Source organism: Quercus robur, chromosome 8, assembly GCF_932294415.1.
Source record: "Quercus robur chromosome 8, dhQueRobu3.1, whole genome shotgun sequence".
Classification (NCBI taxonomy): Eukaryota; Viridiplantae; Streptophyta; class Magnoliopsida; order Fagales; family Fagaceae; genus Quercus; species Quercus robur.
The window spans coordinates 36,773,803-36,845,149 of record NC_065541.1 but is presented as its reverse complement, the minus strand read 5'-3'; the positions used below and the strand labels follow the sequence as shown (position 1 = coordinate 36,845,149).

Sequence of the window (71,347 nt, the reverse complement as noted above, 5' to 3'; positions counted from 1 at the left end):
AAAGAAGAGAAGGAACTATGTCTGTTAAAAAACCATTGAGGAAATCTCACTTAACAGCATACTTCTGGAGAAACTCTAGAAATAACATAATACTTCTGCATGGTTTAGAGATATAATAAGCATAAATACAAACAATATATAATTATTTTTTGATAGGTTACAAACAATTTATAATTAAAAATTACTTTCTGAAAAACCATAACGGAAAAAGAGAATGAGTAGAATTCAAATGTTATCAACTAGGTTTATTTGAAGTATACACAAGCAAAGATAGTCATGCATTAAAATTTAAAATACAGGATCTGTCATGATGAATATGTCACTGAATTTTCAGAAATCATAATTTTACAAATATATTCAAAAACAGCAGCAGAATAGCATAAGTCATTTTAATATAAAGAAAAGCAAAAACATTCTATAAGATAGTGTAAGCAATAAGGCACACATCTTTTAGAAATGAAATGCAACTTGAGGGGAAAAGGCACTTAATAAAAAGTTACATAGAGCATAGATTAATTGCAAATTCCAGATTGAATTCTCTTTGTGGCGATCAAGTAATTCTGTGCTGAAATGATTTAACAGAAAAGTGATACCAACAACTCTTCCTGTGCAGTCGGGTGAAGACATCTTATAGGTTAAAAATAATAAGCAAGTCTTGATAATTTAAATTCGATAGTACTTTTAATTTTAGTTCTCCACAAAAAAATTTTAGACAAAATTTAGCTACAAAATTAGTTATAACTTAAGGCTACAACTTTACTCAATATCTTTTTATTGGAAGTAAATTTTGACAAATCCATCATTAGATTACATCTTCTTCTTATATCCTCCATATTTGCAAAATTCCTAGAAAATTAAAGATTAATAGCTATGTCATTAATAAGTTGTTTAAATTGCAAGTTTTTGTAGTTTAAAATTATACATAAGATAGAAGCTTATAGATGATATAGTAAATAATATCCGATTGATACAAAATTTGACATGCGTATTAAGAGCATAAAGAATATACAATTTAACGATTAGATTTTCAAAATATATAATAATATTTATTTTATTGAGTAAAGTTGTAGCCTAATTTTGTAGCTAAACTTTATCCAAAAAGTTTTTCATATGCCTATTAGAAGTCATTCTTTCCAGAGGAATTTCCAAGCACAACCTTAACAACTATGAAATTACCTTGCAGTTTGCATTGCAGATAATTATATAGCAGAACTGCTACAAAACTTTCTGAGCTTTGTGTGTGCTCCAAACTCTTCTCTTCCCAAAGAATGCTAGATGTGCATGGAAATTAGTTCATCAACTCCACATTGTCTAATGTCAATGACCATTGATTCATTAAAAGAGGGCAAAATGCCACAGCACTGTCGTCGTGGAGACTTCATCTGGAATAAAGAAGACAACATTTGCAAAGTGACACTAACTTACAAATAACTAAAATATGAAGAAAACGTCATATGATGAACGTATGAATTGCAAATCAAGCATAATTAAACTAGTTCGGCAATACCTGTTCAATATCAAGCTCAAGCTTCTTAGAGAACACTCTGATGCCTTTCAAATTCTTTATTGCATTAGGTGTGACACACTCTTTAACCAAGTGTCTGGTATAGTAGCTCCAGACACCACTTTTATCAGGTACAATACTTTCCAGAAAGAAGGTAACGGGTCTTTTACATGGATCTTTAGGATACTCTCTCGTGTTAAACATATAACGACTTGCATCTACTGTGACACTCCTCCTCCATGGTACAAAAGTTCTCTGCAGTGAAAGGAGATCCGGGAGAAATTCATTACCATTGAACACCTGGATAGCATAACCCCATGCAACTGAAACAGTCAATGAATTTAATCGGTCATAGCAGACAGTCTGTTGCAAAATCCTGGCAGGATCAACATTCACAGCTTCAAAAAGATGTTTGATTGCTTGAGTCTTGTTAATGTCAGGAAAGATTGGCTCCAAAGCATCCAAATGATGAAGGGACACCAAAGGAGACAATGGATGTGAAGACAGCATCCCGAACAAACTCCCCCTCATATCAACCTGGTATGAAAAGAATTAAATCATGAATTGCCTTCAAAATTTAGTCAACTAACTTGCATAAAATCCCATACAACATCCATAAAGTAAAGAAGGAAAAAAAAATGTGAAACATTATAGGATAATCTAAGAACTTGGTAAGGTTATTTAGCCAACCCATGTCAGTCAGCTAAGCAACCTCTCCAAAAAAATCTCAAACTACTGTTGCATGTCACACTCATCTGATCTCTCATATGCTTTTAACTACATGCAGGTTCATATATGCCAATAACTAGCAGATCAGGCTGTAAAAGTCATTCAATCACCAACAAATAAAGAAAAAAAAAAGGAAAGAATAAGGGAGTCTAGTAATTGAGCAATGCCTGCATACACAAAAAAAATTCACAACAGTTGAGTTGGCAAGCTTTTACTAGCTCTTATCTAAGCCCATAATTGGCATCACAGTTTTAACTACCATTAACAATCTACCACTGAATAATTTCAGTATTTCAGTGATCACACATGGTCATGCATTACGATACTCTGCTCCCTCTTCTCACATAATAGTGGTGCATCCTATTAATTAAAACTTCATCATCATTCATGAGAGAGGACAGAACACTATTGAATAATTTTCCTAAATAGTTAGCAACAATTACATTTCTTTGAAAATTGGAGTAGTCATTAAGAATCAACATTTCAACTAAAATTTCCTAATTAGCCTTTCTTTCAACATCAACAAGTTTTGTACTCTACATTCTACAACAACCAAAACTTAGTTCCAAAATTTTGAAGTCCGCTATAGATTCTCAATTTGCATATAAATTAAACTTAGTTTGTGCTATAAAAAACTTTGCTAATACTAAAAATTGCTTAATGAGAAATGCGTATAAATAAAGCATATAGAAAGAGCATATACCTGATGAAAGCCAGGTTCATGAGTTAAACCAACACCGAGCTCCGCCAGGCACGAAAAAACCCTAGCATCGCTGCCATACAAGTGCGAGTACCTTAGCAAGCAAGAATCCAAAACCCTAGCCAAAACCCTAGCGAGCGAGTGGCTGATAGCGAATCCTCCACCGCCAAATGCCATATCAAACGAGTACTTCAAATTCTGCTCGTAACTCTCCGAATTGCCCCCAATGTAAAACCACCGATCATGATCGTACTTAGCTAGGGTTTTGACCAGATTATCGACGAAGAAAACGGTGTCGTCGTCGCCGAACACGTACCACCTCACACCCTCCTCGTCCCGATCCACGACCTCCTTCACCACGCGCGCCACGCGGATCGCCGATCGGAGACCTCCACGGAACGTGTAAGGGAACCTCGAAGTGTCGCCGGAGACGACCACCGGAGGCACAGTTTCGTCGCCGTCAACGTCAACGGCGCGGTCGAGGAAAGCGAAGGCGCGCGTGGAGTTAGGGGAGTACCAGAGGCGCAAGTAAGGCTTGCGGCGAGGAAAGGAGTTGGACGAGGAAGCAATGGCGAAGAGGACATGGCGGCGCGTGAGGGGAGAATTGGAGGCGCGTGGGATAGGAGGAGGTGGCGGCGGGTGGGGGTAAAAGAAGACGTAGAGGACGAGGGAAAGAGAGAGAATGAAAAGGAAGGTTTTTAGGCGGGAAGGATTGATGGTAAGCGATTTGAGGAACGTGATAGAAGGCATGATCTTGAGAGAAAGATGGCGAACGGTGCGTTTAGATTTGGAGAGACAAAATTGGAATGAAAATGAAAATTTGCGTTCATGTTTCGTTGGCTTTTTCTGGGACATTAATGACAACATAGATAGATACACCTGAGATGAGATAACCCCCTAAACAAGAAGCATTTATCAGTTCATCACTTCATTTAACCTTTTTCTTTCTCTCACTGTGTCTTTCTTTTTGTCTTTTTTTTCTTTCTTTCTTTATTTGTTTTTGCATAGTAATTATAAATTGTGCGTTTGATATGCCTGCGTTTTTTACGTAGTTTTATTAATTGAATTTACGGTTTTTAAAATATTTATAAAAATATTATTAAACAATATTATTTGAAAATTAAAAATTAGTAAGATAAGTTTTTTAAATTTAGGAAGTGTTGGGTAGAGTAGTTTGAGCAATATTATTTATAGTTTTTTGAAATATATATGAATGAAAATGTAAAAATGTGAGTTTAAAATAAGATAGCAAACATACCCTTAATATTTAAACATTATATAATTGGAAACGTAATTAAATTGATATTTCTGTTTCAATAAAATTTTCTTAATTTAATAATAATAATAAATTGTTACAAAACGTGCGGAAGACGCAAGACTTTTTGAGGTTGTCGGGGGAGATTTTTTTTTTTTTTTTTTTTTTTTAATTTTATAGAATGTCGGGGGAAATTTTCGACGCATATATTGTTTTTTTTCTCCCCCGACATTCTGTCAATTTAAATATTGACTTATTTCTCTAATTCAGTATAAAAAATAAAATAAAAAATCTAGACTTCTTTTACGGTGAACAAAAGAGGCACCATCATCACCACACGGTACTAAAAATTAAAGTATTATATTTCTCAACTTGGGCCGAGGAAGACACAGTAGAGGGATCTGATACTAAAATAGAGGGCCTAGACTTGCACTGCATTGTTTTAGATTACTGACTTTGTGAGTAGCCTTGGTCGGCCCATGTAGTGAAGCCAACATAGATTCAGCCTCTTTTCAAAGATAGCCTTGCGAGTTGGGATGCTGGGCTTTTTGGAAAAGCATGAAGTTTGGGGGTAGTTGTGTGCATGTAGAGGGTCTCTAGACACTCTAGGCTCTATAATTCTATATTGCATGTGCCTAGAGCTGGAAAATTGATGGGGTCGATCAGTTGCTATTCCTAGAGATTTATTGGGTTCAGGTTAGAAATTTATTGGGGTTCAAAATCAGTTGCTATTCCTATTACCTTTACTTGGATAACTTATAAAGTTATAATTATATACTACCTTTTAATTTTGCCCAAAAATACAATTTACACCATCGAAAATGTGTTGGATCGTGGTTATGGCTTGACCACTAAAAAGCCACGTGAGTGCTATGGGGTAGCATGAGCTATGGTACTATGGTAGGCTTGGGTGGGGTTGGCCATAGGTAGATTGATGGACAGTGGGTGGACTGGACTACTCATGTAGCCATGGCATACTTGACAAAAGCATGGCTAGATTGCACAGCGTGGTGATAGGCTGTGGGGTAGTCAGTAACGGAACTATTGTTGGACTAAGGGGGCAGTGGCCCCCCAAATTTTTTTTTAGTGTATATATATATATATATATATGTATATGTTAATTTTAGCAATTTGTTTTAATAAATTTGCATTTTGACCTCTCAACAATATTATTTATCTTTTTAAAGGCCATAAAAAATTTTATTGATCTAAAATCTGAAATAAATTTAAGAAGCACAACAACAAAATTTAACAATAACAAACTTAAGCTCAAACAACACCCCAAAACAAACCCACACAAAACACAAACAAAAAATAAAATAAAATAAAATAAAAAATTCCTAAGCCAATTCTAACTAGTCTAAGTGAACACTCACACATATTTGACGACACACAAGACACCCAAAAACAAGGTAAAAAAAAAAGCTTAACTTTCTAAATTGAGAAGTGCTACGTTCATAACATTCTCACAATATTTTCACAAGAAGTCACATGTGGTAAGTTGTTATTGATTCTAATTTAAATTCACAATTTAAATTACTTTTTTGCCCACTCATAATAATTAATAATAACCTACCACTTACGATTTGTTTTGAAAATGTAGTAAAAATATTGTGAACATAGCATTTCTCTTCTAAATGAATGCTTTTTTGGAGTTAAAAAAAAAAAAAAAAAAAAATTATACTTTTGCCCCCCTTAACTTTAAGTCCTAGCTCCATCCCTTGGGGTAGTGTGGTCAGAATTTGGAGGTGGCATTAGCATTGGCCAAACCCTCCATGTATAAATTGGCTAAGAGCATTTTAGCATTGGTGGTTGTAAACGCCCCCCAAATTGCTATTTTACAATCCCAAAATGTTAAAATCCTTCACCCGGGTGTGTAAGCCCGTATGGGTTTGGAGATACTTGGGCTGCCAGATAGGTTCTCGTGACATGTGGTGCGCTAGAACAAGTGTAGCAAGATGTGCACGTGGCAGCATCTTGGTGCGATTGTTATCAAACAATTGGCAGGTAGATACCACCTTCAACATATGCTTGCATCATGGAAAGCCTCTAGGATAGCAAGTAATTGGTCACAAAGAGAAGTTCCAAGACTGGTAATTGTCATGACATTTATTTCTTGCATTTTTTTTTTTGTTTTAAAGTAAAATATTATCTGAAAAATGTTTTTCCAATTTTAGGTATTTGCTTGCATGTAAAACGTGGCCAAACTTGTAAAATATTTTTTGTTAAATGTAAAATCCTTTGTAAAAGTTGTAAAACATTTTATCTTTAAAATTTTCATAAAACATTTTTCAAAAATATACAATGGTTTCACTTCATCCCATCTAGTGGCAAGGCCACCGGTCCGGTGGGCTAGGTAGCCAATGTCGGCAATCTGGTGGCAAAAGTCACCACTCCAACGACTAGTGTTAGCAAACCGATGCCAGGGTCCAATCACCAAAGCCACCGCTCCGATGACTAGTGCTTGCAATCCGATCACTAGAGTTGCCGCTCCAACAATCGGTTCTAGTGCGTGGTCCGATCGCCAAAGCCATGACTGTTCAATCACAAGACCTCCAACACCAGTGACTCTAATGATTGAGCCATCGGTTTTGGTGGTCTATTTGAAAATTTTTACTTATCATATCAAACACTTGAAAATATTTTACTTCAAAACAAATGGAGCGTTAATTAAAGTTATTAAGGGAGGCAACAACATGAGGAGAAGAGATGAATGAGAGACATTTAGGATGTGTTTGTTTGGAAGTTAAATAGGGTGGACGGAAAACTTTTGAGAGAAAATAGAAAGAAAAACTTTTGAGAAAAAATAGAAAAGAAAACTTTTTTAAAGTGTGTTTGGTTGGGTGGGAAGGAAGGAAAATAAATTATGGGGCCTAGGTGTTTTCTCCCCAAACCCACCAAAATGGGGAGAAAACTAAGAGAGGTTCCAAAAATACCCCTCACATTGGACTTCACCTCCAACATGTTGGCTTTTTTTTCTTTTTTCTTTTTCTGTTAACGTGTTGGCTTTTTCTTTTTTTCTTTTTTTCTTTTTCTGTTAACGTGTTGGCTTTTTTTTTTGTTTGATTTTTTTTCCTCTATATTAACGTGTTGGCTTCTTCTTTTTTTTCTTTGATTTTGTCTAGACGTGTTGGGTTCTTTTTTTTCTTTTTCTTTTTTAATTTTAGAAAATACTTTTGGGTGAATTTCTTATGCTTTTTTTTTTTTACTTTAATGAAGTGTCCATCTATACACAATTTTTTTAAAAGTATAATGTGTTACTTTTTGTTTTATTTAATAGAAACATGATAGTAAATTTATACAAATTTTATTTTCAACCAAACAAAAAAAATTTCCAATCCCTCCACTTTTCCACTCTCCCAACCAAACACAAATGAAAAAAACTAAAAACATTTCTATCTTCCCACTTTTCCATCCTCTCTCTATTTTCTATCCTCCAACTTTTCCATCCTCCCAACCAAACAGACTCTTAGGTAGTTACAAGGAGAGTGCTATGTGAGACAAAACATGTTTCCTAAGCTTATATGGAGGGCCTTGGACTCTAATTGGTAAAAGACCTTTTAAAACTTTGAGGCAAAGACTTTGTGTCACTTCCAAAGAGAACAATATCTTGTCAACGAAGAGTTTAGGCTTCCCATAAGGGATGTCAACAACGTGGGTAAAAGGGAAACAAATTTGGGCTATGTTGGAATAGTGTAATGTGTGCATATTTTGTAAGCCCCAATTGCTGGGCTGGTTTAGAGTAAGTGTTTTGTGAGAGGGAGGCTTAGTTGTCCTTTGTGCTTGCAAGCAAGTAGAGGTTGGGAGTATTTTCCCTTATGTTGTGCATTCTTTAGTCATGCAAAAAGGAGGATGGTTCCTTTATATGTGTAAGGAGTTAATAGCTAAGGCTAAGTAAGCCCTACTTAGCCTTAGCTAAACAAGTCACAAGTAGAAAATATGAGATAATTTTTTTCAAAATGACACCCTGGGACAGTTGGTTGTTTAGAAAGTATGTATTTAGAGTTAAGTTGTGTCTAGACTCTATAGGATAATATTAAATAACATAACTCATTAAATTTTATAAACAAGTCACATAACTCATTAAAAGAGTAATGTCATGATTAAAAATGCACTTGATTGATCATTTGAATTGTCATATAATAAGTTAAGAGTAATTTTTCTCAAATCGATTTGGAGGTAAACTCCATCCGAAATTTTTTCCTTTTGTTTTTTCTTTGGGCAATTTTTACATCTCAATCTTTCATATCTCAATCTTGCCAACTCATACATGTACTTGTCTAAATCAATTTCAGAATCAGCATGTGAGTTGCTACAACCAAACAAGATAGTTGAAATTTCGACAATGCTTCCAGCAGTCGGTTTGAGTTTTTTTTAAGTTTCAACTTTCAACCACACATGTGGACTAATATACCAACGCTAAAACATTGTGTGGACAAGGACATTCTTTCCAGTCTTGCCTTGGCGCGTACGCTCCATGAATAAGGTCCAAAAAAGAAAGAATGAGCATCGAAGCTTGTACGCAAAAGAAGTCAAATCAATTTCTAAAAACTCAACAACTTGTCCTACATGCAAAGAACTCTAGTGGGGAAATTGGTGGGTTCCAAAATGCATGCCTTTAATTCTAGGCCATACAACAAAGTTTCTTCTTTTTTAGTAACCCCAATCGACTTGGTCCACTCGATGAGAGAAATCATGGCTCACAAAGTCCCTCCAGCATCTCATAATGCTTAAAAAAAGCTTATCAATCATGTTATAGCTTTTGCTATTTTGTCAAACTTAGTGGAGTCACAAATTCTCCATCGTGCTAAATTACTACTAGGATCCTCGGCCACAATCAACTTTATAATATTAATTCCAAATATTTTCTCCACCACAAAGTTTTTCTTCTTCATAATGCCTTTGATAAGATTATACGACCGATGTCTTTAAAATAAGGTAAAAGACACAATGCCACTTTTGTCATGTAGTAACACTTTTTGTCATGCAGTGGTATTCATGTCATTATGTTGCATTTCCAGGAAAGAATTCACATTCATTTGAATTAGCAAAAAATATTGGCATATCATGCTTTTACATTTCCTATAAAAGGCTACCTTTTCTCCAAGTTCTAGGCCATGCCATATTTGAGTTTTTAAGAAGAATGTGTAAAGGTATAGTCCTAGAAGAGGGAAATCTGCCTATACCCCAAGGTGTTGTTTCGACTGAGGCCACCAGTACTGGCTCGGTTTCTTGTGAGCTTTGTGACTCAAAGGCTTCACTATATTGCCAAGCTGATGATGCTTTTCTATGTAGAAAATGTGACAAAAGGGTTCATGGGGCTAATTTCTTAGCTCTCAGACACATTAGGTGCTTTCTCTGCAACACATGTCAAAACCTTACACAACGTTATCTCATTGGAGCTTCGGTCGAGGTGGTGCTTCCTACAATTGTTAGTTGGTCAGAGAGAAGCCAATGTAATTCCAACACTGAAAAAATGTGCTCAAGAAAGCTTAAAATGCCTTTTCTGTTTCTCTAATTTTTTTTTTTTAACCTTTTACAATTAATATTTTCTTTACTTTTCTATTTTTTTTATTGTGAGGTTGTGTAGTCTTTGTTTGATTGATATAGGCTTACATGTCTTTGTATCATTGAGCATAGAGTAGTGAATTTCATATGGAAGACCTGATATAACATGTTATTATGTCATATAATCTGGTATTCAGCCTTCTTCTCTTGTAATTGTTGTCATTAGTTGTAATTTGTACCAGGTGATTACACAGTATTTTCTTTAAACTTCAATGTTGATTACAGTTTCAGCTATAGCAATCCCTGATCAATTATCTGCTGGCACAACCCGTATGACAAAGCTATTAAATTGTCTGTATTGGTAAATGGTAACACAAAGTATAGTTGGAAAGACCGTGATAACTTTTCATCCACACAATATCATAGATAGTTCACAGATGATTGCAAAGTTGATTGAGAAGTAAATTCTCTAATCAGAGATTATGAATTATCCAGTACTTCCAAGAATCCCAATGGTTGCTTTAATCAGAAATTGAAGCTGTAAATCAGCTGTGAATATCCATCTACAGAACCATCTATAAATCAGTCTCTGCAATTGCTTGCCTCCCAAAGTTTATATCATAGAATTTGATTGCCACCCTTATAAAGAGTGAAAAACAAACAAATAAAAAATGACACCCTCTCAGAACTTCTGCCACTTTTTCCATTAATGTTGTGACTTGTGAACTTTAGACCAGCATCACAAGTTATACCACGTCTTCTGCAGTTTGTCTTTCTTTCTTTTTCCTTTTTGGGCCAAAAAGTCTTCTGCAGCTTGTTTATAACTTCATATTGCTCTTTTGTTGTGCAATTTAAATCATAATTTTATTCCTTCCATGCAAAACAAAGAATTATACGTCAAGTATGCCAACCATCGGTCCATTCATGCTAGAGAACACAATTCCTTATAAATATGCACATATGCATTTTCTTGTAATCATATCTCCTATATATTAGAGATATCAAGGCTAAAGCACATTGAATGATTATAGTTAGGCTCATGTTATTATCCTAGTCCAATTTCATTGTGGTAAGAATCATAATTCTACTTGCATACGTAATTCTAATAATAACCCTAAGGTTAGTAAAACATTAGGCTATGATTAATCTACAACACATACCTTCCAATTTGATCATTGTAAGTTGTAACAAAGAGCTCAATGGTATGGATATAACTACTTAGGGCTTTCCGCTGTTTTTAGGCCTCTAAGGTTGTTAATACCTCACGTTGTCTTTCTCTCTCTACTTCTTAATATTTTTTTTCTTCTAACGTAGTATTAGAGCTATGCCTTACCTTTTCTAACATAATATCAAAGCTAGGTCTCTTTGGCCCTCACAAATTTCTCAAAGCTCAATCGCCTCTCACCACCACTACCAGCCACTCTATACAACTCACTTCGATCTATTCCCTATGGTGGACATTGTCTAAGTTCTCATTCTCATCAATGCTGCTAGCCACTCCTACAAGGCATAGTATTGATGTATTCCTTGCCGTTTACAATGTCTTGATAAAAACTCATACACATCTTCACATGTTCTTCTCATATATTATATTATCCAGCTTTCTTTTCGGTGATGCATTTCTACCATTTATAGTCGAGTTTCTTAGAGCACGCCTCTGATTGATAGCTTCTATTTCTATCAGCTTTCTTTTTGGTCATGCATTTCTACATCTTTGGTTGAACTTTTTAGATCACGTCTATGATTAGTCTCCTCCACAACTACAATGTGTGAACTTTCCTCAACAACATCAAGCTTCAATCACCATGCGCCCGCTTGGCAACTGGCCTTTATGTAGCCTGTGATTTCACACTTTCCTACCAAACTCAAGTTACCTTCAAGCTTCCAACTTGAATTTGAGGGGGGGAAATGTTAGAGATGTATCAAAGCAAAGTACACTGTTATTCTGGTTAAGTTTCATTGTATTATCCTAGTCCAAGTTCATTATACTTGAAATCCTAAGTCCTAACTATATTAACCTGACCCTAGGATTGGTCAAGGCCTCAAGGGTTAGGCTATGAATATTGATTAGTTTATAATTTATACTTTTCGGTGGCACACAAAATCCAATAATAAAGAATTAACCAGTTTTCCATTGTGGATGTAGCCACTAAAGACAAACTATGTTAATTCCTCCCGTCCTCCATTACTGATTTACTAGAAGTAGAGATTGATCCACGCCTAGGAGCCTTTCTGTTCGAGCCCCTTTCAAGTAGACTATATATAAGGGCGTACCGACTCCACTAAAGCTAAATCAAGAATCTGCTTTGAATCTACTATCTCTTTATTTATTTTTTTTCCTGATATTTATTTTATTCTAACATAATATTAGAGCTATACCTATCCTTTTCTAACATCTCCTATTGGTACATCCTATTGATTGACTAATCAAATTCTTCTACATACATAACAAACTGAGTTGCTTATGACAATTACCATACATTCTTTAAGATTGACTTCGCTAAACTTGAAGCTGGAAATAATTCCCTGAATTTATATATGGATCATATTTTGCACCACATATAAATCAATGATTACTCATCCTACGTTTATTCTAACTGGATTCTTGAACATTCTACTTCAAAAAGAACAACTCATTCTAGCAAAACTATGACACTTTTCCTTAAACCATAAAAATAAAAATAAAAATAAAAAAACCCATCAAAAAGATCAACATCATAGATTGTATCCTCTTTTAAATTTCAAGTAACAGAAACCAGTAGAACTGAGAAGCTTTAAATACAAAAACATACCTGTGATGGAAGGGTAAGTGTTACTTATCATTCTTAAATATGGAAGCTCTAGTTTTATTACAATTTGTAAAATATAAATCTGGAATCATTACATGGAGTAGAGACTGATTAAATAAATGAATGCAACTACAATAACAAAAAAATGACTTGCAATAAGGTTTCTGCCTTAAGAAAGGTTGCTGGAGCTGGCAGCAAAAGCAAGAGGAGGTTCTACATAAGGATAGGCTAAAGAACATGACCGAAAGGTCCTCACTCGACTTTCTTCATCAATTCTATTTCCTGACTGAATATCCATTGCCATTGCCTAAGTATAAACAAAAGATTAAGATATTGATTAGTAAAACTGGAAACAATTGTTTCTATTTGAGTGCAATAGACAAATTAAGCATCAAGAAGACACCTATAGATCATCTTGATGGCATACAACCAATGCTTATACAAATAATGAAGTTCAAAAGTAACATTGCCCATGAGATTTTTTGGAACACTTAGAAAGAATAATTGGTGAGGTGGCATACAGATTGTCAGAGACGTGACCAAGTCTAAATTAATTTATTCTAAGTGACTACCAATGCTGAAGATCCATCATTGTACGCATGAACTGTGCTGTAAATTGATGAAAGGAGAAAATCAAAGATAATGCTAAAAAAGGGAGCATTCTTAAAATCTTTTTGTTTTATTTTTAATATTTTAATGATTTGAAGATTAAAGGAACAAAGTACTAGATACATATAGGATCTGGAGAGAGAGAGAGAGAGAGAGAGGGAGGTAAATAACCTGTAGGAAGATGATGCTCAGTTGACCATGGACAATCCCAGTCTGAAATCACAAAAGAACAAACAGAATTGCATAGATAAGAACATGACACAAAGCATAAGGGTTTATAAAAAAGAAAAAAAAGGATCTATTCCATGTGTTCAATCAAACAAAACATTAACAGCATGAGTAATAATAATATAAAATGAAAAGGCTTGCAAAGGTATATTAAAAGAAACCTGTAAGATTTTCCTATTTACAAAATTTTACAAGAAAGAAGCTTTTCTTTATTCATCATTATTGAGTTAGGAACTTATTCTGATAATGAGAGAGCATATTTTCATCAGAAAAAACTGCATTTATCTGTTAGATTAAGTTGTTGATATCTATCTTCTCATGCAGGGAATGTAACATGCATTTGCTGCAGGAATACCTTGTCCAATTAGGCTTTGTCTTAAAAGGCAAGACATGGAGATTGGGTGAAATGGTTCAGAAGTCACTTGTCGTGAGGGGGTCATAATCATATACCTCACCTTGTTTCACAAATCTCCCTTTCACACGCTTTCTAGTATCAGCTCTGGCTTTACGAGAGGCATATCTTATTTGTTTACCAAACCTATACATGAAACACATGCCAAATCAATTAGGAGTTGACTGTAAGTAAAATTTATGAGATATTAATGAAGTACTGGATATATAAGGCCAGGCTTCAGTGAAGGAAAAACATAAATCTACCAGTCAGTTCAACCAAAATCAAAACAAAAGTTTTTCATAATAATATTATTCTGATATGAGAGGCATAAACCGGAACCATGACTTCTAGAAAATAAATAAAAATAAGAAGAGGAAGACTTCAAAGATAGGCTACATACTTTTTGAACTTTCTAAGAGAAACATCTTTCAGAAATTCATGATATATTTGCTAAGATATGCTCACATGTAAATTTTATTTAGAAAAGTTTAAATAAAATTTTCTGCAATGTAATTCACAAATATACAGTTGCATCACAGCCTCTTGTTATGATAAAGTTTTAAGATAATGAATTAGGAAATTTCTATATTCTCATAAATGCTAATTTCAGGTAAACAAGAGGTGTCAGCACTTTATGTTCCATTACCCACACTCCCATCTTAGATAAGATGCCTGTTAAAAAAGAACACGTGACTGACTGTGATAAGTGGAACATAGTTTAGAACACGAAAGGGCAGAGGTAGCAAAGATGTCTTTCAAGCACTTTTGGAAACAAAAGGATACGTATATCAAGATTATAAAGTTTTTATATTTTTTCTATAAGTAAGATTATAAAGATATCATGTTAAATTATCATTTAATGAAGTCAGAGTTGAGACGTATACGTTCGACTTTTCTTTTTTTCATTATATCTCATCTTAGCTTTATCCCTTGCTTGTGGGCAGCTAGCCTCCAAATTTGATTCCCAAGGTGATTCAACTGTCAGAAATACTGGTGATAATCCACAATCTTGATAATCAGCTGCACTGCTTTCACCTGTGATGTTGGATAGTGAAAGTGATATGCTTGAATGAACTTGCCCAGTAGGAAACCCCAGATTGATGTTTCTGGTGTGAGTAGGATTCAGAAGTAAGCAATTTGGACCACCATTAACAGGCATCATACTAGCTGACCCACCAACATGAGAGGATTGAAAACCCACACAATCTTGCTGTCCTGATGACGATGCCTACAACGTACATGAGGGTAACTCTCAGTCAAACACACAAGCAAATTTTGTAAACTTCAAAAGTACGTGGAATTCAAAGAAAGGCTATTGTTTTCAGCCATTTTGACAGGTAAGTCTATAGTAAAGGATCATTTCTAGCATGTCAGAGTAGAAATGAATAGTTAAATGTAGTAGCAATGCTTAAAAGCCATATTTGAGCCTTCCAAATTAAAAAGCACCCCAAAATTGATCTGTACATACTTGTAGTTAAATATTCCAGAAATCATGGAAATGGATATCACAGTGTTGATCATTAACAATCCTATAAATAGTATTTCATTTGACTGAATATGAAACTTGAAATTCTAACACTAGGATTTTGGATTTTGTTGCCTGCATTATAACTTTATAAGTCAGCAGTATTCGACATGTCACCATGAACCTCTGTCAATAATTATGTGCACTGTGCAAACAAAATGAATTGGATATTTGTGCATGAATGTCTTACATGTTAAATCTCCATGAATATTTCAAGTTGGACAAGTGAATTGAGGAGAAGAAAGTGGAATAATAATTAAAGATGACTCAATAAAAAGAGCTATAAAGGTCAAGAAAAGATAGAACCTCTAAAGCACTCTCAATAGGACCATTAGATTCAGTGACTGATAGGTTTTTTTCCATCGATAGACATTCCATTCCTCCATCCTCAAACTGGTATCTAGTAGAACCTTGGGGACAGCCAAATATCTCGCCATTTTTTAATGACACATCATCCATGTTGAGGCCTTCACAGAGATCATCAGTATCAATAAGATCCTTGAAATTCGAAGATTCCTGAAGTACATTAAGTAAATCAATGCATGACTTAGAATTACCAAAGGTCCAAAAGTACAGTTACTTTTTTTGGGGACAAAAGTAGAGTTACTTGATGAGGAAGATTAAACATTAGGGAGATAAACTTGTAGTTCAAAATCTCAATGCTCACCGAATCAAAAAGGTAAGTATGTAACCTTAGATGGATAAAGACACCATGAAAACTAGTTAAAGTATAATATACAAAATTTTTAGAATATATCTACTTACTCTACCAATTTAAGAGAAAAAATGGAAATACAAAATAAAAAATTACCTTTGGTAAATTTAATTCTTCAGAAAAGAAAGGTGCTTGATCTCTGCAGTATGGCATGTAATTTGGATTTGTTGGAATCAAAGAAGACAGCCCTGTCCAAGACTCAAACTTAGAGCAAGGTTCAATTTCATTCGGTTTAGTTGCCACCAACTCCAATGAGCCCTCGTTATCCCTTTGTTCCAAACAGTTGTTGATGCAGTTCTCACTCATAGGCTGTGTAGTCATGTACTCCCAACCACTATCAAAATTACTTGAAGAAGACGAATCAAGAAGAGAAGACCAAATCCTTGACAACTCTGTCAAAGAAGGACAACCTGTATAACAATTCAATGACTGGCGTCGATGCCCCAGCCTTGAACACTCATTACCATTCCAATCACAGCCTTGACAAAGAGACATTTGATCATCCATGCAGCGGACAATTGCAGGCTGGGAATTGCACTTATCACATAAGAGCGAACGCATGTGCCTACGGGACAAAGAATTGGCAGAGTGTACACATCCGTCACAATGCAAGCAAAGGCGTGCCAAATCCGATTTACAATACACCACTGCCCTCAACACCCCACAAAAATCACACAGAGGCTCCATACTTCCCTCCTTTTAACTTAATTAAAAGTAATTTTATTCCTAATGGAATTAACTGAATCAAAGCTCTTGGTGGGAATTCGGGTTTATTGTTTCAAAGCTCAAACCACTGACTCCGTAGTCCTTCACAATTCCATAACAACCAAAATTTAAACCATCATCACAAAATAACAAATACACAGCAACAAAAAAATCAACATAAGTATGTGTCCAACTAAGAGTTTTTCAGCATAAAATATCAATCCCATCATCATTTAAGAATTCCAATTGTATTTTCATACTCCTAGTCCAATGATCTATATATAGATAAGATCAATGAAGAAAAAAGAAATCCTTCACCATTACATAACAACCAAAAAAAGCAAGCCAGCATCACACACTAACAAAAAGCCATCCAAAATTTTACTAAAGTACGCATCAAAGTATCAAACTATATATTTGTTTTTAAAAGTATAACTTATCAAATCCACCATTGTATCAGACTATCAATACTGTAATGGCATTTCACATTTGAGTCCAATACATAAATTATATCAATGATGACGGAAAAAAGAAGCACTTACCGGTTGCCGAATTCCCACCAAAGAAAGAAATGTTTAGAACATATTCAACCAACATCAAGAAACCCAGATTCCATTAATGAGAGCAAGGAAAGGTGAGGTTGATAAAAAGAAAGCAAATACCTTGATAAAGAAGCAAAAGGTTATAGCTATTGGAGAAAACAAATGTTGAACGCTTAAGTAAGCTACGTTGGCTTTGGCATTGGAAACACTGTACGAGGCAAGCTCAGGCTCAGCTCGTTATTTATTTATGTGTAAGTGTTTTTCCTAGGCTTGGTGGGTGTTCGACACGTGGCAAAACGTGGACATTAGAAAGTGATAGCATGATGACTTGGATAGGCTTAATTCGGATATGCTATGGCCAGCCTTATTGCTCGGACAGTGGACTGGGCTGGGCTATGGCAATGAAAGGTAAATATATGAAAGATTTGGGGCAAGAAATTCTTGAAGCATTCACATACAATGCTATCATTTGTCAAATCACAATTTTACATGTGTACTTAATTTTTCAAAATCAAAGTGATTTGTTTTTGTTCATGCGAAACTTTAGCTACGCGTCCTAGATAAAGGGTTTAAGAATTTGTGGCGGTGAATTGGGAGTACTGATGACTTTTTTTTTTTTTTTGGCTGTCTAAGCACTTCAATTGGATTTGGTCGTGTTTTACCCTTCATGACATGTTAAATCTATCTCGTTCTTAGCCTTTGTAATATCAAGCCAAACCCGTATATAATTGGGCAAAGATTGGGTCCTATATATTAGACTCATTAAGATATGAATATGTAGTAAGTGTTTGATACATGTCTGTATCCCAATAGATCCAATGTCTAAAAGTACTAAACCCAAACCAATTTTTATACAATTATATATTTACAATTTGATCCTAATTATCTTTTCTTTTTTAGTTTGATTGGGCCATCTCTTTTTAATGATGATGAATTTATTTATTTATTTTTAGTTTATTAAACAAAATGAAAATGGCAATTCTTATTAAAAAAAAGTTAAATCAACCATGAATGTCTAAAGTTTGTGATACTAAATATCTTGTAATTCAGTAACATTAATCGGTCTTTTTTATTATACATATAAAAATAATACTCTAATAGAATGTAATTCCTATCTCCCACTTATTCCACGTATTATAACTATTTATCCAAAGAAAAAAATCAAAGTTTATGATATTTAAATTATGCAAACCAGTGTATTGTATACGGTATACACATGGACATGTTAAGCTTTTGAATTAGAAGTGGATTTTTTTTTTTTTTTTGGGGGGGGGGGGGGGGGTGGGGAGGAGGTGAATGAGAGGTTGCTGATTTGACTCCTGTTTGTATCGACTTAGCAATTGGATTGGTTTTTAACTTCTTATCCCAAAGTCAAATAGGTATAACACTTGTTATTTAACTACCCTTGTTTTATGGCGTTTAAACCTTAAGCTCTTCTTACTTCTTACTTCTTAGCTTCGACTAACTCTCTCAAACTTTTGTTCTAATCCATTAGAGACACATTTTTGGCTTCTACAATGTAGCTCCGAATCTCCAGAGCTCTCTGCCTTAGAGCTAACCAGGATTCCGCTTGGTAAAAGTAAAACTACTGTAAATTAATTTTAAGTTCTAATAGAATCAATTATGATATAATGTCTTCCCAAAAAAACATTATGATATAATGAATTTTGGTTTAATATATTCTTTTGAACTCTTACTTAAAAAGTAATTATGAGTCTTCTCCAAAAAAAAAAAAAAAGTAATTATGAGAAATGAAACTGAATTTAATTACAACACATAAGAAGTAAAAGTTTTATTTAATAATAATTTATTCCCTAAAATACGAGTAACGTATTTATTCATTAAATTATAGTATATTATTTTTCGGGGCAAAGCCATAAAACTTACCAGCCTAACCACTAACTATCAAGTTGTTCACATCTTTTCCCTTGCTACCTAAAAGTTTCCGTCATTGCTTAAATATAATGTAAGGTCTAAGTCGATAACTTTAAATGGGGCATGAGTTTTGCCTCTTTGTCCTTCAAGTGCATCCATATTTGGCCAAATATTGAAATGGATAGTAACATTATAACCTAATTATCTTTTTCTTTTTTTGGTAAGTAACCTAGCTAAATGTAAAACCTAGTCAACATCAAAAGGACATTCTCCCTTTAGAAACAACATATTGTTGTCAACTATGTTGATATCGTATTTTGTCTACCCTTGATTTGCGTGCTGGACCCTGAAAAACCCAAAAATATCATTTCCTCTCCATGGAATCACAAGAACATATATAATGGTGTGGCGCAACCCGTTCGAACACCGGAGCGCTCAAAGTATCTTTTTCAACCAAAATGCCCCTAGTCAGCCTTGGGTTGACCAAATGTCAAAATCCCCACAAAACAACATTTTTCATCGTTTTATATCAAATCCGAGTTCCTCGGAGATTTTTAGCAACTTTGACCAAATTTGACCCAGAGTTTACTCTTGGTGGGCCCCATAAATCCTAATTTTGATCTGGCCATAGGAATGGGTTAAAACTAATTTCATTGTAAATATAATCAAATTCTCATTCCAACGACTATTCATGGGTCGAAATCGGAGTTAAAACAGTTGAGATATTGGGAAAACTGTGAAAAGCGCGTCAACACACTTCCTGAGATAATAACTTTTGATCCATCTATTGTAATTTTAATTTATTTAGTTTTCTGAAAACTAGACATCCAAATCTTTCCAGGGACACCAAGATCGCCTCAATCGAAGTCCAGGAAGACCTCCAAATGCTCAAATGAAGTTAGAACCTAAAAAGTGCATAAGGACAAAATTGCTGACGTCAGCCAGGCCTAACCTAGCAGCCCTTGTATGGCCTCCGACCCGACCCGGCAGCCCTTGAAAGGCCATCAAGCCTCAGGAAGCGTGCCAAGGGCTATAAATAGCCCCTAGCATCCAAGATTGGACATGAATGGAAAAAAGGGGTTTTTGGGAGCTGTTTTGGGCATTTTTTTCTCTCTTTTCTCACCATATTTCTCTCCAAAAAACACAAAAACACATCAAATTTTCTTGATTCTTCTCCCTTCTCCAAAAATACAAGGTAGTGTTCATACCCTCCATCTTCCTTTCCTTGGTTCCATGCCTTGGGTTTGAGGTTTAAAGGGTATGGATGTAGCTTTTTAGCTACTATCCATACCCATTTTTCTTTAAAGCTTCATCAAGCTTTTTATCCTTTATTTTTGCTTAAATAACATGATTTATTGTTTTCTTTAGCATGTTTCTTGCTTTATTTGTGCTTCTAGCTTAAATCTCCTTGCTTTTTATGCTTTATGCCATATTTTGTGCTTAGATCTACATCCTTCATGCCTTTATGTTTAGATCTAAATGCTTAGGGTTTTTATGCCATGTTTCCTTTGTTTTGTTCCTCTCTTTGCTTTGTGTTGTTGTTAGGGTTATGTGCTCACATGCTTGATACCATGTCCATGGTTATGCTTTGCTCGGATCTATGTGCTTGTATGCTTTTTGCCATGTTTTATGCTTAGATCCACATCCGTACACGTTTATATGCTTGGATTCACGTTCTTCCATGTTTATGTGCTAGTCTTCACATGTCCACACACGCATTGCCATGCCTATGCCTAGATCTTTGTTTTTACATGCTTGCGTGCTCGGATCTAGGTTTTCACATGCTTATATGTCTAGATCTATGTTTTTTCATGTTTGTGTGCTTGGATCCATGTTCTATGTGCTTTATGCCATCTTCCATGTGCTTCTGCGCTCCATGCCATGATTGTGTGCTTAGACTTAGGCTATGTTTGTCTTGTCATGTGCTATTGTAGCCCTTTTGTTGCTTTACCCTTCTTTCTTATGTTTTGGCATATTGGTTTGGACCCGATCTAGACCCTATGGTCTTTGTCATCGTCCATATACCTTAGCCTATATCAAAGGGTTTGGATTACCCATTTTGTATGTCTATGCTTGCTTGCTTACTTCTATGCTTTATACTTGTGTTAGCCTCTCTTGCTTTAGGCTTTGCCATGTTTGACACTCTTAGCGGGTTTGTGATTGGGTGGTTACATCCGACGCCCATGAGGCCTTGTTTGGATGTAACCATTTGGGGATGCATTGTTATGATTTTGGTTGTTTCATGCATACCTTTCCCCCTTTTCCACCTCGTGCGATGATATGCTTACCATGCTTGTTTGCACCACCCGTTGGCTTGCTATGCATCTTTACACGCTTGCTTACATGTCCATGCATGAGTCTTGCTTGCTAGTGTGTCGTCCATGCTTCAACACAATGAAGTTATGGACATCTGATCCAAACCTACATTTGTCCCTCATGGACACCACCCTTTTGTTTACCTTTTGCTTGTTTGTTTGTTATCTAGCTTGTTTGCCTACTCATATGATTGCTCGTATCCTGGTTGCTTTGCTTGCCATATCTATCTTGCTTGTTCACTTTGCGTCCTCTTGATATTATCTACACATTTTCCTTCCATTGCTAGTCTGCTAGTTGTCTTGTCTTTGCCTTTGCATGTACACATATGGAGCAAGGACACACGGAGCTAGGGCATGATTTCCTAGGCGCAAGCAAAAAGGGCATGGATGCAAGCGTGTGGTCAAGCCAAGCGGCTGCAGTCAGTAGGTTTAGGGTTTAGCATTTTCCCTTTAGTTATGTACTCTTTTAAACCCCTCCTTCCGCCTCCCTTTCTCCCTTAGATGGTTTGCATTAGGTATATCATGCTTTGTACCATTCGTCCTCATCTCTAAAGTATGGCGACCCCTGTTTATTTTCCTGCGCTTATATTTTGGGCCATGCTCTAGGGATGTAGACATTTACTTTCCTGCTCTGTGTGCTTGCATTATGCATGATGTATGTATGTATATACTTGCTTGCCCCCCTCCGGTGTGATTGTCACAGTCCGTGTCACCTAAGGCAAGTGATGCCTAGTTTCCGCCGTGAAAGTAAGGTGACATGTCGCTGGATTTTTGCCGCAGAAATCTGGTACTCAGCTCGAATGCCATAGGAAAGCATAGATTGGGACCACACCCTTTCAAAAGCTAAACCTCAAAGCCCCCATGCATGTGAAGCCCCAAAAGCTAATGCCGAAATCATGTTTTTTAATGTCAATCTCCAAAAATAAGGTTTTATCAAAACAAATGACTGTACTTAGACAGGCGTTGTGGGGTGCCTAACACCTTTCCCACACTAACCAAACTTCCAAACCTAAGAATCAAGATTTTTTGCCATCCACATTAGATTAGGAAAAATGACATTTTTCTTAACCTAGAATCGGTAATAAAATCAACCAGAAATAGGTGACCAATCACGCCTTAGAAAAACCCAATGATTGGTGGTGACTCCACTCATCTTTGGTAATCCCTAAAATTTGGCCTAGATTCTTGCCATAATGCCAAAGGTAGACCTACCTTCCTCCACCGAAAGAGAGAACCCGAAACGGGCCTTCAACGGGCGAACCATACACATTCATCGAGAGGGGCCTTCAACGGGCCTCGCGCACGCAAGAGCTATTGCCACGGTGGGTGGTTAAACGAAGGCCCATGGTGACAGCGGATTTTCAGCTACCAAGGTCAAGGCCGGGTGTCAACAAACTATCTATGGGAAAAATAAATAAATAGATATGAAGTTGAATTACGGGACATATTAAGTTTTTTGCCTTCTCAAAAAAAAATTTGGAGAAAGTTTCAACCTATAACGTCCACTCTTGATAATAACTCTTTATCATCAAACCAAGACAACAATCAGTTTTGAACCTGGAACCTCCACCTCTCAAACTCTTAAGAATGAGCTTGTGACCACTAGACCAACTACCCCCGATGGTCTCTCTCATGGATAATGTTGACTATTTTCTTTTGCTTGCCATGGTATCTGTTAAGCAAAAGAAAATAGTCAACATTATCTTAAAGATCAATTACAAGGAAAATTAGTGCCTTAACAAATAGAGCTTGAACATCATTACCCAATGAATTGACAGGTTCCAAATATATTATATGTGTGGACTGTTAAAATAAGAAAAAGTTTAACTACAAACTTAGTTGTAGTCATTGGTTACAAATTTACTTAATATCATTTTATTGGGTGTGGATTTAAAAAAAAAAAACCACAATTAGATTACATTTTCTTTTTATATACTCCATGCTTGCAAAATTTCTGGAAGATTTAAGATCAATAGCTATGTTATCAATTAAATATTTCAATTTCAATTTTTGGTAGTCTAAAATTATACACAAAAAATAAGTTTATGGATCAAATAGTAAATAATATCTGATTAACACGAAATATGATATGGGTGTTAAGAACATAAAGAACATGCAATATAATGGTTAGATTTTCAAAATATGTAACCATATTAATTTTTTTAGTGGAAGTTGTAGTTATTGACTACAACCTAGTTTGTAGCCAAGTTTTTTCCATTAAAATAAAACAATGCAACCTAGGTATTTCAATAACTTGGTTTTTCTTCCCTCTCTTCTTTGCTAGAATTTATACTACCTGACCAAAGTTATTCTAGTAGATGAAAATTTTCAGTACTAGATTTCATCTATCAAATGTGAATCTTAGTTGATCTTGGGACGTATAGCCATAGTACAAAAATTCCAATCAAATAAAAGGGCTCGCAAAGGGCATGATGCCTAGGATTTGATGTTGGGAAATTGTCTCAAATTCCAAATGTGACTTGGAAAGTCAATTAGGTTTCCTAGTTGAAAAAAGAAAAATTAAATTGGGTTTCCTTGTTGTAAAAGGAAAGAATATTCCTTGGTGTGGAAGGAAGTCTATTCCTTGTTAAAGGGGTAATGTAGAGAGAATAGCAAAAGAGTCTTATAAATAGACAATGCTACAAAGAAGTTGAAGGCTTTGGCCCAAGGGTCCTCCCTATGGGGAGAGGGAAAATAAAGCGTGAAACCAAGAGAGAGAAAATGGATTTTCACTTAGGAGGAACGCAAGAGGAAGGAGAGAGCAAAGTACTGCCGCCTTTGAGAAGACACAAAGAGAGTATGTGTAAGAGCAAAGAAAGAGGAAGCCACACAAGAAAGAAAAAGAAGAGAGAGCAGCCAAGAGGGAGCCGCTTAGAGAAAAAGAAGATAGCCAAGAGAGAGTTGTGCGTGTAGAAGAAAATAAAAATGAGAGAGTAAAGTGCTGCCTCCTTTAAAAGAGATAATTAGTGTGTGTATTAGAGCAAAGAAAAATAAGAGAGATTTTTCTTTAGCTGTGAGACATACACAAGAATTATTGTAATTGATTTGATAATAGTGAAATTATTTGGAGTTTGTCCCGTAATTTTTCCCTTTAAAGAGAAAGGGTTTTCCACGTAAATTTTGCGTTCTTGTGTGTGATTGTTATTTTGGATTGCTAATATTGTTGATAATATAATTTGGGACCCAACATTTGAAACAAAATTGCCTTTACAATTTCATTACAAAACCGTTTTCTAAATTTGGAGCATATTGAAAACATGAGATTTTATAATGACGTTGATGCTAGGTTTTTTAATAAAGATAGAGTTTCAAGTTTTAGCTTAGATCATAATTCATGGGATTCGAGCTACTAGTGAAATATGCATTATGTATAAAATGTGACTTTAGAGTTTGAGATATACTAATATTCCTAAAAGTTTAAGAAATGCAACGCCATAGGATTTTATTTAGTAAAGACTTAGTCACAATTTTATGACTTTCTTTTATTTTATGCTTTCTAGTCCTATTAATTGTGAAACCTTGAGTTTGAATTATATTAGGTAATTGGTTTTAGATTTAATTTTAATTAGTAATTTAAGCATGCTTTTTTTTTATTTTTATAATTTACATATTTATTTTATGATTTCTCAAACTTTTATAGGTATAATAACTATGGTACTATAGCATTTTCCTATTTTAGGGACTAAGTAGGGAGTCTCATGTTGGCCTTTTTTGGAGCTTCTCTCCCTAAATTAGGGTCTTACCCTATTTTAAAGAGGCCAATATGATTGCTCTAACATGTTGAACATCTTTTTTTCTTTCTTTTTGGTTGATTATGGGAATTGCACCCATGTCTTCAACATGAAAATACGATATCCTAACCACTAGATGAAAGGGACCAAAAAGTCATTCTTCATATACGAGAACAAAAATGGTTCATTTTGTTTTTATAAGCAATTCAAGATTTTGTTTTGTGTTCATGTTGGTGATTTCTGATGTGAATTTAGTGGGTTGTCCTCCCTTCCTACAGGTTCCACTGACCTAGTGACACACCAACTATGTCTCCCTTTCTCCAATCATAAAACCCCCCTTTGAATAATATGTTGAACACTAGATGGTGGAAATTTGACTTCGAAATTGGGCTTAGGAATATTATGGTCATCCTGATCAAATCCACCTTACTTTTGATCAAGTCTGAATCAATAGCCTAAGAAGAATCCACAACAAGTTGAAGTCTCCGCTCCCAATGTTCTCGGAGATCAATGTTGCACAGAAATCCAAAGCCCACAATACAAGGTCCATACCTTGGTTTCTCCAGTCGAAAAATGCTTTGTCCACAATATTTCCACAATAGTTTCACAACAAATCTTAATTCTTAAATGGTAGCTTGTTATTAACTATTATTAGTGGGTGGAAAAGTAATTTCAGTGGTGGGTTCAAATATCAGCCTCAATACTATATCATTCTTCCATTTAAATATTATTTTTAATACCTATTCACATTTTTAATAATAAATCCGACAGCCACCAGCACAACCCAGCTTAACCACAATCCAACAAAAGCCACGAGCACAACCAGCCTAACCAGAAACCAACAAAATCCACATTCACATTTCAATAAACTTTGTTGACTTTCCCAAACTAAAAACTGAAACCCTAGAAATCCGGTAACCATTTGCAATGTACCCCGTCTCCATAAATCAAACCCTCTTGCAACATTACAAACCCTAAAAAATTAAACAAAAATAAACCCAAACAAAAGCCACCACCGCCACCCATCTAGTATCATCTTGTTGATCTAACCCAACCACCATTGCAATGATCAATCATCAATGAAGACAACAAATCAACCAGCAAACCCATCATTAAGCAAACCCACACCTGCAACACAACTAATCCCACACGCCGTTGGCCACCCACTAGTACACAATAGACACATGCACACCCAACTGGTATCATACCCATCATCAAGCAATTTTGGTGAAAATTTGAAGCACAAATCAAGAAAATTTGGGGAATTTCAAACCAACTCACAATACCTGAAATGGGTTTCAATCGGCGCTGTGTTAAACCCCCTTTAAATTTTCCTATGTCGAGGAGGTCAATTAACAGTGAGTTCCTTTCTAAAAATGGTGTGAAGTCATAGAAAGAGGACAAAGATCTTGGTTGAGAGAGAGAGAGAGAGAGCATTGGATAACAAATAAAAATTGAGTTTTTATTGTTAATTTGGCGAGATTAGTTCCTTCACTAGAGCTGGCGAGGTACCCATCATCTGCTAAGTTTGAATGTCAAACTGGTGAGGATAATGCAAACTAATTTTGGTGTATTTCAACATTTATTTGCTGAAATGTTAGAGTGGCGACTCTAACGTGATAGCTCTAATTTGTTGTGAAAATATTGTGGACATAATACTTCTCTTTCTAACTCTATAAGAAAATTGTTAAGCATTTAAACTTTCCATGACTGTAACTTTAGTTGAACATTGATGATGCCGAAAAATCGTCAGTAAGTCACACAGTCCTCACGTGCTCAAGACAACACCTGCACAACATAGAACAAGTGGTATCGGCCAAAGACTCTCTAAAAGTTAAGTTAGAAAACTTTCACAACTCTAGAGTGTCAGATGTCACGTCCCAAACCCGATACCTGGATTTCTGACCATGACCGGCATGCTAATATCAAGCTTAAACCTGATATTAACAAGAACCAACTTACTTTTACAAAAGCTTCCCTCTTTCTTACTTTTCATTCTTGTTTCTTACTTAAATGATATAACTTTTCACTTGACATTCAGAGCATCTATATTGTACCCAAAGAATAATATAATCCACCAGTTACTCAAATTCTAAATTTCACATAATACATCTTTTAATACTTTAAGGTACACCACTTTCATTAGATCCTAAAATACACAATACTACAAAGCTAAACATCAAATTGTTAATTTGAGATTTATAATTTTAAAACTAAAACCAGCTCCTTCCAAAACTCAACTAAGGCTCCCTCTACTCCAACATAAAACCTGTTGACTGAAAAAGTGAAAGAGATGAGCTACACAGCTTAGTAAAGGTAAGATACATGAGAATTTAATAAGAATGCATGTAAATCAAACCATTTTATTTTATAAATGTGTAGATAGGAGAATATATTTTCATGCATAGTATTTTATACTATTCATAATAATAACTTACACGCTCTTCATAGGAAAATAATTGTTCTCCTTTTTCTTATCAGAATAATATTATCAAAACCTTCAGATTGAACTTCTTCATTTCTTACAAAGTCACTAAATATGATATTGATTATTCAAAATCATATACATACATACATACATACATATATATATATATATATTCTCATTACAAAATAATCATTTTAACGTAAATCAGGTAATTGGTAACTTTGTCTTAAACTAGAAACATCTTAAAGAATAACAAAACTTTTCTTCATAAACTTCTTCTCGTAAAATATTATAACTTTCATAGTCATAAAACTTAGCATTTCATAAGAACAGATATTTGATAACTTTTTAACATAAACTTATACTTTCATCAGAAGTTTTATCTTTAAAGCACAACAAAATTTCAAAAACTTTATCTTTAAAGAACAGCTTTTCTTTTCATCATAAACTTTTTATTTTCATGAGAGCTTTCAACTTTTCATAATGCATTTAAATAAAATCATTTTCTCATGATCAATAACATAATATAGTTGTTCATAACATATTGGTTAGTCCATATCTGATAAGTTTATACAGAGAAGACCTCACCACATTTGGGTGCCCTCGTGTGCATGATATTGTCCTCTTTGGGAGGTCTGATGGCACATCCCCTAAAGATTTTGTTCCTCCCCACTGTCCGTACATATTGGAGAGAAGGCCTTGTTCAAATTAGAGTTACGAGTAGCCTCATTTCCTCTACTTTAAATGGCCTAGAGTTACGGACAGCCCCGTTTCCTCTACTTTAAATGGCCAAACAGATAACATTTTCCATGGAAAGTCAGTAATTTAACCCTAACTGGCCGAGTTCAGATTACCAGAGGACATAACCCGAAAACATTTCATACTTATACATCATACTGAAATTCATAATTTGCATAACATTTCATAATAAAGGCATTTCCATTGTTTTCTTTAAACATCATGTTTGTGGAATTAGTAATAGCATCAATATGATTAAATCATATACATAAGGTTTTGAGAACTCTCGAACATACCTTTGTCTGAAACATGATTATATGCCATATCTCTAATAATAAAAAAAACCTTTAAATGCATAATATACTTTAAAATAACCTCATAACTTACGAAATGCTTATATAACTTATCCCTTACCTGAAAGCAGAGGAACCGAGCAGGGCCGGCTCTATGGTGGAGCAAAAAATGCAACCGCCTAAGGCCCCAAGTAAAAAAAAGGCCCCTAAATTTTAACCAATAGGATTATTTATAATCAATAAATAAAATAAAATTTTTTATTAGATGAAAAAAAAATAAAAAAATAGAGAAAAATGCAACGTCGTCCACAATATTTTTCACAACACTTGTACAACTAATGCTAAGTAGCAAGTTATAACAGCCTATTGTTGATGGCAAAAAAATAATTATAGTGATATTTTCAAATAAAAAACAAAAAACAGTTTAAAATCTAGGATTTGTTGTAAAAAATATTGTGAATGTTGCACTTCTAAAAAAAAAGAATAATAATAAGAGTTTAATTAGCAAACTTTTACTAGTTTTAATCTAAATCTACCACTAACACCACTGTTTTACTTACCACTATCAATCTACCACATCAACAAATATGAAAAATTTTGTCAAATTTTTTTTGTCTTAAAAATTCAAAAAAAAAAAAAAATTCTATGTAGTTCATGTTAATTAGTAGTAATTTTGCATCTAAATAAGATGATCAATTTTCGCCTTAGGCCCCCAAATGCATCAAGCCGCCCCTGGAACCGAGAGCCTAAAGTCGAAAGAGCTTAGACTTGGGTATTGGTAATACCTAAACCAAATATCAAAACTTATTATTATCAATTATTCCTTATCATAAACTTACACATTCATCTCAAAACCTATATCTTAAAATCAAGAAAATCATAATCTCACCTCAACGAGGTTCCTTAAACACAAAATACATTCATCAAACAACATAATGTACCAAGTCATAGAGAAACCATTGTTTTAATGTTCATATTCAGATCATGTCAATTAGCTTTAAAATCAATTCAAAATATGTTTGAGATTGGAAGCAATGGTGCATGCATAAACTTATACAAGGCAACATAGAGCATGAACAAAACAACTTCATAAAAACAATAATTGAATGGTTTAGAGCCCTTCCTTTGGAGTACTAAATCTTAAACCAAATTATACAAAATCTATCTATGATTCAGACATACCAAAAGATAAGCATATTAAATTATAGCTCAAAACATTCACCCTAACTTTATCTTACTTCCTTAATCATATACAATTATTAGTTAGTAAAAACCCTAATCTACCTTCAACAAACCATCAACATAGTTTCAAACCTGCTTAAAACAACATATATATAGAGACTTACAAATTCATGATTTCCTAATTTTACAAACCACAAATACCATTACTAAAAATTTCTTGAAGAAATCATGAATTCTAAGATGAGAGTAGTTAAAATTCTTACCAAGTTTATGGTTCTTGAGGGGAAATAGACATAGAATCACTCTGGCATGAAAGGATTTCCCTTTCCTAGTGGCTAGACCCGAAAGTATGAAAGGTAGAGAGCTTGAGAGAGTATTTGAGTTTTCTAGTTTCTTTGAGAAAGTATGAAGAAGAAATGAGATGGAGTTTTATTTTCCTTTTGAGGTGTTGACCCGTGGGTTTGAGAGAAGACTCAAGAGAGCTTCTAGCTCTTTCCTTAAGAGAAAAAGAGAGCAAAGTGAGGTGAGAATTCAGATTCATGTGGACCCGTGGGAATAGAGAGGGAGAGAGCTTCTTGGAAGTTCTAGTTATTTTGAAAAGTCAAAGAAGAATTGAGATGGACTTGGTGATTACATGGCCAGCCAAGTCTTGGTCTTTGGGTTTGTCAACATGCATGAAACTTTGGCATTTTGTGTTGAATTCCCATTGGTTACATGTGTGGGTGGAATTTCTACCATAACATCTTATGCATCATACTTAATTAAAACACCACCAACTATGCATCTAATAACTTAAACCATTTAAATATAGTTTTGTACATACTCAGTATATATTTATAATACAATTAGTCATTCAATTATTTATAATCTTTACAATTCTTATTTAATGGCATTGTAAAATAATATATTTATTAAATACTCTTATATTAATTTTATAAAATAAGTGACTCAAAATAATAATTAATCACTTGAACACATATGTTAACTATAAAATTGGGTCGGGGTGTTACATTAGAGCTGGGGGAAATTATGCGTACCTTGTTTATGAGGGCTTGGTGGCTTTTATAGTAGTGTAAAACCGACTCTGGTTTCTTTGATAGAAAGATATTTCCTTATAGAAAAGATTCCAATAAATGTTCGTATTTTGTGGGATTTTTTCCATACAAGGTCTCCATTGACTAGGGGTTATTGTAGGGCGCAAGGTATTTCCATTTAGGATTCCTTGGAGTTCACTTAAACCTTGTGGGTGCCACATGGCCCCAATATCCGTCAGCCTCGGGCCCATGTACGCAGAATCCATCCGTATAAGGGGACCATCCGTCACGTGATCTATCTGTCCAGTACCTCAATTTATCGTCTTATTTTTGATAACCCATTAATTTTGTGTCCTCATGTTTATTTGGACCGATCCATTAACCTTAATTTTTATCCTCTTCAAACATGAATATTAAATAAAGAAAAAAATACAAAAGGAAAAAAAAAAAAAAGGAATAAAATTTAAAAAGTGATGTTAGAGATGCTACAAATTTTTATCCAAAAAAAAAAAAAAAAAGATACTGCAAAATTTACTATATAAATCTTACATATTGATGCATCAATTTTTAAACCCAACACAAAAAAGTGATTATAAATTTGTTTATTATGTTCAAGAATGAAACTAAGATTTCATCTTTGATGGGACAAAGTATGAACAAAAAAAAATTCACAATTTAATACTAAGAGTTATACAAGTATTTAAGAACAAATTAATAAATGAAAAATAAAACTTATGTCTATTTAGTGCCTATGTAGTGTTAAAAAAAATTTACAATAGTTGTTTCTTAATACATTTCAAGTTAATTATCTATTAATGTGTACTAAATATTATATTGATCTCCTTTATTCTATGGCTACACTAAATGCTTTTATATAAATAAAACTAGCATGTAACTCATACTTATGCACAAAAGCATTTAACAATTGTGATGACGAGATGTTCATCTCAATTTCCACACTAAGCATTATGAATGGAGCTCACTTGACACCAAAATTTTTATATAAAAAATTGACACATAACACAAAATTAGACTACAATTAAGAATTAATTTTGAATCAAATTGAATTCTAAAATTGTACTTCAACTTAATATAATATATATGATTTTCTTTCACTTTTAACAAATTAACAAAATCTTAATCTAAACACACTGAAAACTATTGAAAAATATGATTCAAAGAAATATTGATTTATTTTTCTTATTTTGTACAATATTTTCTTTTTTTTTTTTCTTTTTATAATTTGAGATGGTACTATAAGCTACAATTTAGAGAATGCTTCATCAACATTTGAGTTTATTATAGCAGGAAAAGTTTGCATAAATGCATAATATGATATACTAATTGAAGCAATTTTTGTGAGATAACATTACTAATAATAATAATAACTTGAACATTTATAATAAATTTAATCATAAAATAAACCATCTTCTTCTGATAAGATTTAAAGTCTTCACAAATTTGCAAGTTATGGAGAATGCAAAAGGAGATGTTGTTGTGGTTATTTCAATTTTGATAGTTAATTAGAAACCCAATTTCAATTATTGGGATGACAGGCTACGGGCTTACAGTCATTGGATTGGAGTTATAACGTACAGTGAGGCCAAGAAGAAATTCAGATGAAACTTGTGTATGTTATCATCAAACTAGCACATTCTATCATCATTTTACTTGGCTCGGGAGTACGCCATCAAGATTTCAATACCATGGTTCAACCTCTTGCTAAGTTGATGCATGTAATTTGCTTGCATAACTTTTACCGTTTGGAAGCTAATAAGATAGTTTCCATGATTACACACCATAAAAATTTAGTAGTCAACAAGTTCTATACAAAACCATTGATCTCTCATTAGACTGCAGTATCACTATCAGCTTTTGTTTCAGGGTAATACTGGATCTAATACATTCAGTCACTTCTTCTTAACCTTAAGACTCCTTAGTTTTAACCTTAACACATGACAAACACGTGAATAGGAGCAGTTTTTTGGAGAAGTTTGTAGAAGTGGGATCTACAATACAAAACTTAAATCATTTTGGCTTGCTTGGAGTAACTTGAAAAGTCTAGTTCACAACATCTTATAGCTCTTAATTTGGAGTGAACTGAAACTAAAATTTATCTTTTTCTTGGCGATTCAATATATCTCAAGACCCTATTGAGTTCACCAATAATAATATGTAGGTGAGATGTTCTTGCTTAGGTTCATGAGCGATATTATTGTGATTTTTTTTTTTTTTTTTTTTGGCTTATGTATTAAGTGTTAATGCATAATTTATTTTTGCACCAAAATTTAGATTTTTTTTTGACACATGGTGCAAAACAGGGCTCCAATTATAGATTTTAATTATATTTTCTCTGATTTTTGGCTTTAAATATATATAGATATAGATTATGTTGTTATATCCTATCTGTCACCAAATTCCAAACTCAAAAAATATAAATAAAATTATCTTATTATATTGGCTTGGCTCAACTTGATTCATTAGCCAAACTGAGCTCGAGTTTAATATGAAGCTCAAACTCGAACTCACTATCAAGTTCTTAATTTTAAGATTCAACACAAGTACATTATCAAGCTCAAATAAGCATGTTACCAAGCTCATTTGGTTTGAACGAGGGGTCAACTCCCAATTAAATAAAAACTTAGTAAGATATGAGTTTATTTTTCAAGTTAGTATCAATCTTATTACCAAGGTTATAAACAAGCCTAGGTTTAACTCTTTTTTTTTTCTTTATATATATATATATATATATATATCAAGCCCTATTGTTCATAGGTCTATTCATTAAAAAAAATTTATTTTACTTGGGTTTGACTTATTTTTAAACATGCCTAAAACTAAGGCTTAAACTTGGCCTGATTATGACTTTATGTTGTTCCTAAGAATATAAAATATTAAATAAATTGCAATTCATAAAATAATAATATTTAATCACATATCACTAGAAATGTGTTTACCATATAATTAAAGAACAAGTTGAGATATTACCTCACTTTAAAAACATCTCATAACATGATAAAGAATTTATCATCAATTCCATGAATTTTTAGGTGGTGAAGCTGAGGCATGGACCAGGTCACTCCTTTGAGACAATACACACCGTTTATAGGGTTTCTAGTGTAGTAGACTAGCAATTATACGTGCTACTACCTTTTTTTTTTTTTTTTTTTTTACAAGATAGAATTTCTACTCTAACCTAATCTAAGTATATATGTCTGTGAAACTCTCTCTTGGAGACTTGAACTTCGACCCTTGCTCCCAACATCCCACAAGCATTTATACTTGTTGAGTGACCACCGCACTAAGGGTGCGCGGTGGTATATATGCTACTTTCAAGATATTGTTAAACCAAAAATTACAAACGGTACTATTTCCACAGAGTCTGAAGACAAATAGAGGCAAAACGGTGTCATTCCCATTAGTTCAATTACATGAATTAAGCTAAACGATTTCTTATAGAATGCATACCGTTATGTTCAAATGTTGGTTTACAACTTACAAGCACAGGAAATTCTAATAGGATTCAGTTAGAACTTTTTTTTTTTTTTTTTTAATACAAGATAGAAATTTTATTCTAGCCTAATCTAAGTATATATGTGTGTGAAACTCTCTCCTAGAAACTTGAACCCCGGCCCTTGCCCCCTCCCCACACCCCACAAGAATTGTTACTATGATTCTTGGGCTTAGTTAGTTGTGTATTTAAGTATAAATATAGCTCTGCATGTATGATTGATTATTAAGCAAGGTTAACATAAATTTCTCCATTTATTTCTCTCTCTCTTTCCTTTGTATTTAATTTTCTGTGTTTCATTTAATGTCTTGCTACATAGAAATAACTATGATCCTTGCTTAGTTAATAGAAATTCTGAATTTCTTCAGATATAACAAACCAACCATCTTGTTGATTATCTTTATAAACCTACACCATTGGTAAGATAAGAAATTCTCAATAATACTTTATTTACCTAGAAATAAAGTGTAATAAGGATATATATATTTTTTCTTTAAAGAAGAGGATTGAACCATGCAAGTGTTTTTAGAAATATGTTGGTGTATGTGAAAGTGACAAGACAAACTTCACTTTTTTGTACATCCCCCGAAGTCGTTCATTCTTTAGAGCATTAACATTAGTTGTTGCAAAAATATGCAATTTTAACACATCAAAAAGCTTACTTTATTATTTTAGCACATCATTTTATAAGAGTATTCCCATTAAAGGTGCTAAAAATGTTAAATGTTATTTTTTTTAGCATTTTTAGCACCTCAAATGATAAAAACATGCTTCCATCAAACATTCTAAATCCTAAAAGATTTAGCACTGAGTTACAGTGAGCTTGTATCAATACAAGCTCAATATAGCTGGATTGTAAAAAAAAAAAAAAAAAAAAAAAAAAAAATTGTTTTTTATTCACCCAACGGCTCTTTGTCATTTCTCATTCTCTTTCCTCTCTCACTTCTTTCATCTCTCTTCTCTCTTCTCTCTCTTAAGTGATTCGGCGATTATGGGCCACCGATGGTTATGGTTTGGCAATTGTGGGCCGTCGTGTGTTGTGGTCCGATGGTCAAGGTCATGGGTCCAATGACTGTGGGTTTTGATTTTGGGTTGTGGGTCATGGTCCGATGATCCGATGGTCGTGGTTTTGGTTCCTGTGGGTCGTGGGTCACCAATCTACTAGTTCGGGTCTTCATCTATTGGTTAAGGGGTGAGAGTCGAATCTGGTGGCAGCGGGATGGTGGGTTGTGGGTCTGGGTTGTAGTGGGTCGTGGTGCAGTGGATTGGCGTGATGGGTTTGCTTTTGTGGAGTTTTGCCATGGTGGGTTTGTGTGTGTGTGTGTTTTGCTTGGTGTTTTGATTGGCAATGGTGGATTGGGATGTGGGTTTTTACCTCTCTGTCTTTCTTCTTTCTTCTCATCGATTTGGGTTTTTTGATTGTCTTCTTTCTTCTCATTGATCTGGGTTTTGTGATTGTGATGGTGATATATATTATTTTAAATGAAGTGGTAAAAAAATAAAACTTTTGATATATGGTGTATTGTAAAATAAAAGTTTAAAATCAATAAAGTAGGTTTTTGAGATGTTAAATGCTAAAATTTTGCCAAAGGCATTGTAGCTTAATTGGCACCTCCCCATGTACAAAGTACTTGGGGGTCTAGGGAAGAAAGGGTTCGAGCTGCGGAGTTAGTAGCATGTTGTATTTATTTCTCAAAAAAAAAATGCTAAAATTTTTGAAATCTTTGATATGAATGCTATAACACACCCTATTCCATTCTTTAATTTCATACATTAAATTTAATAAATACAACACATTAAAATAATATTTACATAAAACTCATCCCAATAAAAAAACAATAAAAATGGTACTTTTGTGAGCAATTGGTCATGAGAGGAGAGAGAGTATAATAAAAAAAAAATTTACAATTTGTGAATGTACCATTTCAAATTTGGAATGGTACTATTCACCCATGCTAAAAGTTTTAGAATTTAAAATATTTGATGTTTGGTATGATCATTTGGTACATGCACTTAAACAACAGTTTTCAATTTTTAAATAACATTTGATGTATTTTCACACACTTTTTCAGCTACATATATTTTTAAAAAATACAAACAATGTTATTAGAACAATATTACCAAACGGGCCCTAAATGTTTGGCATTTAGCACACCTGATGCTAGTGCGCTTATACTTAATTTATTGGCTAAACGTACAGGCAGCCACTGATAAATGCTATGACAATTGTAGGGATATATATAATATCCCGGAAAACATTGAATTATATAAATGGAAATATTTCTCAGCAAAAAAAAATATATAAATGCAAATATCATAACTTGCTTAGTGGTCAAATACGTTTTAAATACAAGAGTAATGCTACAAATACAAACTATTTTATAACATTTTTACAAAATGTTGATGTGTCTAATTTCTTGTTAGTTTTATTCTAGACCTACTATTAATATCACTTTTTCATTTACTAATAATCACTTATCACATCAGCAATTTGTAAATTTTTTTATAAATTAATTTGTATCTCTAGTATTATTCTAAATACAATTACTCCAGCCATTTAAGATAGGTATTAAAAGCAATGAATTAAGATTGAACAATAGAAACACATCAGTAACGTTCACTAGTTTTTTAAGAAAAAATGTTAAGAAGCAAAGGCTGCCAACTTAGATGAAAAAGTCTTCCGAATATAGTTACTTAGAATTTCTAAAAAAAACCGAAATCTCATTAAGAAAACCGATACGTTAATAATCAAAATTAATCTGATTTGATTTTATCACTTATTGAACATCAAAATTATTATTTTTATAAAAATAATATTCCAACAATTTATAAACAAATAAATATAAACAAATTTTTTATCAAGCTAAATCCAAGTTATTAGTAAACAGCTTGGTCTATTTACAACCCTAATCATTCCTCAACACATCTAGATAATATCATTACATACAATAACATGTTTTTGGTTTATAAAAACTTACTTTTTCAGTTAATTATAATATGAGCATTACGAATAATAATAATAATAATAATAATTTAAGCATTATGATTGCCATTCTCAGCTTTTTTTTTAGGACGGGGAAAGATTTGATCCAGGGCACTAGCAGGTTTTTTTTTGGACACCATTTTCACTGGTTCGTTGTCAATCAACTTTATTTTATTTTCTGTCATAAAATTTATGATTATGGTCCCTAGTTTCTATCTAACGTTTTTGCACTTTCATAGTATTAAATTATCAAGTTAAATATTCTAATAAATGCCAGTGTTTGGGTGCTTTCTCCATCCCAAGGGTGGGATTGTTTGAGAACTAAGCAAGAGTATATTAGCTTATAGCTCAGTAGTTAGCAGTTGGCACGTCTTTAGGATTGTTGGTTAGCATGTGATTTGCTCGCTTCGAGGAAAAGGCTTCAAACTCTTTTGACTAGCCTTGAAATTGGGCCCTTTGACTCATATATATATATATATATATATATATATATCTATATATAGGAGGATAATAATAACTGAAGTTGAAAGAAACTCAAATTAGAATTCCAAAATAGAGTTTCAATTTTGCGCTATATGTTCTAAATTTTTATTCTTAAAGAGTTTTAAGTACAAAAACAAAAAAAGTTTAGAATAAATGAATCATAAAAAAAAAAAAAAAAAAAAGTGCTTCACAATAATTTTTTTTTTAAAATGACAATTCACATTTTATACCTAATAATATCCTTACAAAAATTTTTAAAGAGTTAATAAAATATAAAAATGACTATCAATAGTATTTAAATTATATATATATATATATAAGAATTATATTATGCATCTTATTGTATATCTTTAAGTGTATCCATGCATATACATAAGGTTACAAGCTAGTTTTTTATTAAGGATGGATCTGCTTATCATGTGTTCAAATTTCTGGCCAAGTGGAAGAAAAATTAAAAGATATATTTCAGGATAGGAAACAATGAGGTTGCTTTAGGTTGACACCTTTGTTTGTTAGCACATTGCTTGTGATCTACAAACTTTTAAAAAAGGGACTAGAGCATTCACATGATGCTAAAAAACTATATAGCTTTTAGTAACTTAAAACACTATTTTATTTATTTTAACACTTCATTTTATGATACACCTAACATCAAATGTTTTATTTTAACATTTAACATATTAAAATAATATAAACAATACAATAAAATAATATATCCAACATAATAAATAACAATCACAACTATTAACACATTAAAATACTATTTTTTTAGCACCACACATTTTTTTGTTTTGAGTTTTAAGCTGCTATCTCTAGCAATTCACTATAGTTTATACTCAAATTTTTTTTTAAGTTTCCCTTTTCCCTTCTTTGTTGTAGAACACATTTTTAGGGAATTGGTTGCTAAATTGACTTTTTAGCCAATTTAGCAACCTTATTAATAAAATAAGAGCATCTCTAGCAGCATCCGCATCTCATTTAAATATTATTTCTTCGTTCTTTCTTTAATTTTTTTTAATTCTTCCTCTATTCATTCCTAACAGTTATATTTTTAAATTTTCCAATAGTAACATTTTCAAAATTTCCAACAACTATATTTGTAGGGGTAAGGGACCAAAATTACATGTTGGGCCTTAGGCTTGGTCTAAGGGGATAAATAGATCTGAGGAGAAACCACTAATGATGAGACATACTCAAACCGAGACTTGTAAGTGGAGCAAACGAGTGGTTGTTCGAGGAAGCACAAGCTCCTCGGACTTGTGAATATGGTCCAAAAAATATAACCCAACGATCAAGGTGATCTGCCGAGAAGGTTCAATGGTAGGGACATGAGAGAAGGAAGAGAGCCTAAAAATATCTGAGAGAAGACTGACACTACCGCATTAAATGTATAACAACTACTTTACTAGCCGCATTTATGTGGAGAAGACCTCTGAACAGTGCCACATTGGCTACCGCAACTCATAGAGCGTCAGGGAAGGCGGCTAATGGGATAAGCACTCAAGTGGAAGCTCAGATAATCGACAAGTGGAGGGTAAAGATGACACCAAAGAAGATATATAAGGTAGAAGACTCTCCATGAAGAGGGGATCAAAAAATAGAAAGAGAGGACATTATAGCAACTTAAACTGTTATATTACCCCATGGTGATCAATATACAAGGATGAAGGCCTCCTCGGACTGAAAGTTCATTGACATCAACACCTCTTATTTTATGTTTGATTACTGTTGGACCCAACTCTAGTCATTGCCCAATTCGTTAGGTCTTAGTTCTTTGGCCCATTATCTATAAATTCATTGTATTGGGCTCATTGGAACAAAACTCTATACATTTTGGGCCTGGGCCTGGGCCCTAAATCATGACCCTACAATATTTTCTCTATAGCCTTTTAGATGATAAAAGATGCAATGGTAATAGTTAGCAAAAGAGATTCAATGTTAAGTAATTACATTTAAAGAAATAAAAAATAAATAAAGGTAAAGCGTAGTAGTTAAAAATATAAATATATTACCAAAAAAGTTTTAAAATAAAGATGTCCACGATAATAGAGAGAGAGAGAAAGAGAGAGAGAGTCCAAACTAGTAACTACTTACAAAATTTAGATTTTCTCCAAAAAAAAAAAAAAAAAATTCAAAATTTAGAAGAGTAAATTTAGTCTAACCTAACCATCGTCTAGTTCTCCCAATTATTATGACTTTTGAATTTTATGTACTTTTCTTCAATTAAATTTGAAATGACTTTTGGCTTAAAAAGTTTTATATATATATATATATATATATTATAAATTTGAAATTAGTCTCTTTTTTTTTTTTTTCCATAATAATTGTTTTTTATCATGAAGCCAAGACACTAATAGATTTTTGGTATCGAGGAGTTTGAACCACAAATATCTTGTTCAATGACAATAGATTTTATCAGTTGAACTAATTGCGACACATGAATCAATCACATTTAAATCATCTAATTTCATTCAATTTTGATTCAGATATAGGATACATGACATTTAAAAAATTCAAATATCTTTAAGAACTAATATAAACCATACAAAATCAACTAAAAATCTATACTATATATAAAATTATTCATATTTTTCAACTGGACTTTTATGTGGTTCAAAAAGATCCTCATTAATGAAGAGTAACTTCATTTAGAAATAGGGTCATAAATGTCAAATAACAAATTTCATTTTAAACTCAAAAAGAGAACTCCTAACATTTAGGATTTTTTTTTCCTAAAATGTTCAAAAAATAAATTAAAGTTATTACTTATTTCTAAAATTTATCATTTTTAATTGTTTTAAAAATAAAAATATATATTTCCAAATTATAATAAATGCAAATTATTGACCTTTACTCACAAAAATAGAAGAGCCTTTGATGATTTAATTGGGAGGATATCCTTATCTCTTTATTATCAAATTAAAATATATGTAAACAAGGAACACTTTGAATGGCTATCACACTTACGTTAAAGAGACCAAATGGTAAGGACCCCTTTGATGTTTTTCACTTTCAAGAGTTTCAACCCAAAAACACGTTTCCGACAGCGAAACCAAACACGCCTTAAAATTTGAAGTCAAATCCGAAACCTCCAGCCCTCCCAACCCAAACTGATTAAATTTGCAAAATGGTCCTCAGACTTTTGTTGTATTACGGTTATCCCTCTACTTAGCCCCTTAATACTCAAACCACTCTCTTAACCTTTTGCACCAAAGCTCAAGCACAGAGAGAGAGAGAGAGAGAGATCCAGCGGACCCAGTAGAAGAATAAGGTTCGCATTGCGCTGAGCCATATGTAATGCAGACCAATTGATCATTTAAAGCCTTTCGCTGTATGTCTCTTCGGATCTGATCCACTTGTTATCTATGTGTTTGTTTCTTTTTCTCTTGTTGTTTTATAATACTGTTTGGTTTTTTGGAACTGGGTTTTGACGGGTAATTCTGGGTTTTTAGGATTATGGTCGGATTTGTGAGTTTTGGCTTGTGATGAAGTACTTTTGGAAAATTCTATTTCTGACCATCAAAGCAAACGCAAAACAAAGATATATATATATATATATATATATATGTTATAATTCTTGTTATTGCAGTTTTGACGTCCTGGAGGCAGTGATTTTATGACATTTCTATTGTTTGTTGCAACTTTGTATGGCTTTGGATTGACAACATTTGTTAATTATGTTGATTGGTCAATTGCAAGTACATTATGTTGGAGAGAGAGAGAGAACCCGGAAGTCCATGAATCGTTAAAATTATGTAGATGTGTTGGAGGGAACTTATTACTGTTATCTACTTTGAATATGCTGTGATTCTCAATTCAGCTGAATTAATCTTTTTACTGGACAAATTGGGTGTGTGGATGTTGTTGTATCAATATATTTGAAATAACATATTGGGGTTTTGTTTGCGTGATGCAAATTCGAGGCTGTGCTGTAGGGCTTCTTCTGGCTGGGGTAGTTAGATAATTAAGTCAATGATTAAAGCCATATTGGGTTGTTACACACACACACACACACTTTGTGTTGGGAATTTTGATTAGGATGGTTCGGTTTACACCTCTAATTTGGGTGCATCTGGATCTTGTTTCTCATAAATAAAGGTTATTAAGTTAGCCCTTCAAAAATGCTTTTGAGATTGCGTGTTCTCATTGTTGAGTTCTTCACATCTTATTTCAGTTTATGGTGTCTTGATTAATTTATTAGGCTGAGTTACAATTTTCTGGGTACAACAATCACACTATTTCAATAGCTCACATTGTTGTACTTGTGTTATGAGTCTCTTGTATTCTTTGGAAACTTCAGATAATTGGCCCCAAGATGAATGTATTCTGGGGAAACATTAGTAACTACAGATCAAATTGTGCAATATTTTACAAGTATAACACCTTAATTATCACCTTTAAAAAGAAATTATTTTTTTAAATAATGCATTTCCCTATTTTTTAGGGTTTTAGCTAAGTTCCTTATAGTCTGTTTCATTTTAAAGTAAACATCTTTTAACAGTCTTCTTATTCTTCGCTTTTGTAAAATTTGACTTTTCTCTGTAATTTCACTTATTGCAGTCTAAGTCGTCAAAGAAATTTTCTATCTGCTAGCTTTATCTATGTTTGGAGGTCTTGTGACTGCTCCTAGCAATAGTCCACACTTAAGGAAGTCTGGAAGCAGACCAGTCGTTTTTGATCTTGGTACTGTTGGTTACAAGCCTTTGGGTTATAAGCATTTAGTTGTTACCTTATATTTAATGAAGGGTTACTTGCATTTGTAGGTACCCACACCCTAAACTGGTTCATTTGCTATTTCTACCATAAACTATTAATTTTTACATTTAACACCCTAATTTGAGATTAATTTGCAATGCGTACCCCACTGTCCAGTTATAACGGACTGGACATTGCAAATTACAAGAACTAATCTGTTGATTTTGACAGATTAGTGCTACCAAGCCCATTTCTTTGTTAAATTTGACACTAATTTGGATGGTGGGGTGAATTGCAAATTATTATCAAATTAAATGTCTGGGCGGAATATTATTATTATTATTTTTGATAACTTATTAGCTTATATTCTTATGTACAACTTTTAAAAACCTTGCCTTTTTTAGGTACAATTGTACTTTTGCCCTAATAAAACCCAAACCAACAATAAGATGTTGCTTGCAAAAATTTAATTTATGGTGGACATGGCAAATGGCCGCATGGTTTTGAGTCAAACTGCAATGAATCCTGTTGTATTACCTTGATGGTTGATTTTTTTGTACATCTTATACTTGTTGAATGTCACAGCTACAGGTGAGGTGGAAAATGGTGTTGAGGAAGATTTCTCACATTCAATGGAGACAAATGATTTGAAGAGTGCGAGTACACCAATGAGCACTGCCGCCATGATGCCATCGCCTATTTTATTATGGAGATTCAAGGTTTCATTATTTGAATAGTATCATTGTTTTATCTACTATTAAATTCCTTCTAATTATTTTTCAGTTTGATTTTAATTGTTGATGTGGATAATTATGAAATGGTTTGACTTAACTAAAGATTGAATTTTCAAATTCATAGTATGGTAATTGCTCTTGTTCTGAGAATAATTCAGAAATAGATATAAAATGATTCTGTCTCTACTCTGTCTCCTGTGTGCACGATAATCTTGAAGAGTTGCATTTTTATTTTTACCCAAAAATCTGCTTTATTATGTTCAGTTTTCTTTTCCAGATTTTCATATATATTATCAGATACTAATTTAAATTATGTCCAGGTACTACTATTCTTTGTCTGGGGTTTCAGTTGTTGCAAGGTTAGTTCCATTTTTGTATTTTTTTCTATTGATAGGAGTACTAGTGGAAATATCTTGGATTTCACATCGTCAGAATGTTCTTTTTTGGCATATGTGAATGTCACAGATTGGATGGGATTCCGTTATGAGAATGAGTGTGGACTTACGGGATTTATTTCTATATGAGGCATTTTTGTATTATAATCCTCTTCTACTCGTGGTGAGTTTTGGTTATTTTATTTTATTGAGAGTAGACTATTCTTTCATATTCTTACATTGTTTATCCTTTTGGTAACACATTTCTTGTAATTTTGATATTGCAGACTTTGATGGTTTGGCTTTGGGGAATTAATTTATGGGTTTTTTCCCAAGCCAATGTCAGTTATGCAAAAATTTTTGATCTTGATCAAAGTCATCTAACTCACCGAGAAATTTGGAAGGTATCATATTAAACAGCCAATGCATTGACTCTGTCATTTTTCTTTCATTAGCCTAATGGTTTTTACCAATTCTTTTGCCATATGGTATTATAATAAGTATGCTATGTGAAATGTGTCCAAACGTGAACTATCTCCATTCTTGGATATGATTCTTCAATTTTAAAAATTTTAGTTTCAGGTTTGGCACCCGCTTTTTGTTGACGAGGGCATCCAAATAAACCTGTAGCTTTTAACACATCTTATGTTTTTCAATTTATCATCAATAGGACGTGGAAATAGTTTGAAGGGTAAATTAGACCTTCTCCTTTCTCTATTGGGCAATTAACAATTCACCCCCTTAACTACTGGAAATAAGCAAATACCCCCCCTACCGTCAAAGTTAACACCTAGCAGAATCTTTTGATTCCTTTAATATTCCATACAGAAGTTACTAAAATACCCTCCTCCAGTTAGCAAACGCTCCAAAATACCTTAGGACTTAGGTTACCAAATCCATGAGACTAATTATATTTTGGGACTAATGCTTGGTTGTTGTTGTTGAACAAGACTTATATTAGAAACGAATAAGTTTAATTGTGCAATATGAGTTTGTTTTAACAAGATGTCTTTTGGTCATCAAAGCATTAGTGACTTTCCTTGTTGTATTTATTTGCAACTGTCTTAACACAATTTTGAAACTGTAAGAAACTAGGTGAAAACTATTATAAATTAAACTCAGGGTCCAACATTGACTCAGCCTTACTGTAAATAATAAATTAATAACTAGTAAAGCAAGAATTATACAAGAAGCCGGGTTTGCTAATTTTTTGTTTCTCATTATAGAGTAGTGTGGGTTTACACATTTACATGAAAGATGTTCAATATGCAATCCTTTAAATAATTTATATAGTCCTCTTCTTTTAAACCTTATTAAATACAGTGTGTGTATTTATTTCTTTATTTATATTAGTATTGTATATACGTTTCTAGAATAGCCATGACCATCTGTTTTGATGGGTAATTCTGGGATTTCCGGATTTGTGAGTTTTGGGTTTTTGATAAAGTACTTTGGAAAATTCTATTTCTGATCATTAGGCCAAATTTTTTTCCCTATAATTATTATTCTTGTTATTGTAGTTTAAAGCAAACATCTATTAACAGTCCTCTTATACTTCTCTTTTGTCAGATTTGACTTTTCACTGTAATTTTCATGTATTGCAGGTTCTTAGACATTTTCTATCTTCTATCTTCTATCTTCATCTATATTCAATATTTATTTATTTATATTAGTATTGTGTATATGTTTCTAGAATAACCATGACCCTCCTTTTTGATATTTGCAGTGTGCCACATGGATGACTATTATTGTCCCAACTAGCATGACAGCATATCTGTATCTTTATTCTCATGGAGAAGTACCTTTGGCTGCATCACAACCAGTGTAATAGATGCATCCACTCTTATAAATTATTGACAGACTATTTTGTTTAATTATTTCATTCCGATAATCTCTTTTTCTCTGTAAAAACCTGATTGTAATATTTGGTAAGGATGTTGAACATATTTTCTCATGGAAGCAGAAGCTTCATAGAAGTGTTGAAATGTCTCACACATTAGAGTGGTGAAAAGTTAATCATATATGAGCTTTATTCTAGGGTTGATTATATGTGCATTGAGGAGGATGGAGTAAGTAATTTTTATATCGGGTACTTTACTTCCTAGAATTCTTTATTGAGGCCTTCTGGTAATCAAATATTATGTTGAAAACTTTTATATATGGTGTATTGTTTCATGCATTTATTGGATTTTAATATGGTTCTGCATAGGAAATGATCATACTGTTGAATATTAGTTCATCTATATTAGAAAGCAAACTCTGATTGGATGATCTAACCTGCCAGGCATAATGCCATAAATGATTCCTTCTACTTTTTATTTATTTATTTTCTGTTTAGTCTAGTTTTAGTGTTCATGCATTGTATATAACAAAGACTACTTTATTTTCATAATATATTCATACCATATTGAATATCTCATTGACAAGCAATTGATCTTCATCTTTTGTTATACCTTTACTATTACATTGAAATTGTTACAATTGTACTAACTTTTAATGGCACTCCTCTGCAGGTGCTCTTATATTGTGCTGTTGTGATGATATTGATATTCCCATTTGATATTTTTTATTTATCATCCCGCTATTACTTGTTAAGAACTCTTTGGCGAATAGTTCTCCCCCTACAGGCAAGTTTTTTTTTGGGTTATATTATTCTCCTCTTTCTAGAATGTTTGTGTATTTTCTACATATTGATGAATAGTTTCAAGCCTTTTGTTTAGTATAGTTTTTGAAAGAATATGTAGATCAACAAAAATTCATATATCTTTAGAGTCTTTTGAGTTCCCATGTGTGTCATTGCTGATTGAGGGACCATGACCCTCTAAAGGGAAATTAACAGCAAGTACAAAAATTAGGTTATTCTTCACATTTTTTTCCTTCAATATGATAACTCTTGCAAACTTTTACTTTTTGACTTGATATTTTGTGTTAAGAGGATTAGTAACTTTATGGAGTAGTGCCTTTATGTAATTAGTGGGATCCTTTATCCCCTTTCCTTTTCCTTTTGGTTATGGTCCTTATGGAAGTTCTGAGTAGGATGCTGAAGAGAATGGAGGAGGGAAGCCTTCTTAAGGGATTCAAGGTAGGTAATGCAATAGGAGATGGGTTGGGTGTCTCACACTTACTATTTGCTGATGATACAGTCCTTTTCTATGATGCAAAATTGACCAGATTCTCTAGATTCAAATGGTGCTTACTTGTTTGTGGCGGTGATAGTCCTAAAAGCCAATTTGAGTAAGAGTGAGATGGTTGGGTGGGTGTGGTTGAGAGCAAGACTGATCCTGCTGATAACTGTTTGCCAATGACTTATCTTGGTATGCTGCTAGGGGCTTCTTTTAATTCAAAGTCAATATGGAACCCTATATTGGAGAAGCTTGACATTATTGAAGAGTACATAATTGAGCTTAACTATGTATTATTTATCCTTTTTCACTATCCTTACTAATGTGGCAACTAGGATTGAGAAATTACTGAGGAATTTCTTGTGGGGTGGTTTGGGAGATGAGTTTAAACATCATGTGGTGGGATGGGATTAGGTTTTTACTCCTATTGCCAATGGAGGCAAGGGCATTAGGAAACTTACAACCTTCAATCAAGCTCTGTTGGGGAATAGCATTGGCATTTTGTGGCAGAGGATACACGCTTATGGAGGCATGTAGTGGTTATGAAGTTCGGAGAATATTGGGAAGGTTAGAGTACAAAACCTGTTAGAAACTCTCATGATTTGTGGAAGATCCTTAGGATGAGATGAAATAGGCTTTTACAGTACATTTTGATGATGACTTGGGTAATCGGATCCAGTTTTGGCATCACACTTGGTGTAATTAGCCTTTGAGGGTGGCTTTTCCTATCCTGTATGATTGTTCCACCGATAAAGAAGGTTCAATGGAGTCTTTGTTGGTGAGGTAGACCACTGGCGGGGAAGGTGTGTGGGGATAGGAGTTGGGATGTTCGATTCTTTCAGGATTTTAATGATTGGGAGTTATTTGGTGGCCTCATTTCTCCATCTTCTAGATTCCCATATCCCTAATAGTGATCAAGTGCGTTGGAGGCTAAAGAAGAGTGAGGAGGATTCAATGTTCACTCTTTCTATAATGCTCTTAGGGGCTAAAAGCTGTACACTTCCCTTGGAAAGGCATTTGGGGTGTTATGGTCCCGCAAAGGATCTCCTTTTTCATTTGGACGGTAGCATGGGGAAAGATACTCACTTGTGATAATCTCATTAAGAGGGGTATATAGTAGGTTGGTGTTGCATGTGCTAGTGTAATGGGGAGATGGTAGATCATCTATTGATACATTGCACTTCTGCCTTTGCTTTATGAAGCTCTAGGTTTTATCAGAAAAGTTGATTGAACTTATGTTTGATTGGAGAAATTGGATGGGTAACCATCTGTCATATATTTGGAATATTATTCCATTATGTTTGATGTGGACCATATGGAGGGAACACAATCAGCATACATTCGAAGATGGGGAAAGTACAGGGAATCAATTGCTAGCGACTTTTATTAGTTCCTTATTTGATTGGTCTCGCGCATTGGGTATTACGAATTGTGATTCCATTGCGACGATTTTAGAGTCATTGCCTTTTTGTACATAGTTCTTTCTTTGTAATTCTTAAGGCTTCTTTGTGGTCTTTGTTCATGAAGTAGTCTTTCCTTAATAAAATTATTCTTACTTGCCAATGAGCATTAGCTCAACTGGCACCTCCTCCCCTTGTAAGTGCTAGGTGAAGGTGAGTGGGTAAATTTCCCATTAAAAAAAAAATGTTCTTACCTAAAAAAGGAAGTATGTACTGTCATTAAAATGCACTCCAGCGATCATGTATAAAATTACTCATTTTCTTTTCATGTTTCTTTTGTTTGTCAAATAGTCAAGTAAAGAGTTAGCCAACATTGTTTTAGTGCAAATATACTTGAATGAAACCTACACATGGTAAACAGATGACTACTATATTGAGGTGACAAATACTGGCAGGACAAAACCCCACAACCTTAACAGCATGGGTACTGTGGTTTGTGTGGTCATTGATGCTAGAATATCATATAACTTATCATTGGAAATATAAGAGTCTGGGACACCCCTCATCCATTTTCTTATTTTCATACAATGCCTAGGAGAGGAATGTATGGGTTGTCTTTGTGGTTTAAACATTTTCTTATTCTCCTAGTGTGCTGTAGTTAATATTTGATGTTTGTTTGGTGAACTCAGGCAATATCATTCTCTGATTTTTTTGTGGCTGATATCTTGACCTCCATGGCAAAGGTATGCATCACTTTGTCTACTTTAACCATTTTCCAGGTCAAATCCCATGCACTTGTATGGTTTTATATTTCAATAACATAATTTTCATTTCAAATAAGATTATGTTGGTTTCTTAAATATAATAAATATACACATATTTTATGTGCCTACACATGTATGTGTTCATTATTTCAGTGGAGTATAGGATAGGGGTAAATATGGGGTTACATTCTACCTAGGTTTAACCTTTTCTTGAGAGTGAGAATCAGGAAATTGTTTATCTATCTTCAGATATACATAAAAAATGATAGAACTATCTTAAGATATATACTTGCCACAATACCTTTTTCATTGTGCTTGTACTTTTCACTTCTTGCGCAGGTCTTCTCAGATTTGGAGCGTTCAGTATGTCGAATGGTCCATCGACAGGTCAGTGTATTGTTGTTGAGATGGGCTTTATGCATATTAACAGATTTACCCTAATCATCTCTCTCTTCTCTCTTTTTCTTTTTTTTTTTCTTTTTTTTTTTTTTGTTTTTTTTTTTAATATACAATATTTTGTTGTCATAAAATTGTCATCTTTTTGCGCCTGATTGAAACCCATGGTTGTTACTTCTATCACTGGTTCTTTTAATTTCAAATGTTAATTAGATAATCTCATTATATGTTTCTTATTTTATGTTTTTGTCTTGGGTACACACATATCAAAACTTTTTGTTGGTGTAACCAGATTGATTCACTTGAAAAAGGTGTTTGTTTTCCCTTTAGTACAAAACTGTAACACATTTCAAATTGATAAAGTGGAATGGAGAGGTGTAGCCTATACCATATTGCTGGGAAACGTGATAAAGCTAAGTGAAGTTGAGTACAGAGAAAGTATATAAACAGAACCTCTTAATATATTTTTTTTCTCAATTTTCTAGAAATTTATGGTGGATGAAAAGATGCACGCAGAAAACTCTGAAACTTAATTAATCACCCATGAGATATTCAGTGAGAAAATCGGTACAAACTGATACATTGTTATATTGATGAGCAAGGTTAGTGATGTGTGGAAACCAGTTAAGGGAGAACAATGTACAATGTAAAATCCTCTGCCAGTAGCTTGATTACCCCCGGTTATTGGCCTCTTTGCTGCTAAATTTCTAGTGGAGCCTGTTGCTTTTCCTTTTAGTTTAATTTATGCTTATAACAAGTTACACTTGTTTTTATTAAAGTGGTTTGATATAAATTTGATGCTTCACTTCTCGTTTGTTAAGAAATCTTTTCTAAATTCAAGCAGGTTGCCACTATTGCATGGTTTGAAGCTGATTCTGTTTGTGGCAGTCATTCCCTTGCAATTCCTTTTGTTCTTGTTTTACCATATCTTTTTCGTTTCTTCCAATGTCTTCGACAATACAAGGATACTGGGGAGAAAACAACCCTTCTGAATGGTAAAATCTCAGGATATTCTCATTTATGTTGTCTCATCTGTGTTATTTATCGTCTGACGCCTTTTGGAACATTGTAATGTTGGGTTGTCCATTATATTGCTCGTTTATGTTTCAATTAGTGATTTCTGCATCTAGTCCTTTAGCATTTATATTTTACTCTTAATTGCTACAAGATCATAGTAACTTTGTTTGCTTATGGTTTCAGCTTTAAAATATTCGACCGCAGTGCCAGTGATTTTTCTATCAGCCCTTAAATATCATGTCTTCCCTGATAGGTGGACAAACTTTTATCGGCCTCTCTGGCTCATCTCTGGTATTTTGAACTCTTTGTACTCATTCTACTGGGATGTTACCCGCGATTGGGACTGGAGGTATGTCAAATGACTCAAATGTTTATATCTTCACAATATCACATCATAATTAAACATACCCCTTTGATTTTGTATTTATTTGGTATTAACCTTCGTAAAATGCTTACACATTAAATCCTTTTCCTGCTGGCTTTTACTGTATAGCCCTTGCATGTGAAATCTAAAGTAGTTGAGCTCTCAATTTTGTGGGCACAAGTGAGCATGTTTCCTGGCCCTTGCTATATTCTATACAGTTTCCATAAATCTTGGAGGTCATAGTATCACTGCATAAAAACTCATGCCCCTGTGATTTTGAATTTAGTTGTCGCAAATGTTTATGTTTACCTATCAAAAAAAATGTTTATGTTGAGGGTGTTGGAGATAAATTGTGAAGTTATATAGTAGAATTAGAAGGAAAAAAGAAGAAGAAAAGACTTGGAGCAGTATTATAAAGTTGCAAGTTACTTGATTGGAAAGTGAATTTTCAAATAAATTTACAGTTCTTTTAGGTGTGCTTGTTTGATATTTGTGCTTGAACTGTACTGTGATCCTGTCCATATAAGAACACAGATAACACTGTTTTAGAAGTTACGTCTTGATTCTCTTGAATATTATTTGGTGAAGTGCCTATAAATATCCCTTTCTTTTTGCCAGTAGCTTCACTCGGATATTCAAGTTCAGCAAACCACACATCTTCTCACACCTGCTATACGGACGAAAATGGGTAAGGCTATGCCTATTTTATTTTAGTATTTGAGTCATGTCTTTATGATATTGGCATGTCTAGCTGAACCAACAAGGAGAATTCCCCCCTGGCAAAAAAGCTAGAGTGAACTGGTCTGAACTGTACAATACTATGTGACCTGAATTAATTGTTGGGACTGGCTCTCCACTGCCACCTTAAAAATTCTTCAGAAAGCTAAGAAAGTTTAATGTAAATATTTCTTGATTAGTGCACTGATCAAAATGACCTCTTCTTACTGATTCAGTGATTGGTCTAGGTTGTAAAACTTGGTTCCATGACGTAATTGTATATGTATCTTGGATTGCAGGTTTATTTTTGGGTGATGGGAAGCAATCTTGTATTGCGTTGGGCATGGACATACAAGCTTTCTGCCCATCTTCGCCATAATTACCTTACGGTGTTTGCAGTTGCTGCCCTGGAGATTTTCCGTCGCTTCCAATGGGTTTTTTTTCGTGTAGAGAATGAATGGAATAAAATGAACTCCAAGACAAACATTCAGCTCTCAGAAAAAGACCTGACAGAGGAGGAAGAGAAGTTACTTGTTTCTAATGAGCACAATGTATAGCGAGCTAGAAACCCTGCCTTGATATCTCAGTACAATGATTTGGCAATCGGGGATTACCCTTCCATTTGGGATTTCATTATACAAAAGATATTACAATTTTCCTTTGTTCATAAAAGAATAGGGAATTCAATCATTAAATATTTACTCGATATGTATCAATTCAATTAATTGCAATATAATTTTGTATTGATGTACCCTTCTAACTGGTGGGAAAAAAAAAAAATATTAGAATGCTCTTCTTCCCATGTGAGCAGTTTATGAGAGAGTTCAACATTGTTCTTATATATCATCACTTGGTCATATTTGTGTAACCTTGGATTGCAATTTGGCTTTATAATTTATATCAGACTGGACAGTAACTCCTGCCATTACAACCAAAACGTTACATCACCACCACCACAATCGCTGACCACTTTACACAGCTTCATGATATATGGAAGACATCTTACATGATTAACGGAGGTATCGGCATGAGGCATTCGACATTAAAGTCGTAGAATTCGTGTCTATTAAGTTGAAAATTCCCTACCAATGATGACGGGCATGCATTTCTCTCGATCACAGTCTTTGTTTTCTAGTAAGCCAGACAAGATAGTTTCCTCCACTAATTTCATGAACGGTTGTTGTCCATATAAAATCCATTTTCGATTTATTCCGATACACACATGGGACCTCTTCAAATCCAGTGGTTCAAAAATCAAAATCACCTTACCTCATCAACACTCAACTTCCCACCAGGTTTCTCAAAAAAAAAAAAAAAAAAAACAAAAAACAAAACTTCCCACCAGCATACCATTCCAACTACTTGATATATACTGCTTAATTTATTTTGAGATAGCATCTGCTTGATATTAAATCACCATTTTTTTTAGCTTATGACTAGGAGTGACAAAATAGCAAGTACACGTGTCAAAAACCCAGTTCTTGACCCTCCAATCCTGATAACATGTACAAAGTGGAAGCAGATGCCTCAAAATTCATTCTCACACTTGTGTATGAAACTAAAACTACCAGTACCACAATGGCCTAATCTAAATGTTAACTACTGTTGGGTACAACCACCATAGTCGGCAGCTGGAGCCGAGCCTAGCTGAGACGAGCACGCCGAGAGTGCTCACCATATTGTCTTCTGTGCTAGAAAAGCTGGTGGCTCGAAATGACCGGCTCAGGGACTGCCTGAGCCAGCAGCTGGATGAGCTGAGCTTGAGCTCGGCTCTGCTTGGGAAGAGCTTCAATGCGTTTTATGGGGTGAGAGCACCAAATATAAGCATACCAAAGTACCTGGAGAGGTTATACAAGTTCACGGATTGTAGTCCATCTTGTTTTGTGGTTGGATATGTGTATATAGACAGGCTAGTGCATAGGCACCCTGACTCCCTCGTCATTTCCTTGAACGTGCATAGGTTGCTGGTTACAAGCGTTATGGTTGCTTCTAAGATGCTAGATGATGAGTAAGCTCTCTCTCTCTTAAATGGGGTATTTTCATTTGTCCCTACTTATGACTTGTCTGGTTTATACATCTTCCTCGCTTTGGTTTGTTTTCTTACCTTGTTGGTTTGGTCTTTGGGATAGTTTGAGAGTTATAGCTCATTTGAACTTCTTTTTTGTGTTATGAGTAACAATTAAAACCCATTCATCAAAGAAAGTAACAATTAAAATTCAATTGAAATATATATGCATTTAAACACAAGTGGCCTAAGTTCTCTTCCTTTGTAGTGTTGTACCATAGATATCTGCACTCTGATGTTGTCACATTTGCTGTGTGTGGTAAGGGGTACAAAGACATTTTCCTTGCATACAGGGGCGGAATCAGAAATTTTTGTTTGGAGGGGTCAAGTTGCAACTCTAATATATTTATCAAGACAATTCCATATACATGCGCTTTTTTATTATATACACACTTTTTTATTTGATAAGTTATATACATACACACCAAACAATAACAAAAAGAGCTTAGTAATTTCAATCAAAATTATGTTTGGTGGTGATCTTACATTAAATAAAATTCTTTTTTACTATTTTTATAGTAAAATTCTTAAAAAATTTCATTTTCGATACAAATTATCAAATTTTATACTAAAGTAAGTAAAAAATCTTTCAATTAAACTAATGAAATTTTCAAAAATATGAATGATCCAAAACTTAGAGGAATAAGTTAGGCTTCAAACATATTTGTAGTTATCTTGCTCTAACCCATTATGTAGTAACTAAAGAGACATTTCATGTATAGTTTTAGTGACATTATTTTTTTAATGAGTCAATGACTTATTAATTGCCACATAACTGGTTGAAAAAGATATAGATTCAAATATGTTTGGTGTTAAACTTTATCAAATATTTAATAGATATAAGTGCATATTTTACAATAAAAAATAGAATTGTGAAAAATAATATTATGTCTCTATAATTATTAGACCAATTTTTTTTTAAGAGCATCATTGGACTAAATCAAATATTTGGGGGCCAACTCTTATTTTTTAGACTAAATTTTGAAAATATTAAAATAATTATATATATATATATATATATATTTCAAAAAAATTCAAAATTTGTTGGGGGGGGGGGGGGGTGCATGGCCCCCCCACCCTTACACATAGCTACGCCCTTGCTTGCATATAATGCTTACGAAGTCAACAAAGTAATTGAATCATCCATCACATATGTTGCATACAATTCATTTATATAATATGTTTTGCTGCTTATTACAAAAACAACAGTACAAGTGCAGCATATATTTTGCTGAAGAAAGCATATGGAAAACATGTACCTTGGGCAGCGTCATTGATGTGCTTGATTCTGTAATTTGTTCTCCACAAATGAAACAGCACGCAATTGTTATGATAATAATGTTGTTTTGCTTCGATTACAATTTTTCAGTCATTATAACAACGCATTTTTTGCTCGGGTTGGGGGAGTAAGCAATGCTGAGTTAAACAGGCTGGAATTAGAGTTGCTCTCTCTGTTGGATTTTGGAGTTGCAGTAAGCTCTCGAGTTTTTGAGTTCTACTGTTTGCACTTGGAAAGAGAGATGATGTTCAATGGCGTAGGACAGAAAATAGAAAGGGCAATAATTCCTAGTGCTCTGGACGATGTGACTGAAATCTCTGTAGATGACATACAAAGTTCTTCACCACCGCAGATAGTGGACTGACCTGCACGTTTTTGCTTCTTCTTTCTCTTGGTTTATAAAATCTTGAATTGTTCTTTCTTGTTTGCATCATATTATCATGTAAGATGGGTGCTTCAAGCCTTCAACTCTGTCGATTTATCACATTGACGAAATAGAGGGAAAAAAGAGAGGAAAGAGATGAACTAAAGTTCACAATATTAAAGCCACAAAAAAGAATGAGTGGGGAGCATTTGGTGGCACTAGTGTATTTGACTTGGAATTCAAATTCCGTGCAAATTGCCAGTATCAATTAGTTGGAATTCTAATTATGAATTGATGCACTTGAAACTCTTTGCTAAGTCTTGTATATTGTTGGTATATTTCGTGCCAAATTTACTTGTATCTGTTGTTCAAAAACTATGTATTTTGTATTCTTTTGGGTACATTCGCATTTGGGTTGAGGGTTCAAGAGCTAAATTTTGTGTGTTGCTGAGAGTACAATTTCGGTCGAGTGAGATAAAGGTTCGGTCTCGCGAGTTTGGCATGTGGAATCCATTTAAAAATCTGTCGAGAAGGATTTCATGGGAGTCTTGGTCCCTCGAGATGATTGAACCCGGCAATTCTATTATGCTTTCTTTTAGATTCAAGGATGGAGCCAGTGTCTTGAGTGAGGGGATGCGTAGTATAAAATAAATTGAAATAAGAATATGCGAAAATACTAATTAATGTTTCTAGGATTAATTAGTTTTGCTAAGTAAAAGAGTATATGAAAATAAAAAATCCAAAGTAAAAAAAAAAAAGAAAGTGAAGACAAATCACATATAGACAAACAAAAAGAGACAGAGAGGAAGAAAGTTTTGCTAAGATTAATTATTTGTATTTAACGATGCTCTTTGTCCCTTTGATATAAATATACAAGCAAAAATTGCTAAGAGCAATAGCAATGGGGTGGGTAGAACCCCAAATAAGTTATCTTACCCTCCCCACCCCCACCCCCCCCCCCCCCCCCCCCCAACCCCCACCCCCTAAGTTGAAGCAACAACCGGGTGGCTACTGCTAAATCTCTTTACCAAATTGCTATAGTAACTTCTTAAATTTAGATTGTCCCTAACTTTTCTTTGTGTTAGAGTATTTACATTGAAGTTGCTAAAATGACTAAATAGTCATTTTAGCAACAAAAACACACTTATAGTAAAGTTGTTATTTTGACTCATTGCTATAATTTTTTAACTCATTGCTACAGTGGGCTGCTAAAGATAACAGCCCACTTTAGCTGAGAGTTATTTGCAACAGATAATATTTTATTAGTCTCTCACACGCGTGACTCTTTTTACCCTATTTCATCTCAATCTCTCTCACGCATAAATGCAGCCCTCCCTCCCTCTGCCTTCTATCTCACTGTCTCTCTTTCATGCAGCCAAGCTGATGCCACCATTGCCCAGACCTCCCTCTGCCTAGCCCCCTCTCCCTTTGCCCAGCTTTTTCTCCCTTTCACTCAATTTTTTAGTGGGTTTAATTTCGTGGTCCAATTGGTTCGTGGGTCATGGTGCAGTGGTTCATTGGTTCGATTTGGGAAATTAGGACGTGGGTAACTGTGAGTCACGGTGATGGTGCTTCGATTTCCTAATTTGGGTGGTTGGATAATGGTGGCATTGCTAGGCGGAATGGGTCACGATTTCCCGATTTGGTGTTCTTTATTTTGGTTTTTGCTGTGGTTGGTGGTTGTGGGTTGAGAAGTGGAAGAGGAAGGTTGTTGGTTTGTGGCTGTTGTTGTTGTTGTTGTGTTTTTTTTTTTTTTCCTCCCTGATGTGGTTTGTGGTTGTGGCTAGTAGGGGCAACGGTGGAGGTGTTGTTGCTGTTGTTTTTTGTGGTTGTTGTTTTTTTTAATGAATTATTTATATTATTTTAAGTGAGTTGCTAAAAAAATAGATGCTTTGATGTTGGGTATATTGTAAAGTGAGTTGTTAAAATAGATAAAATAGCTTTTTAAGTTGCTAAAAGCTATATTTTTTAGATTTCTTACTATGAATGCTCTTAAGTGCAATTATTTTAGTAGCTCTGAGGTGTGATTTAGACCATATAATGTCCTTTAGATTGAGGCTTCTAAAGGACATGGGTTGAGCAAATGTAGAGTCCTTGTATATATGATGATACTCTTGGTGGCCACGAGTGTCTGTGAATTTTGTATTATCCTTTATAAAGTTGTGATTTTCAATTATGTTTTGTTGGCTTTAATTCCTTATTAAATTTGATTGTATTTCTTCAATCACTTACCTGTATGTTTGTGGGATTAAATGTAATGGGTATAGTGTTTAAATTGGTGAAGAACTATAAAGGCAAAGGGGCTGTTTGGGTGAAAAAAAATGCTCACTCATCACTCATCACTAAAATATCATCACTCATCACTTTATAACTCATCACTTATCACTGAAAATTCCCTAACTTCCTTCGGTGGCATGTTTGGCACTTGCTTCCAACTTCTGATAACTCAAAAACTTTAACTTTTTGTGGGACCCACTACTTGAGCACCATGTTGGGCTCACGGTTAGCCTACCTGCGTATACATTCAAGGCAAACCAATTTCACCTCTTTTTTCCCTTCAGCCCACATCTTATCCCAAAACACTCGATGAACCCAGCCAAGGAAATCCATCAGAACCCCACTCGCCCCCTCCTCATCCCATTTACTCTAAAAGCCAAAACCCAACTTTACCAAAACCAAGTTCGTCACTCCCTTGTACTGAAAATTTTAGAACATTTCCGAAACCCAACTACGCCAACCCCACCAATGCAACTCCGGTTTTGTTCCTCCCTCCTCATCACTGAAATCTAACCCATAAACAACTGCTTTGATGCTTGAACTCGTCGTTGTTCACTATTCCCAGTCCAATCCTTACCCCCTTTGAGTTTCGGTCACCACTGTTCCAACCTGGGTATGTCTTTTTCTTGATTCAAATTTTATTTTATTTTGTTGTCTTTGATGTCGTAGATGTTATTGTCTCAGTAGGTGGTACATGTGGCTCTGTTCATACAATTGGGTCTCTGTAGGTGGTTTGCGGGTTCTGTGTCGCCATTGTCCTTCTCTGGTCTGAGATGGGGCCACCACAGGTTGGATCAGATCAGATGCGTCACTGGATGTGGCTAGGCTGAGGGGTTTACTCTGAAGATGGGGCTGTGATGAGGAAAAGAAGAAATATGGGATATGTTGGGCTATGCAAATGAGTTTGGTCTAGTATGAAAGAGAGCCGTTGGGAGTAAAAGCTAAACACTAAAAGAGAGAAAGAAAGAAAGAAAAGAAGAAAGAGAGTAGTAGGCGTGAAGAGAAGAAGAAAGAAAGAAAAGAAGAAATAGAGAAGCAGATGTAAAAAAAAAAAAAAAAAAAAAAAAAAAAAAAAAAAAAAAGAAGAAGAAGAAGAAGAAGAAGAAGAAGAAAGAAAGTTGGTGATTAGACAAGACATTGAACAGTGGGTCTCATTCGTTGCTAAAAATTACAAAAAATGCTATCTCACTCTATTCTCTGTTTTCAATTTTGGTATCTCATCACTCGAAAACTAGAGAATTGAGTAATGGAAACATCATTGAGTAAGCCAAACAAGCACCTTGTGGTGGGGTCCACGGTATTTTGGGTTATGGATGATGAAAACCCAATTTGATGGAATACTTGAAATCCAAACAACCCTAAAGTATCTTGCGACTAGTGCAACCCGTGAAAGGCCATATGAAGAGCACATGAGGAAGTTCAAACGACTCAAGTGCTAGGGGCATTTCGCGAGTGGCTCGCTACTTGGCCAACTTGCGAGATGCACTGACAACTAGATTTTGTGTATTTAACTCATTTCTTTACCCATACTATAAAATCCCACATTATCCACGAAATTGTAAGGAGTGTTTCAGAGAGAAAACCCTAAAAATCCAATGGAGAGTTAGAGATTGCATACCTATAATCCTCTACACATTTCTCTTAGTTTTCTTCACTTTCTTCCCTCTTTAATTCCATATCTTTTGAGAGTTTCTTAGTCCAAACACAAACCATACACATTCTAAGTGTTGTGAGTTGCTTTGGAGCTTTTGGGAAGCATTAGGTCATGCCATTCTATGGTGAATGCAATTAGTGATAATTGCTGGATCCGGAAAGCTAGTGAAGACAAGGCTCGGTGAAACCCGTTGGTAGCTGAGACTTGGAAGGTCTAAGTATAGAGGGTAGTCTAGGCTTGGAGAGTCTATATTGTAATCCTTGTACTCCAACTTATTTACTAGCGGATCAATTCAATTTGGAGGGTTGCGAAGAGATTTTTACGCCGAGAACTTCGATTTTCCTTTTCGATAACACATCGCGGTGTTATCTTGTATTTGTTTTTCTCTTCCCTTTACTTCTTGTGTTTTATACTTAATTGTTTATTATGTATGCCCATGCACTAGGTAGTAATCCTAGTTGATTGCGCATTGATTACTCTTATTCCACACTTAGTTGAGTAGATTAAAAGTAATCTAGTCGTAATTTAAAAATTGGAGATCTAAACCAACTCTAGTATTTATACTAGTGAACTTTCATCCTTTAGTATTACTTACCCAATGAGGATAGCTTTCTCTCCCAAGTAGGAGTTCTCTTCCTCTCCTCTCAGAAAAGGAGCTCTCTCCCTCTCGTCTTTTAGTGTCGAGCATTCCCTCCCTCTTTCTCTGTTTGGGTTTTTCCTTGAGTTTACCCATCACCCCCTCCTAACGTTGCCATGGAACAAGCGGTGGTAGAAGGATTACTCAACTTCCATCTTACAAAGGAGGAAGAAGAAGAAATCTCAATAACAACAAGGAGTAAATCGTAGCTTCTAGAGGAATGTGCATTGAGCCTCTTTGGTAGATTGCTATCAGATCGACATCAAAACCAAAGGGCTTTGAAGAACACGCTAAGATCAGTGTGGAAAATGGGCTCCGACCTGAAGATTGTAGATGTGGGAAACAATACACTACAGTTCAAATTCAGCGCTGAGTACCAATTGAAGTGGGTTGAAAAAAATGGGCCATGGAATTTTGACAATAATCTCCTATTGCTATGCAGATGGAAAAAAGGTCTCTCAGTTACAAACATCACTTTCACCCACTCCCCTTTCTGGGTCCAGATTTGGGGACTCCCCTTCAGATGAGGTAGGTAGAGAACTTGGAAAAAGTTTGGAGAAATTTATTGAGTCAGACAGAAGAGCAAGACAGATAGAGCAAGCAAAATTTATGCGAATTAGAGTAGATTTACAACTTGATAAACCTCTTAGGTGTGGGGGTAAGGTAGCTAGTGCAGATGGTGAAAAATTCTGGGGAAACTTCAAGTATGAAAGGCTTCCTACCTTCTGCTTCCATTGTGGTAGACTGGGGCACGATGACAAGCACTGTTTGGAGATCACGAACCAACAAAACTCATCCAAACAATATGGTGACTGGCTCCGAACACAGGGAAATTCGAAATGGGGGACGAAAAAATCAAGATCCACTAACAGTAAGGGTCGGAGTGATGGTAATGAAGATCGACTAGAGGAAAATATTCAAACAACGGCAAAAAACTCCTATGCCTCAACGGCGGATGGTGGTGAAGGCAGCTTAGGTAGCGACGGCAACCAGGGAAAGGAAAATTAAAAAAATATGGAGATGTGTGATGTTGCGGGCTTCAAGGCAAATCAGTTAGCAAGAAATTGGAATGGATGAGACTACTCTATGCGGGTGGGACACTGCACCACGCAATTTCCAGGGGCACGTGATGAGGTAGCTGCTCCCTCCAACGGTCCACCAAGAGATTTGAAAAAGGACAAAGAAGCATTGGACACCCTCTCTCTAACGGGCTAGCAAGCCCAAATGGGAACAGAGTCCATGGAAGTCTCCAGCCCACTCAAGCTAATGGCTGACCCAACTGAAACTAATGAAAGAAATAAGGGATCTGAGGGTGAGGAAATAAAAAGGAAAGTGAAAACAAAGGCCCAATTCAAGAAAATGGCAAGAGAAAAAGGGAAAAACAAAAGCCTAAAAGTTGAAGTCCAACTACCAGTTGCTGGGATTAAAAGGGTGGGAAAGCTTATATTTGAAGAAGGAGAAGAATCATTGTAGAAAAGGAGATGCACAATCTCTAATACCAGTTATTCTAAAACTGAAGAGGGATCGGCGATGGCTGCAAGGTAGCATTGCCGAGAGACATGAATCCCTTAAGTTGGAACTGTCGGGGGCTTGGGAACCCCCAATCAGTCAGAGCATTGCATGACTTGGTGCGGTGATGGGATCTCAAAGTGGTCTTCTTTATGGAGACCAAATCAAAAACCAAACGTATAAAAATGATAAAGAATAGAATTGGGATGGCAAATGGCCTCATTATTCCCTGTATAGGCCGAAGTGGAGGACTTGCTCTCTTATGGGCAAGAGAAGTTGACTTGGAAATTAAAAACTTCTCAAATAACCACATAGATGCAACTATCACTGAGCCTGGCAACAACTTCAAATGAAGGCTAACCGGCTTTTATGGTCATCCAGAGACTCACCGAAGGTATGAATCTTGGCACCTTCTAGCTTTTCTTCATAATCAGTTCCAACTTTCTTGGCTTTGTCTAGGAGATTTTAATGAAATTTTATCAACTGAGGAAAAATCGGGTGGAACTCCTAAGCCTCAACAGCAGATGGATGGCTTCAAAAAAGTAGTGGATTATTGTGGTTTTCAAGACTTGGGCTATATTGGGTTCGATTTTACTTGGTGCAACATGCAAGAGGGGGAAAACAGGAAATACTTGAGGCTTGACAAAGCTTTTGCAATTCTAGAATGGACCGAAAAATTTGGAGGGAAGAAAGTACTCCATATAGTTGATTCCACTTCTGATCATTGTGCACTAGTAATCTTGGACTCAACATCCAATCGCCACTCCCAAGCAAAGCGGTTTCATTTCGAGGCATTATGGACTAAAAATATTGACTGCAAAGCTATTATTGAGGTGTCATGGGGGATTGGGGCTGATCTTAGTACCCCGGAAGGAATAATGGAGAACTTAAAATCTTGTACTGCCGAGCTAACTAAGTGGAGATTAGAGGTTTATGGGCAAATTCGAAAAAATATTCAGGCCAAAAGAAACACCCTAAATAGCCTAACCAAACAAGACAAGGGAGGAGACATGAGCACTGAGATTAATAGTCTAAGGAAAGAAATCAACGAGCTTCTGGATGATGAGGAAATCTATTGGGGGCAAATAGCTAAAGCCCACTAGCTTAAGGAGGGGGATAAGAATACTAACTTCTTCCATACTTAAGCTTCTGAAAGGCGTAAACAAAACACAATTCTGGGAATCTGGGATGAGCAAGGTAAGTGGTGTGATGAAAAGGAAAACATTGCCCAGGCAGCTATTAACTATTTTGAGAATATTTACACAACAACCCATCCAACACGGGTTGAAGAAGTAACTGCAGCTATCCCCTCTAGAATGACTGACGAAATGAATGCAAATCTCACTCAGGACTTCACCAGGGAGGAGGTATCCATAGCTTTCAAGCAAATCCACCCTACCAAGGCACCTGGCCCCGATGGTATGTCTGCCATATTTTCCTTAAAATATTGGAATATTGTGGGCTGTAGTATTACTAATATGGTTCTAAATGTTCTTAATAACAATTTGCCCATGGCAGAGCTGAATAAAACAAACATAGCCCTCATCTCAAAAACAAATAATCCCAAGAGAATGTCTGAGTTCCGCCCCATCAGTCTCTGTAATGTAGAATTTAAACTCATTTATAAAACCCTTGCTAACAAACTTAAAACCCTCCTCCCTCACATTATAACGGAAAACCAGAGTGCCTTCATCTCGAACCAACTCATTACTAACAATGTGCTTGTGGCCTTTGAATTAATGCTTTTCTTAGATAAAAAAAATGTAGGTAATGACAGTTTCATGGCAGCCAAGCTCAACATGAGCAAGGCCTTTGATAGAGTTGAATGGTGCTTCATCCAAAGGGTTATGGAAAGATTGGGTTTCAACACTAGGTGGATAAATTGGGTAATGCAGTGTATCACCACAGTCTCATACTCAGTTATTATAAATGGGGTAGCATGGGGAAATATAACCCCAACTAGAGGACTTCGCCAAGGAGACCCCCTTTCACCAAGCCTCTTCCTTCTTTGTGCCGAAGGCCTCTCTGCTCTCATACATGAAGTACATGAAATCAGCAATAGACGGGCATCTCAATTTGTAGAGGTTGCCCAAGAATCACCCACCTTTTCTTTGCAGATGATAGCATTCTCTTTAGCAAGGAAAACGCCAAAGAGAGTCAGAAATTAAAACAAATCCTTCAAAAATATGAAGAAGCATCTGGCCAAAAAATTAACACAGACAAATCTTTGGTGTTCTTTAGCCCAAATACGCCTCAGCTAGTCAAAGAAGAGATTTTTTCCATCCTTGGCCCCATGCAAGACTTAAGTCATTCCAAATACTTGGGTCTCCCATCATTTATTAGAAGATCCAAGAAACAAGTATTTGCTATCTTGAAGGAGAGGGTGGGGCGGAAACTTGCTGGTTGGAAGGGTAAACTACTCTCTATAGGTGGTAAGGAAACCCTCATTAAGGCAGTTGCTTTAGCAATCCCAACGTATACAATGAGTTTCTTCCAACTACCTCAAAATTTATATGAAGATTTAGAAAGTACGATGAGAAATTTTTGGTGGGGTCAGAAGTAGCAAGAATCCAAAATGTGCTGGATTAGCTGGAAAAAGGATGTGCAATTCGAAAGCTAGCAAAGGCATGGGGTTTCGAAACTTGCAAGCTTTCAACCTTGTTATGTTAGCTAAGCAAGCATGGCATATCTTCACAAATCCAAGTTCCCTTGTTGCCCGTGTTCTTAGGGCCAAATACTTCCCCCACAAGTGATGTTCTCAATGCCAAGCTTGGCAATTCCCCATCATACTCTTGGAGAAGCATTTACAACAGTCTCAAAGTCTTAAAGGAAGGAACTCAATGGAGGGTAGGCAACGGAAAAAGGATCCATATATGGGATGATAGATGGATGCCAAATCCATCCACTTATAAAGTCATCAACCCTCCAAATAGCAATCTAGAATTGCCAGTGGTTTCCTCGCTCATAGACCCTACCACAAAATGGTGGAAAGCTAATTTGGTTCGAGCGATATTCCTCCCCTTTGAAGTTGAAGCAATTCTCAGAATCCCTTTGAGTCACAATCTGCCTGAAGATAAAATAATATGGTTGGGGAATAGCCGTGGTGAGTTTACAACCAAAAGCGCGTACCATATTGCGCACAAGTTAATGGACACAGGGGAAAAAGAGGAAAGCTCCTTGGGGGATCCCTATAGGCTGCTATGGAAGAAGCTTTGGCACCTAAACCTCTTAGCCAAGATGAAGATTTTTGCTTGGAGAGTTTGTGTTAATGGGTTGCCCACAATGGAAAACATGAATATCAGAGGCATTACTAATAGTAAAACATGCCCAATTTGTGGTTCTGAACTCGAAAATATCACCCATGCCATCCTAAGATGTGATTTCACCTCTTAGGTTTGGGATTTATGTGCTGAAAATCCATTAAGAGCTAGTCAAAACAACTTGAATTTCTAGGACTCAACCATGCTTATCCTCACTCAAAAGTCTACCCTAGACCTGGAAACCTTCTTTGATGTAGCCTAGGCCATTTGTTATAACAGAAATAAGGTGGTCCACAATGAAAGCAACCTTTCCCCACAATAGCTTGGCATATGGCAAAAAGCTCAATGGAAGACTACTTAAGTGCTGCTGATGCGGACCTTTCCTATATCAGAAACTCCCCCACCAGATGGGAACCCCTCCACCTGGAGTTTACAAAATAAATGTTGATGGAGCTTCGGACTAAAACAGGTACTCTAGCGTTGGGGTCATTATAAGAGACAGCAAGGGTCAGCCAATAGCTAGTCTATGCAAGTTTCTTCAATCTAGTTATTTTGCAGAACTCGTGGAGAAAATGGCTTTGGAGCAAGGAATCCTGCTAGCTAAGGATTTGCAATTGCCTAGAGTTATTTTCAAATCAGATGCACTCAATGTCATCCAAGCCATTAATGAAAAAGCTATTAGGAGCAATTTTGGCCATTTCATTCAGGATTTTCTCCAAGCTCGGAATCTGTTTGAATCATGCTCTTTCAAGCATTCAAGCCATGACCTTAACAAGATTGCCCACGAGTTAACCCAATATGCTTGGAGGAGTGCAAGTTCGCACATCTGGAATGGAGTCACACCCCCAATGGTTGCTTATAGGGGTGTGCATGGGTCGGGTTGAGTGGATTTTTTGACCCAACCCACCATGGTGGGTAAAAAAAAATTCAACCCAACCTAACCCATCACATAAGTCCAACCTAACCCAACCCACATAGGTTGGGTTGGGTCGGGTTGAACCCATGGGTTGGACAATTTTTTTTTATTACTATTATTATTAAATTGAGCAAAAAAAAAAAAAAATTTACACTTGCCACTTGAGTTGATAAACAAAATATAAATGAGTTCCTAACTCAGTTATAAACAAAATATATCTAAATTTTTTTAATTAATTATATAATATATTTAAATATATATTAAAAGAACTAATAGGATTTTATATTATATATAATAGTAGGAACTGAGGAAGTGCTCTACAGCTAGTTTATTAAATATATAATATATTTTAAACATATATTAAAATATGGGTGGGTTGGGTCGGGTTTGGCGAGTTTGTAATTTTATGACCCAAACCTAACCTAACCCGCTATAAAAAAATTTTTGTAACTCAACCCGACCCACCAAGCCCTAAAAACCGACCCAACCCGGCGGGTTAGGTTGGGTCGGGTCAGGTTTGGCGGGTTTTTTGCACACCCCTTGCTTATTTAATTCAATATGAGATGTGTACTGTATAACTATGTTGTTTGGCCTATATCTGAACTCACTTTGTTGTACTCTTTGTTTGGTTATTAATGCCATCTTATTTCCCTTTCAAAAAAAAAAAGAAGAAAAGTATTACTTACCCAATAGAGCCTTATTGAATTTTTCTGTTTAGTGGAGCCTTAATTCTTTCATGTTCTTTGAGCCTACAGATTTTTTATTTTTTATTTTTGAAACGGGGATTGTATCCTAGTTTTTTATTTTTTTTATGAATTTGTATCCTAGTTAACCTGTATCTGTATGGTAGTAGTATTTGGTTAGATTGGATTTGGCTGGTTGAATGCATGCTTGTTAAATAAACATAATAAATTCATAATATAAAAATTCATAATAAATTAATCTCTAATTTTTTTGGTAGGAAATTAATCTCTAATTAGGGCATTGTGTTTGTTGGTAAAAGTTTAATAGATAAAAAAAAGCTACAATCACAATATAAATTCAAACTACCACTAAATATGTCACCACTAAATTCGTCTCGTCACACACTATTTATTAAAATAAAGTTAAATCACATGTGACCGCAAATATTAAACATTTGTTAATAAATTATTTTAAAAAAATTTTAATACAATTTTTATAATAAATATCAAAAAATCATTTATTTTTAACTTTTTCTCACAAAAGTTTCTAAACATATATTCTAAATCCTTAAGTTTAAGTCATGTTTAACTTTTTCTTTTATAAAATTCTAAAAAAAGAAAAAAGTATTCATAAAAAAGAAAAAAAAGAAAAAAAAAAAAGAGTAAGGATAGAACTCAGCGAAAAGGAAAAGTAATTGTAACCAAAAAAAAAATAATAATAATAATAATAATAAAAAAAATCGAGAAACACACACTTCTCTCTTTTCGATGGTTGACGCAAAGCACAACTCTTTGGTGTCTCAAAAATCATAAACAGTGCTCCTAAGCCTAAGAGCGAAGGACCTGAGAATTTAATCAAAGGGCTGTGTGTTTGTGTTTGTGTTTTTCGGGTTCGTAAACAGAGAGTCTGGTTTTGTTTGATGGCGGATTCGTCGAAAGAAGAGTTGGTTCAGCTGATAAAGCGCTTCGGCACTTATCTCACCGTCAAGATTTCCAATCATCTCCCGATCTCTCTCCAGCGCCTGGTCTGTTCCTACCCGATCTCATGCTTTTCTTTCATTTTTCGCTTTTTAAAAAAAAAAAAAAAAATTTGTTTTGAATGTTAATTCTGGGTTTAGGTTTTTTTTTTTTTTTTTTTTTTTTTTTTTTTCTGGTGATGAAATTATGGGCTTAATTGCTTTTTATGCTTACACAATTTGAAGCATTAGGTGTTGAATTAGAGTTGGTGAAACCTAATGTTCATTACTTGAGATTGGATACAAAAATTGTAATTTTGTGGTATTGCGGTTGGTGTCATTTGTTAAGGTGTGAATAGTTAAAATTAATCCTTATTCGGATCAAAATAATGTGTCTTAACAATGTTCAGTTCATGGCAATTTTAGGGTTGGATAGCTAGGAATTATTTCATTGATAGTGTGTAAAAAAAACCCTATTTATTAGTAGATCAGGTCTCTATTGTACACATCTTTATGCTAAATTTCGCAGCAAGTCCCTGATGGACATGTCCATTCTTGATACTGGGATGATACCCTTTTTTTTTGTACACTAGTGAAAATGAATCAATAAAGGGACAAAATGGACTACTTAAAAGAAGTTAATAAGGTTTTTTAATAATTAGATGAGTAGCTGCAAAAACTATGATAAACAGTTTACGTGGTAAATGGGTTATGCCTCTTTGCGATATTAACGAAATTTTATTTACTTGTTAAAAAAAGAAAAAGAAAAAAAAAGAAAGACTGATAAATTATGATGTCTTGTCTTTGGTCCAAAAAATGGTCACTGTTATCTTGGTTAAGTTTTTTTACTGAAATGTGTCTTTGATATATTGTTTTGGGGGGGGGGGGGGGGGTGGGTGGGTGGGGGGAGGGGTTTCTTGTCTAGTGTATATTAATACTTGCTATCTCAATAGTCTCCACTAGGAAAAGTGTACTTTAAAAATGACTTGTAACTGTGTCCAATCAGAAACATATGTAGTTTGGACTTTAAAGTATCCTTTGCTTTGTAAAACTCTTTAAAATTTTCAACAGGACTTGTCTAGTGTATGTTAATACTTAGCATGCAGTGCTCTGGTTACCTCTTAGTGAGGGCACTGGGTTATGCATTATTATGGGAAGCCACAGACATCTTGAATGTCACATCTTAAAAATCTCAAGATTGACTTTCCCAGGCATTCCATTTTTATTCCCACAGAACAGTTTCTATTCTTCTGTAATGCTGCTCTTCTTCTGGCCTGTACCATCGTGGATAAAAGTGGTGGCTCGTGAAAATGTCTGGTAATCCATCAAAAAAATATGGGCAATATTGCAGCCTGATGGACATATAAGGCCATTATCGGTCACTTCCTGTGTACTAGAGCTTCACCTTTTTTATTTCAATATTAACTTTTATTACCTGGAAAAAAATAGCTTAAATTGTTAAGTTCAGTGAAATGCTATTAAAAGTATATGGTTTGCTTGCATGCACTTCATCAAAAATGGAGAAAGAAAAAAGAAAGGAAGAAATGAACACTGTTTAAAATAAAAATTCAGTTTCTAGGCCTTCCATCTAAGTTGTGTTATATGCATTCAATTATCTCTGATTGGGGATTATCCCATCAACAGAATTTCTATCTGGGATGTTTTGGGGTTTCTCACAACTTTCAACTTGGTAGCAGGATTCACGATCTGTTGGGGCTGTTGCGGGGCTTGCTTTTGCAATAGTCTTCACTTGGAGGCTTTTGAGATCACCTAGTCTGCCTCCGAGAAGGCAACCCAAACGGCAAGCTGGTACACCTAGTAGTTCTTCTGTTAGTACCCATTCCAATGCAACTTTGGTACCCTCTGGTAGTTCTTCGTCCTTGGAGGATTCAAGAGCTCAAAATGTTGTTGACGAGTTCTTTCAGCCAGTAAAGGTTAGTGTTAAGTTATTTGCTCTAATTATGAATTATATATAGCTTTACATTGTCTTACTTTATCTTAAGTTGCTTTTTTTCCCTGTTCAGCCAACTTTGGGGCAAATTGTAAGGCAGAAATTGAGTGAAGGAAGAAAGGTAATTAGTTGATGCTCTATGATATTTTTATAAGCTACGCATAATTATTTGGTTTGGCTTATTATTTCCTCAAGATCATGTTCAACTAAACTAAATACCTAGACATGTTACACCCTGCATGTGCTTTTGGGTCCATGTTAAGTCTAGACCATTTGTTACCATATTTTTTTCTATCATGCATGTTTGTAAGTAAATCTTTTCTTGTCTAGGTTTGATAAACTAGATTATGTGCGAGATTCTTGTTGAGGGAAAGAGTGAGATCATGTGATTGGAAAAATAATATGTACTTTAGATTGCCCATGTATATGCATACTGAATCTGCAAATGGACCGGGTCTGATTTACTGCCACTAGCTTTGTAGTTTGAAACATACATGAAGTTTAGTGTGGGGTTCAGGTCTCAACATAATCAATTTCATAGCGTGTTTTTCTTTTTCTTTTTGCTAAAGAAGTCTTGAATTTCTTGATGCGGCCATTTCTTTTTGTATCAGCTAAAGCTTCCATGTATGCTTGAAGTTTTCTTCTTTCATTTCTTGTAGTTCTTGTATATTTTCCATATACTGCTTCCTTTTAATTTTTTCATTAGAATCTTATTTCTTACTGCAAAAAATCACTGAACTGACTGAAGTATTAGCTGTGGTTGTACTACCATAATTTATTCTAACTCCACAGGCTCAAGTTTGGCCTTTTCTGTTTTTAAAGTGATTGGGAGCTTGTGTTCCACTTTCTGATTCATGTGCTTCTCATCTTATAAAAATTGACTTCCACAGAGTTTAGCTGCATGAAATCCTGGTTTGATTTCCACTTTTAGTTGTGGTCTAGGTTATAATGTTTAAAGCTTGTAGGAAATGTATTACCCACTGCTAACTTACCAGTATTTAATACTTTCTGAAAGAAATCAATCAATATATAGCAAGTTTAGTTTCTTTTGCTTGTTCGGTTTGATGACTTATTATATATGTAGGTAACATGTCGTTTGGTTGGAGTAATTCTTGAAGAAAGTAGTCCAGAGGATCTTCAGGTAGTGAATCTCTCTTTCTAGTGAACTCTGTCCTTGTAATAGCATTCTGGAAAAGGATTGACATTGTTTAGTATGGTCATGGCAGAAACAAGCAACTGTGAGATCCGCTGTGCTGGAAGTACTATTGGAAATCACAAAATTTTGCGATCTTTATCTCATGGAAAGAGTTTTGGATGACGAAAGTGAAGTGCGTACAGACCTTGCTAACTATTATTTTCTTAGAGTCAATCAATACTAAAATTTTGCAAAAATGTATTGTGTCATGTGATGTGCTTAACAATCCCAATGAGCATGTTCTAAAGTGCATAACTTTTATATTGTGTATTTACAGTGCTCATGCTCTAGTGCTTTTTCTTCATTTTTAACTTATCTATAGAGTAATGATAACATAATATGAAATCAATATAGTTTTAAATCTGGAAATGTTCAAAATAAACTCTACTGTTTAATTATTGGTTTGAGTTTAAAAATATTTTGGCTTGCTTCCACTGTACTTGGGGTATATGTTCTTGCAATACATTTATTTTACAAGGATTTTATTCTTACAGTGTTCTATTTCCATTCTATCTCATTTGGGCTGACCTTCAGCCTGCAAATTTTTCCCATTTATAAATACAGGTATGAATATGTTCACAGATAAGCATGTAAGATGAAATAATTTGTAGATGTCACTAATAAAGCCTCTCAAACGGTTATTTTTGTATCAGCAAAACTGTGGTTGGGTTATCCTGGTTGCTGCTAACCTTTAGTGGCTTTATTAAAATTCTTTCTGCCAACTGCTCTATAATAGTGTTTCCTTCTGCTACATTATAGTTTATTACTTATATATTAAAATGTTTTGTCATTTATGGTGAAAATTTTGCCTGCAGAAAAAGGTTCTTATGGCTCTAGAAGATGCTGGGGTTTTCACATCTGGTGGTTTGGTCAAAGACAAGGTAAATAAATATCTACTACTAACATTATATGACTTTAATCTTTTGTCAAATCTTATTTTAATGCTGTGGATGTGCTGGACATGCATTTACACACACACACACACACGCACACGCACCATCCCTTTTGTCTGTCATGATAATAACTGGCCTCCTGCAAAGAAGTGGGACACTTTATTTTACATGGCCATGGCTGAATTGGGAATCCAGATAATTATGGAGCTTCAACTCTTAGAAAATGATAGGCAGTTCACAGTACTGGAGAAAATAGCAGTAAGCATAATTATGGGCTTAATGGGGGGGAAAATAATAAATAATATGTTAGGATCATGTTGGGAACTAATAACAGCTAAAATGGAAGCCA

At 34.7% G+C, this 71,347-nt stretch overlaps 5 protein-coding genes and 1 long non-coding RNA gene across 12 annotated transcripts in view; 3 read left to right on the top strand and 3 right to left on the bottom strand.

Moving 5' to 3' along the window:
• Positions 1-3,902, bottom strand: part of LOC126695385 (uncharacterized) — a 4,373-nt gene extending 471 nt beyond the window's left edge. Inside the window, exons 1-4 of one of the 3 annotated variants that reach the window (XM_050392113.1) lie at positions 2,937-3,902; positions 1,508-2,041; positions 1,177-1,382; positions 1-95 (exon numbers count right to left, since the gene is read on the bottom strand). The exon at positions 1-95 is cut by the window's left edge and continues 471 nt beyond it. In XM_050392113.1, the coding sequence (XP_050248070.1) occupies positions 1,272-1,382; positions 1,508-2,041; positions 2,937-3,800 (1,509 nt within the window). In that variant the 5' untranslated portion in view covers positions 3,801-3,902 and the 3' untranslated portion in view covers positions 1-95; positions 1,177-1,271. The remainder of the gene's footprint in view (positions 96-1,176; positions 1,383-1,507; positions 2,042-2,936) is intronic. The other 2 variants (XM_050392115.1, XM_050392114.1) reach the window with 2 other exon arrangements.
• Positions 3,903-12,491: 8,589 nt separating this feature from the next.
• On the bottom strand, positions 12,492-17,431 carry LOC126695384 (putative zinc finger protein CONSTANS-LIKE 11). 3 transcript variants are annotated; one of them, XR_007646020.1, is made up of 7 exons: positions 17,204-17,430; positions 16,053-16,763; positions 15,548-15,757; positions 14,601-14,944; positions 13,678-13,860; positions 13,266-13,307; positions 12,492-12,792 (listed from the first exon to the last, which is right to left on the bottom strand). XR_007646020.1 is itself a non-coding variant. In XM_050392111.1 (7 exons), the coding sequence occupies exons 2-7, from the start codon at positions 16,641-16,643 to the stop codon at positions 12,761-12,763; spliced, it is 1,302 nt and encodes a 433-aa protein (XP_050248068.1). In that variant the 5' UTR covers positions 16,644-16,763; positions 17,204-17,431; the 3' UTR covers positions 12,492-12,760. The 3 variants fall into 3 exon arrangements, 2 of the variants coding, with proteins under 2 accessions (XP_050248068.1, XP_050248069.1); XM_050392111.1 differs by having other exon boundaries at positions 13,778-13,860; positions 17,204-17,431; XM_050392112.1 differs by having other exon boundaries at positions 13,778-13,860; positions 16,053-16,521; positions 17,204-17,431.
• Positions 17,432-27,175: 9,744 nt separating this feature from the next.
• Positions 27,176-30,341, bottom strand: LOC126695383 (uncharacterized). Its single transcript, XR_007646019.1, has 2 exons — positions 30,029-30,341; positions 27,176-28,789 (listed from the first exon to the last, which is right to left on the bottom strand). It is a non-coding gene; the product is annotated as an uncharacterized LOC126695383 (long non-coding RNA).
• Positions 30,342-40,852: 10,511 nt separating this feature from the next.
• Positions 40,853-52,227, top strand: LOC126695381 (uncharacterized). Of its 3 annotated transcripts, none has more exons than XM_050392108.1 (14): positions 40,853-41,107; positions 42,337-42,459; positions 43,057-43,190; positions 43,526-43,564; positions 43,671-43,763; positions 43,867-43,983; positions 45,306-45,401; positions 46,093-46,206; positions 48,791-48,844; positions 49,205-49,252; positions 50,106-50,256; positions 50,462-50,627; positions 51,264-51,330; positions 51,659-52,227. In XM_050392108.1, the coding sequence occupies exons 2-14, from the start codon at positions 42,378-42,380 to the stop codon at positions 51,914-51,916; spliced, it is 1,419 nt and encodes a 472-aa protein (XP_050248065.1). In that variant the 5' UTR covers positions 40,853-41,107; positions 42,337-42,377; the 3' UTR covers positions 51,917-52,227. The 3 variants fall into 3 exon arrangements, with proteins under 3 accessions (XP_050248065.1, XP_050248064.1, XP_050248066.1); XM_050392107.1 differs by having other exon boundaries at positions 40,858-41,107; positions 51,261-51,330; XM_050392109.1 differs by lacking the exon at positions 42,337-42,459 and having other exon boundaries at positions 40,858-41,107; positions 51,261-51,330.
• Positions 52,228-52,687: 460 nt separating this feature from the next.
• Positions 52,688-55,384, top strand: LOC126695382 (cyclin-U1-1). Its single transcript, XM_050392110.1, has 2 exons — positions 52,688-53,367; positions 54,794-55,384. Exons 1-2 carry the CDS (start codon positions 52,952-52,954, stop codon positions 55,065-55,067), a joined length of 690 nt encoding a protein of 229 aa, XP_050248067.1. The 5' UTR covers positions 52,688-52,951; the 3' UTR covers positions 55,068-55,384.
• An 11,362-nt stretch (positions 55,385-66,746) lies between these two features.
• LOC126695380 (peroxisome biogenesis protein 22) overlaps positions 66,747-71,347 on the top strand; it is a 7,965-nt gene continuing 3,364 nt past the window's right edge. Inside the window, exons 1-6 of the mRNA XM_050392106.1 lie at positions 66,747-67,028; positions 68,657-68,893; positions 68,984-69,031; positions 69,995-70,051; positions 70,137-70,238; positions 70,921-70,986. Of these exons, the coding sequence (XP_050248063.1) occupies positions 66,924-67,028; positions 68,657-68,893; positions 68,984-69,031; positions 69,995-70,051; positions 70,137-70,238; positions 70,921-70,986 (615 nt within the window). The 5' untranslated portion in view covers positions 66,747-66,923. The remainder of the gene's footprint in view (positions 67,029-68,656; positions 68,894-68,983; positions 69,032-69,994; positions 70,052-70,136; positions 70,239-70,920; positions 70,987-71,347) is intronic.

What these genes read in the sequence shown, in the direction of transcription:
- LOC126695384 (XM_050392111.1), bottom strand. Translation starts at nt 16,643, where the DNA reads ATGGAGCCTCTGTGTGATTTTTGTGGGGTGTTGAGGGCAGTGGTGTAT. An exon ending in GAAAAAAAGAAAAGTCGAAC is followed by an intron (nt 13,861 to 14,600) that starts GTATACGTCTCA and finishes TTTCATGTATAG; the next exon opens with GTTTGGTAAACAAATAAGAT. An exon ending in TGAGCATCATCTTCCTACAG is followed by an intron (nt 12,793 to 13,265) that starts GTTATTTACCTC and finishes GTTTATACTTAG; the next exon opens with GCAATGGCAATGGATATTCA.
- LOC126695381 (XM_050392107.1), top strand. Translation starts at nt 42,378, where the DNA reads ATGTTTGGAGGTCTTGTGACTGCTCCTAGCAATAGTCCACACTTAAGG. An exon ending in ACCAGTCGTTTTTGATCTTG is followed by an intron (nt 42,460 to 43,056) that starts GTACTGTTGGTT and finishes TGAATGTCACAG; the next exon opens with CTACAGGTGAGGTGGAAAAT. An exon ending in TGCTATACGGACGAAAATGG is followed by an intron (nt 51,331 to 51,658) that starts GTAAGGCTATGC and finishes CTTGGATTGCAG; the next exon opens with GTTTATTTTTGGGTGATGGG.
- LOC126695382 (XM_050392110.1), top strand. Translation starts at nt 52,952, where the DNA reads ATGTTAACTACTGTTGGGTACAACCACCATAGTCGGCAGCTGGAGCCG. An exon ending in TCTAAGATGCTAGATGATGA is followed by an intron (nt 53,368 to 54,793) that starts GTAAGCTCTCTC and finishes ACAATTTTTCAG; the next exon opens with TCATTATAACAACGCATTTT.